Source organism: Haliotis rubra, unplaced genomic scaffold, assembly GCF_003918875.1.
Source record: "Haliotis rubra isolate DU_JTF1 unplaced genomic scaffold, ASM391887v1 Scf120, whole genome shotgun sequence".
Taxonomy (NCBI): domain Eukaryota; kingdom Metazoa; phylum Mollusca; class Gastropoda; order Lepetellida; family Haliotidae; genus Haliotis; species Haliotis rubra.
In genome coordinates, this window is record NW_025765115.1 from 537029 (window position 1) to 609117 (window position 72089).

Here is a 72089-nt window from a genome sequence, read left to right on the forward strand (position 1 = left end):
TAACCCCTTCAGCCTGCCGGAGAAGTGGGAATAACCCCTAACAAGGACACACATGGTGCGTATGTTGTTGCACGTACAGTCAGCAAGAATACATTTCCTTTTTCTCGTTAGATTAGGTAAATAATGTGAAAATCATTATATCGATATTCGAAAATTTATCAGCATTAATATACCCTCCCGATCGACATCTTATCTGTCTCCTTTTCGTCCTGTGATCTAACTGGAAACAGGTTTCAATCCTCGACCAGAAAGCAGATAATGGCTAGATATGGCATTATTGGGTTGGGATGCTAGTATTATATATACCTAAACTGTTATTCTTATTGGTTATGTGTATATTTTAATGTGTTACCTCATGTTTATCAAGTTAGATACGTTTATGTCATACTCTTATAATATTTTAGTATTTATATGTCTCTCGTAAATCGCTGGGCGATTGTTTGTGTTTTTTGTACATATCTTATGAAGTGTAACATGTACACAAGTGAGACGATAATAAAAAGATGATTGATTGATTGCTAGTTTGCATTCATAACAGTCCCTTCGATGAATGTCCAGTTCATTTCTCATAATGCTTATTAATGAGATACTTAATCGATATAAGATTTCCTTCGACGTATTCAATACCATCATCGTTGAAGCGTTACTAAGCTTGTATATAAGATTGATCTCGTCGAAGCAAATAATAGGTAGATTAATCCCACACATGTCGAATGCAAGCGTTAACCATAAAACGGCTTGAAACGACACTCATGGGAAATGTTGGCTGTGACATGTGACAACTGCTGTGTAAAACGATCTCATTAGCATACCTCAGCAATAGAATCCACGCTAACTCATCACTAAGGATTTAGTCACAAATCATGAATATATCTGATGAAAGCTGAGCACGCGATTTCAAACCAATATCACCCATAATGAACCATTCTGTTCAGTGTACATCCATGTTGTTTACAATATATCAGGACAATGATTCCTGGAAAAATACTAACATGGACCAAGGGCGAGAGTTATCCTATAAGGAACAATGTTTAATCCAGTAGCTTATCCACTTTTAAAACAATTCTATCAATTGTTGTTATTGTATATTCTGAATTTGATGTTTATAATAGAATACAAGGGCGTAAATATTGCATATTTATGTACATCTGGGTTGTCATTACAGAGGACAGGAACTACCTATAGTGAGGTGAATGTACTGCATTCGTGCTTTGTTTGAATTATTGATGTTGCATTATACACTTAACCCATCGATTGGTAATTAACTGGATTCCACCTCAGTGTAGAGGATAAATCTAACAAAGCTGGACCAACAGTGCATAGAGTATTTTGACTGTCAAAGGATGTTTCCCCGGTAGTGAAGTTCATGTAAATAGTCATTAAGTTATGATCGTCGCCAGGGAATGGGTTCAATCAACTTGCTGAAACATGTATTTCATTTGAGAATGTATTGCCTGCATGTTTTTACCTTTGCATAGGACATGACATTCACTCATAACGTTTGTACCAATCTGCCTTTATTACTCATTAAAGAGATACTTTATGCATGCAAACCCCTCTGTTATGAGGAGCACAACGTTCAAGAGTATGTGATTACTTCTTGCGCTTCGTAATGACGTGGGGGCAGTGGGGTAGACTCGTGGTTAAAGCGTTTGCAGGTCACGCCGAAGGCCCGGGTTCGATTCCCCACATGGGTACAATGTGTGAAGACCATTTCTGGAGTTCCCCGCCGTGGTGTTGCTGGAATATTGCTAAAAGCAACGTAAAACCCCCTCACTCACTCGTCATGACGTGAATGATGTCATACTTATGTGTGGAATAGTAGGCATGCATTTATCATAAATGTAGATACTTTAGAACATTTACTTTGAATATTTAAGCGTGTCCGTACTCACAAGGTTATATGACTAAGAAAGTGACCAGAGACCACGCAAAACTGGAATAAGTAACGCCATTATTGAAAAAACGACTATCGCTCTTGTTTGCGGACCATCTTTTTCAGAAGACCTGCATTGCATTGTTGTATGACTGGTGTCTCCATTGAAATAGGATGCAGCCGCCTTGAAGTTCTACTTCTTGACTGTACACACACAATGTAGGGTAATTACTATGTTCATAGTATCTTCGGTTAGGTGTGCAAAAACAAAAAGCTCTCGATCATTATCTTCAGTTGATGCCGCATTGCAGTAGATGTGCTAATAATATTGAAAGCCGTTACACAGGCGCCACACACACAATTTCAACTGTGTATCTAAGAACATACAAGTTTTGAAAGAAAATGCAACATAATAGAAAACAAATTGTATTCCCTGCTGAGAATAAGTAGGTGATTGAACCACACTTCCTCATATATACTTTGTGTCTCGATCACTCGCGAGGATGCGGGTCTAACCCAACAAAACAGTAAGTGACATTATGCAACCAATGCTTGTCGAAAGAGGCGACTAAAGGGACCGGGTGGTCAGATTTGGTTGATGCATGTCATCGTATCCACATTTCGTACATTGATGCTTATGATGTTGATCAGTGGATTGTCTGGTCCAGACTGGATTATTTACAGACCACCGTCATATAGTTGGAATATTGCTGAGTGAGGCGTTAAACAATAACTAAACAAAATACCTGGTGAGAACGGTGTTACACCATACACCGAAACGTTGCTTTCACTGTAATATAGAAAATATTATCTATAACCTATCCTTCCTTAAACACACGCGTACAGTAAGTGACATTGCTGTTAATACGTAACCTCGTGACTAAACAGAACCCGCTCTGGTTTGTTAGTCATGATAACAGCGCAAGGCAGAGCGCTGGTGAGTTTATCGATCGTTCTTCACGTTCCTTGTCACCGACTGGGATAGACCGCCCGATCACGACAAACGCTTCAGCTGTAGCACCTAACTTGACGATGACTGTCAATGGTATTCGGATAAATGTTGCCGCCGCGTGAAAACAGTGGGTTCCAAAATGAGCAACACAACTAGGCCATTCACGACTACCTTGTCTCCTTCGGGTGTCGTTGCCAACGGCCCCATCACTTGGGACGATGCGACGTGGATCCTCACCAGCGCCTTTATCATATTTACCATGCAGTCAGGTTGGTGACTTTCAATTACATAACCGTCCATATTTAATTATTCGTGTTTTGTCACTGTCAAAAGGACATCTCCGCTATAATTGAAAGTGACTATTTTTATAATTTAAAAAAAGTGTTTTAGACAATAGCTATAAAATACCAGCATCTGTATGTATGTCCTATTTTGAATAGTTATCCTAGAAAATATAATTAATTACAGTAGACGCCATTGATAACAGCTCGATGTAATATTTAAAACGAACATGAGTGGATGCTAAGTATATTGGTGTATGCATTCTTGGTATCAGGGTGTTAAACTATAAATAACTCCAGCATTGTGCATAGCATACACAGTTTTATTATACATGATTGTATTACAGTTTTAGTGTAGTCATTCAAGAAATAGATGTAGGCAGATTTTAAACATATTGGGGCTTAGATATTACCTCCTGCATAATAACCGCTTCAGACTTTAAACATTTTTGCATTCGAGTTGTATTTAATGTCAGAGCCATTGGCAAATTGGAATTGGCAAATGATGGTGGTTAAAGATTAGGAACCAAGATCAATAAAAAAGATCAACATTTGCATGTGTTACTGAGTATTCGGTTTCAACAATAATAAGCCAGAGGTACCGAATTTTATACGTGCCATCAGTGATGTTCCATAGCTTATCAATATGATTGCTTTACAACCATAATGCCACTGTTTAAGGCTATGATGTCATGTTGCAATGCTGTGCCCTTATGATGCCGTTATATGATTCCGTGGTACTTACGTTTCCGTGGTATTTTCTAATGACATAATTTCTCACGAGCCACTCACCAAATCGCCCCACCTATCGATTGTTTACGTTCATCAGTCGATTATCACGGCTGAGAGCAAAAAATTTTCAAACTTTCATCAATTTGCGTACGTACAGTCATCGACTATTAAAAACTAATGCAACTTTATGTCTAGCGCGTTATGTACTTTTTGTGCGATCTTTACAAACATTTTCTATAAACTTATTTAGCTTCAAAGTTTTCCAAACATCGCTCGTCTGCTAGCTGATGTAATATATGAAAAAAATCACGTGACCTAAGGGGGGAATCCATGCTCTATTTTTTTAAACTTGGAAGCCCGATAGGATCATCTCTTAAGTCGTTTTTTCACTTTTCATTTCACGTATTCCGTTGATCAACTCTACATATTTTGTGAACTGGAAATTTAGGCTGAAGAAATGTGACTATTCTGTTAATTCTATAAAATCATTGACTGTATTACAGTTTATCAACTTTGTTATTACTGTAAACCTACATTGACATTCCGGATTGGCTGTTGATAACGTGTGAGGTTGTGACATGTGTTGTCCTCCAGTAAGTTGATCTGTAGGGAATACCACGGAAACATATGACGTCACCAGAACACATCACGTGATTGTGCACAGTGGCCGCCTGTTGTCCGATACAGACAACGATGAACTTCAGAATGACAAACGTGTTTTATTGACATTAAATGATACAAAGGTATGTCGTCTAACTCTAGGTTATGTTTATATGACTTGACAATATCAGCGATCGTATTTATAGTTATAAATTTCTTAATACCGCGGAAACCCATGACGCGAGGGTATAATGGATGACGTAATATGGTATCGCGAAAACTCAACCCGGTTGGTAAGCAGAATGAGAACAATCTAATTAGCTTTGGTTCTTGTGTGGAACTGGAAAATGTATTTAGTTGTAGGTTTTCTTGTTTGAGACCCATTTAATGATAATAATAATAACATTTATATAGCGCTAAATCCAACAACTAGGTGGGTACTCAAAAGCGCTCAAAGCTGTTTATTTCAAACAAAAGTTGGTAGAACAGACTACCTGTCATCATCCATCTCCTACAAAAGTCATGTGGATTTATGAATATACGTGACTATTTAACGAGACTGAGTTATATTGACAGATTGGTTTATGGTTTGCGTCTTTGTGCCTATAGATTATCTATATGCACGTCCTGTTAAGAGATTTCTATATAGTTTTCTATATATTGAATATTAAGGTTTTGAGGAAGTGCACAGACAGTAATGTCACCCCACTAATAATCCTTACGTATTTGAGAGGGAAACAGATACTAGATCACTTCAGTAACCCATGCTTGTCGTAAGAGGCGACTACCATGATCGGGTGGTCATTCTCGCTGACTTGGTTGACACATGTCATCGTATCCCAATTGCGTAGATCGATGCTGATGCCGTTGATCACTGGATTGTCTTGTCCAGACTCGATTATTTACAGACCGCCGCCATATAGCTGGAACATATCGACATCCCAGTGTTGTAAGTAGGACGCGGTACAGTCATTGCCTTCCTCCGAGTTTACCACAGCGACATGCCAGTGGTGTAAGTAGGACGCGGTACAGTCATTGCCTTCCTCCGAGTTTACCACAGCGACATGCCATTGCTGCCAGTATGACACGTACAGTCATTCCACAGTCCGCGTTTACCACAGCAACATGCAAATGTTATAAAGGACGACATGGTACAGTCTCTACCAGTCTCTTCCAGGTATGGCATTCTACAGTCCTTACCATTAGTCCGAGTTTACCACAACAACCCAATGACAGACGAAATTCAATCAGTCTCATTTCCCAAGTTCAATGAAAATGTTTTGAGGTTTCCTCCGAAGAAAGATGATCATGAAGAAGCATATCTCGCAGCCTTGCATACCCAAGACGCAACATCGACCCAACTAGCAAGATCACTAGCACAAATCAAAGCAGTACCTATTGTTATAAAAAGATAAAAATAGAAAAGTAAAGCATTAAATCATGATACACTGTACAGTATAAAAACGGCTGTGGATCTCAGTTACCAGCTCAGACATGGACTGAGTTAGTCTGCAAACATCAGTCCAAGAGATGCCAGCAACAAACAACTATTGGAAAATAACATAGTGGAAAGTAACATCAGGTAGTTCAACATCTTTTGAATTGGCGGCTGCCGGATAATGGAATGAACTTTCAGAATCAATGAGAGACATCAAACCTCTGTTCTTGTTCAAAGAGCAGTACAAAACGTATCTGTTTAAAAAGTCAAAAATAGATATAGCAGGTACTGTCACGACATCCGATACAGAATTGATACATTCAGAGGTGATAAGTAAGCAAGTCATTTTCTTAAAACGACTACTGATATGAATAATATTGAATGCCGTTCTTATTGCGAGCCTCAACCTCGTGCGGAATAATCGCTTCTTCAACGATTCCTATAAAAATATTGACATGCTAATTAAAGTAAAATAAATGCAGCAAAGACGGTTTAGGATATATTGGTACAACGAGGTTCGTTAAGTTCGTAATCAGCTCAAGGCCCTTGACCTCTTTACACGCAGTCCAGAGGGCGAATGGACATTTTACCAGGAAGCGTTGCCTTGTCTAACCCAACAAAACAGTAAACAGACAGTAAAGACTAAACAACACTGCAACCTTCTGCGATACCAAAAGTGCTAGATGGACTGTGGCAGTAAGAACTGGTACTCCCCAGTGTCAGTCAACAGATTGGGGAGGTACCAAACCTAAGTCACCAAGAACATAGGGGGGTCAGACGACATGGTGTAAATGTTTAACATGCGAGGTCCGCATATTGACATGTTTTGGCTGGCTAACATTATTATTAAATGGGACAGATAATTCAGTGATATACATGATTTATTGCATTTATCAAAACCACAAGGTCAGGTTTGGATGCCTGAAGCTATTCCAAACAAATTTACAATGACCATTTTCCAGGACGGCCTGTACAATTATTGGGTCGTACCATGGATGAACTTCTGAATCAAACCGCAGCTATGGCCAAGACGACAATCAAAGGATAGCGCAACACCTTCACGTCGTTTAAGACTCTGTATTGGTGCCAATGATGGGAATCCACTGACAATCTGGGGATAGTCTCATTAAATTCATTGTAAGATCCTCATTGCTTTCCAAGATAGGTGTAGGCCTGACCTTCCACAAGATGCTCATTACACATTCTGCCCCTACGAAATGCCATACCTACATCCATAGAAATGGACGCGACAAGGGGAACCTGTTCTTTCAAATTGGCGTCTCTTTCGACAAGGAACTCTATGTCATCCACGTAAAGGAGATGCTTAAGCCTTGTTGTGGATCTGTGCTGTGGAAAGCCGGGGTGGCAACCTTCCTCTTTATTGAGCAGAAAGCTCAAATGATTCAACGACAGACAAAAAAGCAAAGACTGGAATAGATTCCGATATCTGCACCTGCCCTTGCGAGTATATCTCAAGTCGAGTCGACCAGCAACTCATTAAAAACTTGAGTAAATGATGTAGTCCTTCAGGGAGTTCAATACAATCAAGAGACTTTAGAATCCATTCATGAGGGACAGAGTCGTATGCCTTTTTGTAGCCAATAGAGCACAGGGAGAGGTTGCGGTGATATGTTTTAGTCTCTTTGTTGATCCTTGCACCACACACAGTAGAATGACACGAGGTTTGTCAAACACTTTGTGATCATTTTATATTTAGGGGATAACTGTACTGTGTTTGACGAATTGGGGACGTATACCGGTGGTTATATAGCCGCAAATTTAGTTATATCGCGGCGACGCGTAAGCGGACCGATATAACGTTAAATTTGCAGCTATATAACCACCGGTATACGTCCCCAATTCGTCAAACACAGTACAATTATCCCCATTCTAATTCAACTCGTTTTAGGCTGCTGATTCGTGAAAGAAATTCATTAATTAAACCAAGTCAGAGTGTTTATAGGTCAAAGGTAAATCATATCACTCCTTGAACTTACACCATCGCCAGAAAAAGTAGTTCCCTTTCAAACCTCAACACGTTTATTATGTGCACACTGACTAAATCTGACAATGATGAATAAATTATAGTGTTACAGATAAAATGGACGGAATTATCATGAAACCGCCCTCTAGTTATCAGAAATGAGCGGGCCGCTGCAAATGATAATGGCCCGGTGATTCCTCAACTACGGGGCACTATCTGTTCTGTTGTCAAATGACGTCACATCAGGTGACGTCACGTTCCATAATGACGTCATAAATCTTGTTTCATGACCTAACAGTGTTGGGTCAACAGCCCGTTGCGAGTAAGTTGTTTGAACTTAGAATTAAATTTATGATACTGTTTTGTCTTTTGTAACACAAATTCCATCCATTTTAGCGGGATAGGGGAGTTAAACTGACCTAGGGCTTCTGCAAATGGCAATGCCCTGAAAAACAGCGTTACCCCAATAGTGTAGGGATACATTCAAAGGTTTTGGTGAATAGGTTTTCAAATTGCGACCGTATATGCTGATTATACGGTCGGAAATTTATAGCATTGACCAATCAGAACTCGTGTTACATACTAAGTTGAATTAGAATGTGTATTTAAACACGTTATAGGGTGCAAGGTTTTGGGATCAGTCAAGTCTCCTTTCTCGGGAAGGAGTATTGTGACACTTTTGCAGAACCATGGAGAAACATCGCCGTGCCCCCTAGAGAACTGAAACAATGAAGTTATGGTGTTTGGACACATGGGAAAATTTCCAATACCGGTTTCGAATGTCGTAATTATCATTTGTGTTGTCCATGTGTTGTCATGCAGTTGTCTTGTATCAAGAATATCAGGCAGTGAACTCTTTGTTCACGGGGATGATTATATTGCAAATAATCATATGAACCCTTCGGAGTCCTTCTCCAGCTTCATGGACGCGCACATGCATGCAACAAACCCCCTTTATCTTCCCTGGAAGGACAACAATAGGAGCATACACTATATCGTAATTAAAATGTCGCAAACTTATTGTGTCATCACGTCTTTTCGGGGTTAATCCATATAATATTTATCACTGTTTATCTTTTTACACCCTATGAAATGAACATATTTCACCAAATATATCGGAACGTATTTTTTCCGATTATTTTAATAGCCTTAATCGTGGCGCACAAGGTACTTTACTACTAACCGCAGCTCTTTCTTGCTATACCTTTACTTTCCTGTTGTACAAGATATGGTGTACAGGAATAGTAGTATATACAATGGGGGGTTTTGGACCAGTTCCAACAAAAGCCTCTGCAAAGCCTTATTTCCCAAATAAGGCTTTGGTCGGACCCTTAGCTCTTGCTACCATTACCCCTACTATAAAAAAGTTTGAGACGCTAGCGGGATACGAACTCCACATGTATACCTCACAACCGCGCCACTTAACCAACTGAGCTACCAGGAACTTGGCTGAAGTATGTTGGTTTAACGGGTCTATCCTGGGATTGCATCATCCAATACTGGGCTGCGTCTAACGTGCCGCTATGCCATGTTTACCTCGATGAAACAGTTTAATGTGAATCGCCTATGATCTCTTTGGTGTTTGTAATAAAGGCTTGCTGGGCTTTTTTCACCCCTTGTTCTATGTACTTTTTTTTCTCATCCTCACTGATAGCAGACTTACGAGACTTTGAACGAATCTCTTGTTTCATTTTGTTATATTTTGTGAGTTCAGAGAGGATTGAACAAAACTCCTCCTCGGAGATCTTACTGTCAGTGAGTGCCGAGGATATACGCTCACTTACCGTGTTCAGCTTTGCTTCGGCCAGAACCCTGATCTCGTCATGTTTCAATGCCTTACGATGCAGTCTGCGGGATGCAAACTTAAGCGCCAACCCTAACACCCCTGCCACCCCAGCTGTTATTTCAATGCCTAGCACTACGGGGGTAGCCACGATGGTAGCTAACAACCCAACACCTGCCGCCCCCAGCCCCATGCTGGTTGTCATAAGGGCAGTATCAGCCCCGTCCACGATATTGAAAGCTCTATGGTACTTCTTACATAGTGCTTTACGCGTGTCGCGGTCTTGTTCTAGTTGGCGTTTTACATCACATAACTGCCTCAAGCGGAACCCGTCTACGGTTTCCAGGGTCTTCGCTACTTCCTCTACGACTGGGTATAGCCCCATCCTATAATATATATTACAAAAGATATTTTAATTGGGTTTCAGTTAATAGTCGGTCAACGTACCTGAGGCTTATAAAACTTAGATTCTCGTATGTGTAGATACGGGAAGGGTCAATAGGTAACTTCTGGTCTATATCAACACCATAGCCGTTTATTATGGGGGGTAGTAATCCCTGTTGGGAGTCCCCCCAATCGTATAACGATACGGCAATATACGAAATCTGATGCGTAGGAGTCACCCCAACGTATTGTTACACCGGGTAAAAGTTGCAAGTTTGGGGGTGGGTCAACGCCGTCCGAATCATCAAACTTACCATTGTGAGCGACTTCTACGATGAGTGTGGATTCTGGGGCCATAGCCCTAACCCCTGCTATGGTATCATGGTGGGTGGCTTTTAACTGGGACTGCTTGGATGAAATTAACAATTGTCCCTAAGCAAATATTCGGAGTTAGAAACTATCATACTTTCAGTTGGAATGAAAGACGTGATCAAGGTACCGTTGTTCCTAATTTCAGAGACATAGCCATATTTGTCTAGTGAGATAAAAGGTGCGGTGATGGTCACGTTGATCACCCATTTGGGCTCTCACCAAAATCTGATAACGACACATTGCCGCCTATACACGTTGTCTTTCAAGTGCAGGATGTATAAGGTGTCTTCCTCACCAGGCTGATCGAATCCCTCCGTGTCCCCTAGGTCGTTAAGCGTAGTGTTGGGACGATGACTGGCCATTGCTATAATACTACTACGATATAGTTTCCAACTGGTTTTCTGATAATAGTTCAGGGGTGAACTTCACCCCCATGAAGTGTATGTTGTCAGGTAGGAAGATCTTGGTTAGTGATATCGTGTTTTCCACGATCACGGTGACACCCTGCAGACTGGTTTGGAGCCGACACCCACCCGCACGTAAACTGTGCAAACGTGATACTGGTGTCGTTTCACCCACCCGAGTTTGACCCCCTTCACGATCTCGACCTCATTCCCCGATGGTTCCCCTAGGTAGACTTTGATGATCAGTGTTGAGTTCGCCGGTAGACTCTCCAGTATCCTGACCACGCCTTCAAATTCAGACACCAACTGCAATGTCACGTTTTGTATTCCCGGTTTACTCGATAGCATGTGGGCTGCCATACTGGCGACTGGGCTGATGGCTACGCTACGTCTCTGAGTCGGGACGTAAGCCACGAGCAGGGTTCCGTTGTTAACGACTTTGTTTAGGTGGTTGTCTTTGTTATCCGTGAACACGTAGGGGGAGCCGAGCCTAATATTGAGAAACCAGTCGTCTTTATCTGGTAACAACACCCACTTGTCATCTTCGGTGAAGACGAGCGTATATATGGCTTGTTTCGGGCGACGGTAGTGCTCTCAACATCGTCTAAGTCGAACAGTTTGCCACCGAACGATGGGTATATTATCCATTTATCATCCCCGGTGGTGACTAGGGTGTACCGAGTGTTGACTGTCGCTCTTGTGGTATCTACTATATCACCTAGGGCTCCACCGGAGGGGACTTCAACGCGTTTGTAAATGTTGTTTTTCAGTTGCAAGGCGTACAATTTACCATCTACTCCGGGAGCGTCGAATCCGCGTGTGTCCCCGAGGTCGGAGATCCCCACATTGACGCATTTTTTCACCCCGGGCCCTTGTGCGCTGGTCATTTTATGTGAAGCGTTAAGCTGAGGTATCCTATATTGACGGGATTATGATTTATATCTAACACCGATATTATCAGCTCAGGTATGTTGCCCTGAGTCAACCTCTTATACTGCCGCGGTGAAAACGACTCAGTTCTACCGTCGTTGTATTTCTCCGTTTTCACCGGTACGGCTCTCAGTATAGTGGAAGGGTGACCCCCCTTGAATGTTGTACGTTGTGCTCACCTGACCTAGATGAATGTACAGCTCTCGGTATGGTACTAGGTCGGGTAACTTCATGCCTGTGACGGTTGTTGTTGGTTTTATCTCGTCAGGCGGTATACCGAGTGTCCTCCTCGCAAAGGTCGGCCGAGTCTCAAGGAGTTTCTTCCGTTGTTGATTAACACCACTGTACCGTTTGAGTCGTTCATCTTGAGTTCGGCTCCCAGGGGTTTGAAGACCTCGTCGCTTAGCGAGCACACGCTGTAGTAGCCGTCAGTTATCTGGCTGCGAGCTCCACTGACGAACAGCTTATTGTTGCTGGCGTTGATGTTAGTCCATTGCGGTAGGTAGGTGATATCGCAGAGTGCGACTTCGAGTTGACCCGACGTATTATCGATCGCGTGCGTCAGCTGAACGGCCTCGCCGCTCGTTATTCCTGGAAGTGTTATGTACATGTTAGAGTATATATGCTCATTATATAATAGTTTTAAAATGTATTCCCCTGGAGTGTTTTACCCTAAACTGGACGTAGATTTCTCACCCATGAAGATCGCGGTTGCTGATGGGATGTATTTCAACGCCCAGCTTTTAGATGTGTTCAGCCTGTATAAATTTTCGGTGACTAACGCTAAGGTAGTTCATGCTTGGTTCAACAACCCGAAGATGGATTGGCGTTTGCGGGACCGAACCATGGAACGGGTTGGGTATCCCCATCGTTCACAACATGCACCTTGTGGATGCCAGCGAGAAGTTGAAAGAATGGGGATACAAGTCGTATCATCACCTCACAACGAACGAGTGGGATGACCGTTACATGGCTTTCGACAACAGTAAGGATTACCGAGTCTGGAGGTTCGAGCAGGGGGCAGCGGATGACTGGAAAAAGTTCATGCTGGACACGTTGAAAGGATTCACTCGTGCCGGGGTAATCAGGTTAAACGACTCGATTCGAACGTACGTGTGGGCGCTGTTGGGTGCGCAGACGCAAACGCGTTCCAACATCCTCGGTAAGGGGACTGCTTACGACGCTCAGAAACAGTTCGTTGTCAACGTTGAGGATGCTATCAATGCTCCAGTTGATCTCCCGAGTGCCATCAAACGCTACCAAGACGTGTTGGAATATGCCAGGTCGAAAGTCGACTACGTCTTCGACGTGGGGCTGTACATGGCTCCCAGCGATATGCAACTGAGAGTAAAAAAAGTGGTGGGATACAACAACGAAATAGTCATAGCCACGGCGGACCAAAAGTTGGGAGTCAATTTTGATGTCAACGTCCCCCACGTCCCACCACCCACGACCGGTGAAACGGGTATAGTGGCGCCACCCCCAGAGCCTAGGGTTCAACCAACACACCCACAGCCCCAGCCTGCAGCGTCCAATCAGCAGCACATCGATCGTAAAACAGCCCTGGTGGTTGGTGGGGTAGCTTTGGGGCTCATTTGGTTAAAAATTCCTTAGCCGCTACGTACACCAGACCCGCCACGGCGACGATGGCTGCCCACAGGTTTTGACTGAGCCACGTGGCAGTTTTAGCCAAAGCGCTCAGCAGCCACGAGACGATGCTACCCAGGATGCCGGGTAGGGCTTCGGCGGCCTTACCAGCCAGTTTAGCCAGGGCTTTCCCTTGGGGTTTCAGGTGTTTTTTTTTATCCACTCTTTGACACCACCTGTGGGTGTTGGTGTTGGTGCAGGCGTGGGGGTATCCCCACTCAATGACACCACCAGGGTTGATATGATGAAGCCCAATGCAGTCAGAATGCTGGCGATGGTGATGCCTTGCTCTCGGAAGAGGATCCGAATCCTGTTAGCTAGCGTGGTGTCCTCATTTAGGACTCGATCGATGGTTTCCCATACTCTACTGATCTGTGATCGGAGGGCTTCCCGGTTAGAGGAAGCGGATTCCAACCGAGTCCGTCTCTCGTCTTCCAAGTTTTTTATTCTCTCCTCGATACGACGTTTCATATCACCATCTGCTTCGGTGAGTTTTATTTTCTCGCGAGCGATGTGCTCGTCGATTTCGTTAAGTTTCCCCATGTTGTTCACGAGTTCTCCGCGTACATGTTTCAAGGCTTCGTCTAGGCCTCGCAGTTCCCTCAGGGGAAATTCGAGACCCGGCAAGGGTTTGTCATGGTACGTGGTCAATATTTTCTCGATACTGTCCGACGTTTCTTTAGCACGTTGGGGTATATCACCTTCATCACCTTTGGGTCTGGCTGCTTGCAGATCTTGGACGACCTTCGGGGGAAGCTTAGGTCGTGCGCCACCGTAATCTATGAAGCCTAGTTCATCACGGATCAGCTGACCCCACCAGGGCGACTGGTGAGTGTTGACAAAGCATATGGCTTCCCGTCTTTTTTTATGATATCGACCCCCGGGTGAGCCTTCAATCGCAGCGTGCCCTTCTTATCGACGGTAAACTTGGAATAGTCCCTTCCCAACGGCTTGATGTTGTCTCTATTTTCAACTGCGTCGTAATAATCATCGACAGCAGGCTGTACAAGTTCAGTACTTAAGGGGGTAGTGAATGTTCATCATCCTCGAATGCCTGGGCACTATCATCATATCATCCATAGGGATGTACTCTGCCATTATTTAGTATTAAAACTTATATATTTCATTTATATAACAATGTACGGTAGAAAACTAGATCCTTTCAGAAGATCAAGAGAGCCTCTAGGCGTCAGAGCCGTGCGCCAGTCGGTGACCATCACCAACAATCCCAGCAAGATAGACCAGAACCAAACGCTGCTGGTTAGATTTCCCAAACCTTGGCGAGAATGACCTCATTGTACCAGGCACGGTTCGACTGGCGTTCAACCTCACGTTGACCTCCACCAACGACAAACGTGAGCTAGTGCGGAACGTAGGTCGAGCCATCATCAAGAAAACCACCATCAAGATCAGCGGTAACGAGGTGCTGAGCATCGACGACAGCGACGTGTTTCACTGCTACGGGGATCTCTGGAAAAGCGAGGGAGAACGTGTCAATGACGTGTACCAGGGTATCAGCAAATCGACCCGGTTGCGCATTGGGTATAGCTTCACGCAAGACCAGCTAGACAAGCTATCGGACGGTGAAAAGGCCATCGCTCAAGCGTACGGGAACCGGTTCTGCGTGCCGCTCGACTTCGAGTTGCTCACGGGGCACGCGCCGTTTTACCAGGCCGCGCTGGGTGATAGGCTTGAATACGAGCTAACGTTTAACGACTACAGCAAAGTAGTGCGTACGCCGAACGGTGATGAGGCCAGTTACGCCATAGACAACATCTCTCTGGAGTTCGACATGGTCACTAGCCCGGAGCTGGCCAGGCAGGTTCGAAGCCAGTACTCTGGGAAGATGGCCATCCTGTACGATCGCATACTGAGGCATAGATCAGTCGTGCGAGATAAGAGCGACACTGTGTGGAATATCAACCTGAACGTGCCGGCGCGATCGATGAAAGGTATCCTGGTCGTCCCAGTGGAGGATTACGAGCCGTTCCGGAGGGACAGCGAGAAGTTTTTCAACCCCGAGATTGAAAAGGTGGAAGTGACCATAGAGGGCGTGCCCAACCAGCTGTTCAGTCATGGTATGAGGGCATACCAGCAGTGGGATGAGATAAATAAGCTACCGGCCATCAAACAACACCCATACATAACCAAAGACTTGGGGCTATCCTCCGTGAAGATCGGCGAGTACCTGACCACGAAGTACGCCCTGTGGTTGGACATGCGATCCACGGATGACGATAAACTGCACGGTAGCGGTCGCCGCATAGACAACGGCAGCGAGGGGATAACAATCCAGATTACCAAGAAGGCTCAATCCGCTGGCAAGTTGAAATTATATCTGTACGTTATTATGGACGCGCAACTTAATATAGACAATGGGAGATTCGTGCAAGCCATCTACTAGGCCACTGCCTGCTGATTTGCCCCGCGACCCACACTGCGCCATAGTGTGTGGGCAGACTGGCTGTGGGAAGACCGTTTTCGTGCTGGATATGTTGGAGGGTTACTACAAGGATGTGTTCGACAACATCGTTATCATGTGCCCTACTCTGAGCATGAATAAAACGTACACGGAAAGACCTTGGGTGATGACGGACCCGGACGTACACAGAGTCGACCCCCGGGAACACGCCTGCAGGACTGGTTGAAAGCTCTTCACGAGAAATTTAAAGGGGAGTCGACGTTGTTCATACTAGACGACTGCAGCGCTAATCGCGAGATAACAAAAAAGAGAGACATGCTATCGTACCTGGCCTTCTCTGGCCGGCATGCAAATCACAGCGTCTGGGTGCTAACGCAGAAGTTCAACTCGGTGTTGAAAGACCTCAGGGAGCAGACGCGATGGGTGGCCTTATTTCACTGCAAGGACAGGGATTCGTTCGAGGAGTGTTTGAGAGAGAACGATGTGATGAGCAAACATGATAGGGAACGTGTGAAGAAACAGCTCGCTGAAACTAAACATGCTAAGCTCGTGCTCAAGACCGACCAACCCGTGGCCTATAGGGTGTTTTAGCTTAGCAATGCTTAGCAATGCTTAGCAATGCTTAGCAATGCTTAGCAAAGCTTAGTAAATGCTTAGCAAAGCTAAGTAAAGCTTAGCAATGCTTAGTATAAATACTTAGCATTTAGTTATAGCTATGGTATTTGAAGTGTTTGTCGTGTGCAACTTAACCTTCATTTCTCTGTGTTTCGCCTATATCGTATATTATATAGTTAAAACTAAAACTTACTTATCACATTATAAGATGGAGTGTGAGGAATTGCTAGAGCAACTGTTGGTGCCAGTGGACGATGATAAGCGAGAGAAACTGGTGGCGTTGGCTGTTGGCGGCAAAGCCAAACATTACTTTGGAGACTACACTCCCGATAAAATTCACAAAATGTCAGCTGAAGAAATCGATAAACTGTACGCTAGATACGAGACCCGTCTCGGAGCAGAGATGACAAAGACAATAGGATCGGCTATGACCCAGATATACACTGGTATTGCGTCATACTTCCTTCCCATTCCCCAGGAACGCCGACTTTACCTGTGGGAAGACCTCGAGAAAGACCCTTTTATCGAACACGCCTTGAGCTCTATTAGCTGCGAGCTGTACCACAAATATGGTATGTTGTTAGCCCCGGTTACGGCGGCGATTATTACGGCAAAGCATTGTCAATTTGAGAGGAAAAATAATAATAATAGTATAGATGGATGCTGCACAGGAGGAGATGGGGGAAACCCCCAAGGAGGAGACCCAACCTTCAGAGGTGATGGGGGAGACCCCCACGTTGGGGAAACCCCAACCAACAGTAACCAGGCAGAAGAATCCTAAGAGAGTAGCTGCCGGTAAAAAACGGTGGTGTAACCAACATAAAATTATCACGGTGACTCACCCGTCTCGACTCTTGTTGGTTGTATGCGCAACTGCTGCCGTGGCTATCTCGTGGTTATATACACGACACAGGGATCCCAGGGAGGGAAACCCTCCCCCCACAATTAGAGGTCAACCCGCATATCATGTTATAATTTAATATTTTATATCATATACATAATGTCTGAGGGGAAAACGTTCGTCAACGACGCATACCACGCCACAGTGGTCGCCAGTCTAGCCGTAGGATACGCTCGGTTGACTAAAATGGTGCTTAAACAACCGACTATCAAGCTAGATTTCAACCTGCAGGATATGGGTATGCTCATAATGAACCTTGGTATGGCGATGGCTACAAAAGACATCCTAGTAAAACAAGGGATACTACCTGAAAATATTATGAAGTAAATATAGGATGGCTACGATTGCCATGATGGTCGGTGGTGCGTTAGTAAATGCCCTAGCATTTTCCGGGAGTAATTTCCTCTTCTCGAAACTACGAAAGTCACACGCGGCTGAAATACAGGAAGAAAGAAAAAGACACGACCTCGCTATTGAGAAATTACAGGCCGCCCAATCCGAGTACGCTAAAAAACGCCTCCAGAGGATCGATTACATTAACGAACAACTCAGGCGTGAAAACCATGCCGTTCAAACATTCCACGATGTCGACGACGCAGCGAGAGAATACTTCTTATTAACAGGTAAACGGTTGCAACCGCTCAATAAACCCACACTCGCTCAGTACTACACACCATCCAAGGGGCAAATGGACCGTGAACTGGTATTCATAGCGCTGGGTATAGCAGCGACTGCGTTGGTTGCGAAACAATTAGACTAAATACTCATATAAGTATGCTAAACATGAGACCTGCTCCATACCGATGCGAATACATACTTATGGGGAAGAAAGAAGCCTGTGATAGGAGATGCAGGACTCAGGGGTACTGTTGTTTCCACATGGGAAGTCCTAACTACACGTGTTCTGTGTGTGGTATAGGGGTTAAAGGGCACTACTGCTTATGTAAAGCTCACGGGGCGAACGTAGTCAGACATCATCTCATCTACGAGAATAAAAAGGCCTACATAAAAGAACGTAGGCGACTTCTCAAGATAGCAGTGTAGTGGCCCAATTAGAGATTATACACACCTACGTATAGCTATGTTTGTGGAAATTGAGCCCAGGGAAGGTTGCCTGAGAAGCTGGCAGATGGATGTGGGGAAAAGTATGAGATATCAGTGTCCTCAAACCCATGGATTGTTAGTGAACTATATAAGGGGTGCTCGTTTACAATCATGGTAAAAGTAGGGTTTGATGTGCCATGGGCTGGGCACACTTGTAAATTACTTTGATGGGGGCAGTAGTGTGCATGGGGAGATAGATATACTTGTTGACGACTCGTTGCAAGTAATACAAAACACCCTGCTATACTGGGCGCATGTTCCGGGTTATTTCGAGGGAATAATCGATAAGGTGTATCTAGATTTTTACCTTTACGGGCGGTCCAATTAGAGATTGATCTTCTTAGGTGTGTACGCAACTATGACTACTGTTAGTGAACTTAAAGCGGGTCGCCAGGCAGAGGGGTGTTCGGGTATTCTCGAATGAGGAAGTCAGCCTTGTTGAACATAGTGCTTTCCGCGTGTCGCGGTCTTGTTCTAGTTGGCGTTTTACATCACATAACTGCCTCAAGCGGAACCCGTCTACGGTTTCCAGGGTCTTCGCTACTTCCTCTACGACTGGGTATAGCCCCATCCTATAATATATATTACAAAAGATATTTTAATTGGGTTTCAGTTAATAGTCGGTCAACGTACCTGAGGCTTATAAAACTTAGATTCTCGTATGTGTAGATACGGGAAGGGTCAATAGGTAACTTCTGGTCTATATCAACACCATAGCCGTTTATTATGGGGGGTAGTAATCCCTGTTGGGAGTCCCCCAATCGTATAACGATACGGCAATATACGAAATCTGATGCGTAGGAGTCACCCCAACGTATTGTTACACCGGGTAAAAGTTGCAAGTTTGGGGGTGGGTCAACGCCGTCCGAATCATCAAACTTACCATTGTGAGCGACTTCTACGATGAGTGTGGATTCTGGGGCCATAGCCCTAACCCTGCTATGGTATCATGGTGGGTGGCTTTTAACTGGGACTGCTTGGATGAAATTAACAGGGTGTCCCTAAGCAAATATTCGGAGTTAGAAACTATCATACTTTCAGTTGGAATGAAAGACGTGATCAAGGTACCGTTGTTCCTAATTTCAGAGACATAGCCATATTTGTCTAGTGAGATAAAAGGTGCGGTGATGGTCACGTTGATCACCCATTTGGGCTCTTTAAAATCTGATAACGACACCCGCCTATACGTTGTCTTTCAAGTGCAGGATGTATAAGGTGTCTTCCTCACCAGGCTGATCGAATCCCTCCGTGTCCCCTAGGTCATTAAGCGTAGTGTTGGGACGATGACTGGTCATTGCTATAATACTACTACGATATAGTTTCCAACTGGTTTTCTGATAATAGTTCAGGGGTGAACTTCACCCCCCATGAAGTGTATGTTGTCAGGTAGGAAGATCTTGGTTAGTGATATCGTGTTTTCCACGATCACGGTGACACCCTGCAGACTGGTGTTGGAGCCGACACCCACCCGCACGTAAACTGTGCAAACGTGATACTGGTGTCGTTTCACCCACCCGAGTTTGACCCCCTTCACGATCTCGACCTCATTCCCCGATGGTTCCCCTAGGTAGACTTTGATGATCAGTGTTGAGTTCGCCGGTAGACTCTCCAGTATCCTGACCACGCCTTCAAATTCAGACACCAACTGCAATGTCACGTTTTGTATTCCCGGTTTACTCGATAGCATGTGGGCTGCCATACTGGCGACTGGGCTGATGGCTACGCTACGTCTCTGAGTCGGGACGTAAGCCACGAGCAGGGTTCCGTTGTTAACGACTTTGTTTAGGTGGTTGTCTTTGTTATCCGTGAACACGTAGGGGGGAGCCGAGCCTAATATTGAGAAACCAGTCGTCTTTATCTGGTAACAACACCCACTTGTCATCTTCGGTGAAGACGAGCGTATATGGCTTGTTTCGGGCGACGGTAGTGCTCTCAACATCGTCTAAGTCGAACAGTTTGCCCCCCGAACGATGGGTATATTATCCATTTATCATCCCCGGTGGTGACTAGGGTGTACCGAGTGTTGACTGTCGCTCTTGTGGTATCTACTATATCACCTAGGGCTCCACCGGAGGGGACTTCAACGCGTTTGTAAATGTTGTTTTTCAGTTGCAAGGCGTACAATTTACCATCTACTCCGGGAGCGTCGAATCCGCGTGTGTCCCCGAGGTCGGAGATCCCCACATTGACGCATTTTTTCACCCCGGGCCCTTGTGCGCTGGTCATTTTATGTGAAGCGTTAAGCTGAGGTATCCTATATTCACGGGATTATGATTTATATCTAACACCGATATTATCAGCTCAGGTATGTTGCCCTGAGTCAACCTCTTATACTGCCGCGGTGAAAACGACTCAGTTCTACCGTCGTTGTATTTCTCCGTTTTCACCGGTACGGCTCTCAGTATAGTGGAAGGGTGACCCCCTTGAATGTTGTACGTTGTGCTCACCTGACCGAGATGAATGTACAGCTCTCGGTACGGTACTAGGTCGGGTAACTTCGTGCCTGTGACGGTTGTTGTTGGTTTTATCTCGTCAGGCGTCATACCGAGTGTCCTCGCCAATGGTCGACCGAGTCTCAAGGAGTTTCTTCCGTTGTTGATTAACACCACTGTACCGTTTGAGTCGTTCATCTTGAGTTCGGCTCCCAGGGGTTTGAAGACCTCGTCGCTTAGCGAGCACACGCTGTAGTAGCCGTCAGTTATCTGGCTGCGAGCTCCACTGACGAACAGCTTATTGTTGCTGGCGTTGATGTTAGTCCATTGCGGTAGGTAGGTGATATCGCAGAGTGCGACTTCGAGTTGACCCGACGTATTATCGATCGCGTGCGTCAGCTGAACGGCCTCGCCGCTCGTTATTCCTGGAAGTGTTATGTACATGTTAGAGTATATATGCTCATTATATAATAGTTTTAAAATGTATTCCCCTGGAGTGTTTTACCCTAAACTGGACGTAGATTTCTCACCCATGAAGATCGCGGTCGCTGATGGGATGTATTTCAACGCCCAGCTTTTAGATGTGTTCAGCCTGTATAAATTTTCGGTGACTAACGCTAAGGTAGTTCATGCTTGGTTCAACAACCCGATGCAGTTCTGGCAGAATCAACTCAACTTCGCCGTGTGGTGCGCTACAACGGGGTGTGGTGTGACATTAACCGACACTCGGCGTGGACCGCTGAGTCAGTCTGTGTTCACGTTCCACGTGTACTACCAGGTCAGGCGTATCCTTAAAGAAATCAGCGCTCCGGTCCCACAGGACAACGCATGGAACGCAGTAAACAACGATAGTTGTAAAGTACGATAGGCGGGCCTACGAACGTATTTGCAACGAATTCGAACTAAACACGAAGACGGATTGGCGTTTGCCGGGACCGAACCACGGGTTGGGTATCCCCATCGTTCACAACATGCACCTCGTGGATGCCAGCGAGAAGTTGAAAGAATGGGGATACAAGTCGTATCATCACCTCACAACGAACGAGTGGGATGACCGTTACATGGCTTTCGACAACAGTAAGGATTACCGAGTCTGGAGGTTCGAGCAGGGGGCAGCGGATGACTGGAAAAAGTTCATGCTGGACACGTCGAAAGGATTCACTCGTGCCGGGGTAATCAGGTTAAACGACTCGATTCGAACGTACGTGTGGGCGCTGTTGGGTGCGCAGACGCAAACGCGTTCCAACATCCTCGGTAAGGGGACTGCTTACGACGCTCAGAAACAGTTCGTTGTCAACGTTGAGGATGCTATCAATGCTCCAGTTGATCTCCCGAGTGCCATCAAACGCTACCAAGACGTGTTGGAATATGCCAGGTCGAAAGTCGACTACGTGTTCGACGTGGGGTTGTACATGGCTCCGAGCGATATGCAACTGAGAGTAAAAAAAGTGGTGGGCTACAACAACGAAATAGTCATAGCCACGGCGGACCAAAAGTTGGGCGTCAACCCCGATGTTAACATCCCCCACGTCCCACCACCCACGACCGGTGAAATGGGTATAGTGGCGCCACCCCCGGAGCCTAGGGTTCAACATACACCCCCTGTGGGGTCACCCCCACAGCAGCAGCACATCGACCGTAAAACAGCCCTGGTGGTTGGTGGGGTAGCTTTGGGACTTATTTGGTTAAAAATTTCTTAGCCGCTACGTACACCAAACCCACCATGGCGACAATGGCTGCCCATAGGTTTTGACTGAGCCACGTGGCAGTTTTAGCCAGAGCGCCCAGCAGCCACGAGACGATGCTACCCAGGATGCCGGGCAGGGCTTCGGCGGCCTTACCAGCCAGTTTAGCCAGGGCCTCCCCGAGTTTTTTTATCCAGGCTTTGAAGCCCCCACCACTTGGTTTACCAGCAGGCGTGGGGGTACCCCCACTCAATGACACCACCAGGGTTGATATGATGAAGCCCAATGCAGTCAGAATGCTGGCGATGGTGATGCCTTGCTCTCGGAAGAGGATCCGAATCCTGTTAGCTAGCGTGGTGTCCTCATTTAGGACTCGATCGATGGTTTCCCGTACTCTACTGATCTGTGATCGGAGGGCTTCCCGGTTAGAGGAAGCGGATTCCAACCGAGTCCGTCTCTCGTCTTCCAAGTTTTTTATTCTCTCCTCGATACGACGTTTCATATCACCATCCGCTTCGGTGAGTTTTATTTTCTCGCGAGCGATGTGCTCATCGATTTCGTTAAGTTTCCCCATGTTGTTCACGAGTTCTCCGCGTACATGTTTCAAGGCTTCGTCTAGGCCTCGCAGTTCCCTCAGGGGAAATTCGAGACCCGGCAAGGGTTTGTCATGGTACGTGGTCAATATTTTCTCGATACTGTCCGACGTTTCTTTAGCACGTTGGGGTATATCACCTTCATCGCCTTTGGGTCTGGCTGCTTGCAGATCTTGGACGACCTTCCGGGGAAGCTTTGGCGCGCGCGTAATCTACCGTAATCTATGAAGCCTAGTTCATCACGGATCAGCTGACCCCCACCAGGGCGACTGGTGAGTGTTGACAAAGCATACGGCTTCCCGTCTTTTTTTATGATATCGACCCCCGGGTGAGCCTTCAATCGCAGCGTGCCCTTCTTATCGACGGTAAACTTGGCATAGTCCCTTCCCAACGGCTTGATGTTGTCTCTATTTTCAACTGCGTCGTAATAATCGTCGACAGCAGGCTGTACAAGTTCAGTACTTAAGGGGGTAGTGAATGTGGTGTCATCCTCGAATGCCTGGGCACTATCATCCCACATATCATCCATAGGTATGTACTCTGCCATTATTTAGTATTAAAACTTATATATTTCATTTATATAACAATGTACGGTAGAAAACTAGATCCTTTCAGAAGATCGAGAGAGCCTCTAGGCGTCAGAGCCGTGCGCCAGTCGGTGACCATCACCAACAATCCCAGCAAGATAGACCAGAACCAAACGCTGCTGGTTAGATTTCCAAACCTTGGCGAGAATGACCTCATTGTACCAGGCACGGTTCGACTGGCGTTCAACCTCACGTTGACCTCCACCAACGACAAACGTGAGCTAGTGCGGAACGTAGGTCGAGCCATCATCAAGAAAACCACCATCAAGATCAGCGGTAACGAGGTGCTGAGCATCGACGACAGCGACGTGTTTCACTGCTACGGGGATCTCTGGAAAAGCGAGGGAGAACGTGTCAATGACGTGTACCAGGGTATCAGCAAATCGACCCGGTTGCGCATTGGGTATAGCTTCACGCAAGACCAGCTAGACAAGCTATCGGACGGTGAAAAGGCCATCGCTCAAGCGTACGGGAACCGGTTCTGCGTGCCGCTCGACTTCGAGTTGCTCACGGGACACGCGCCGTTTTACCAGGCCGCGCTGGGTGATAGGCTTGAATACGAGCTAACGTTTAACGACTACAGCAAAGTAGTGCGTACGCCGAACGGTGATGAGGCCAGTTACGCCATAGACAACATCTCTCTGGAGTTCGACATGGTCACTAGCCCGGAGCTGGCCAGGCAGGTTCGAAGCCAGTACTCTGGGAAGATGGCCATCCTGTACGATCGCATACTGAGGCATAGATCAGTCGTGCGAGATAAGAGCGACACTGTGTGGAATATCAACCTGAACGTGCCGGCGCGATCGATGAAAGGTATCCTGGTCGTCCCAGTGGAGGATTACGAGCCGTTCCGGAGGGACAGCGAGAAGTTTTTCAACCCCGAGATTGAAAAGGTGGAAGTGACCATAGAGGGCGTGCCCAACCAGCTGTTCAGTCATGGTATGAGGGCATACCAGCAGTGGGATGAGATAAAAAAGCTACCGGCCATCAAACAACACCCATACATAACCAAGGACCTGGACCTATCCTCCGTGCAGATCGGTGAATACCTGACCACCAAGTACGCGCTGTGGTTGGACATGCGATCCACGGATGACGATAAACTGCACGGTAGCGGTCGCCGCATAGACAACGGCAGCGAGGGGATAACAATCCAGATTACCAAGAAGGCTCAACCCGCGGGCAAGTTGAAATTATATCTGTACGTGATTATGGACGCGCAACTTAATATAGACAATGGGAGATTCGTGCAAGCCATCTACTGATGGCGGTAAGCCATCATCTAGTAGGCAGTTGCCTACTGATTTACCCCGCGACCCACACTGCGCCATAGTGTGCGGGCAGACTGGCTGTGGGAAGACCGTTTTCGTGTTGGATATGTTGGAGGGGTACTACAGGGATGTGTTTGATAACATCGTTATCATGTGCCCTACTCTGAGCATGAATAAAACGTACACGGAAAGACCTTGGGTGATGACGGACCCGGACGTACACAAAGTCGACCCGGGAACACGCCTGCAGGACTGGTTGAAAGCTCTTCACGAGAAATTTAAAGGGGAGTCTACACTGTTCATACTGGATGACTGCAGCGCTAATCGCGAGATAACAAAAAAGAGAGAGATATGCTATCGTACCTGGCCTTCTCCGGCCGGCATGCAAATCACAGCGTCTGGGTGCTAACGCAGAAGTTCAACTCGGTGTTGAAAGACCTCAGGGAGCAGACGCGATGGGTGGCCTTATTTCACTGCAAGGACAGGGATTCGTTCGAGGAGTGTTTGAGAGAGAACGATGTGATGAGCAAACATGATAGGGAACGTGTGAAGAAACAGCTCGCTGAAACTAAACACGCTAAGCTCGTGCTCAAGACCGACCAACCCGTGGCCTATAGGGTGTTTTAGCTTAGCAATGCTTAGCAATGCTTAGCAATGCTTAGCAATGCTTAGCAAAGCTTAGTAAATGCTTAGCAAAGCTAAGTAAAGCTTAGCAATGCTTAGTATAAATACTTAGCATTTAGTTATAGCTATGGTATTTGAAGTGTTTGTCGTGTGCAACTTAACCTTCATTTCTCTGTGTTTCGCCTATATCGTATATTATATAGTTAAAACTAAAACTTACTTATCACATTATAAGATGGAGTGTGAGGAATTGCTAGAGCAACTGTTGGTGCCACACTCACCACAGGTGAGTGATGACAAGCGAGAGAAACTGGTGGCGTTGGCTGTTGGCGGCAAAGCCAAACATTACTTTGGAGACTACACTCCCGATAAAATTCACAAAATGTCAGCTGAAGAAATCGATAAACTGTACGCTAGATACGAGACCCGTCTCGGAGCAGAGATGACAAAGACAATAGGATCGGCTATGACCCAGATATACACTGGTATTGCGTCATACTTCCTTCCCATTCCCCAGGAACGCCGACTTTACCTGTGGGAAGACCTCGAGAAAGACCCTTTTATCGAACACGCCTTGAGCTCTATTAGCTGCGAGCTGTACCACAAATATGGTATGTTGTTAGCCCCGGTTACGGCGGCGATTATTACGGCAAAGCATTGTCAATTTGAGAGGAAAAATAATAATAATAGTATAGATGGATGCTGCACAGGAGGAGATGGGGGAAACCCCCAGGAGGGACCCCAACTGGAGAAACCTCCACCTTCAGAGACCCCACCTTCAGAGGAGGAGACCCCCCACGTTGGGGAAACCCCAACCCCCTACAGTAACCAGGCAGAAGAATCCTAAGAGAGTAGCTGCCGGTAAAAAACGGTGGTGTAACCAACATAAAATTATCACGGTGACTCACCCGTCTCGACTCTTGTTGGTTGTATGCGCAACTGCTGCCGTGGCTATCTCATGGTTATATACACGGCACAGTGAGGGAGACCCTCACAGGGAGGGAAACCCTCACCCACAATTAGAGGTCAACCCACATATCATGTTATAATTTAATATTTTTATATCATATACATAATGTCTGAGGGGAAAACGTTCGTCAACGACGCATACCACGCCACAGTGGTCGCCAGTCTAGCCGTAGGATACGCTCGGTTGACTAAAATGGTGCTTAAACAACCGACTATCAAGCTAGATTTCAACCTGCAGGATATGGGTATGCTCATAATGAACCTTGGTATGGCGATGGCTACAAAAGACATCCTAGTAAAACAAGGGATACTACCTGAAAATATTATGAAGTAAATATAGGATGGCTACGATTGCCATGATGGTTGGTGGGGCGTTAGTAAATGCCCTAGCATTTTCCGGGAGTAATTTCCTCTTCTCGAAACTACGAGAGTCACACGCGGCTGAAATACAGGAAGAAAGGAAGCGGCACGATCTCGCTATTGAGAAATTACAGGCCGCACAATCCGAGTACGCTAAAAAACGCCTCCAGAGGATCGATTACATTAACGAACAACTCAGGCGTGAAAACCATGCCGTTCAAACATTCCACGATGTCGACGACGCAGCGAGAGAATACTTCTTATTAACAGGTAAACGGCTGCAACCGCTCAATAAACCCACACTCGCTCAGTACTACACACCATCCAAGGGGCAAATGGACCGTGAACTGGTATTCATAGCGCTGGGTATAGCAGCGACTGCGTTGGTTGCGAAACAATTAGACTAAATACTCATATAAGTATGCTAAACATGAGACCTGCTCCATACCGATGCGAATACATACTTATCGGAAAGAAAGAAGCCTGTGATAGGAGATGCAGGACTCAGGGGTACTGTTGTTTCCACATGGGAAGTCCTAACTACACGTGTTCTGTGTGTGGTATAGGGGTTAAAGGGCACTACTGCCTATGTAAAGCTCACGGGGCGAACGTAGTCAGACATCATCTCATCTACGAGAATAAAAAGGCCTACATAAAAGAACGTAGGCGCCTCCTCAGGATAGCAGTGTAGTGGCCCAATTAGAGATTATACACACCTACGTATAGCTATGTTTGTGGAAATTGAGCCCAGGGAAGGTTGCCTGAGAAGCTGGCAGATGGATGTGGGGAAAAGTATAGATATCAGTGTCCTCAAACCCATGATTGTTAGTGAACTATATAAGGGGTGCTCGTTTACAATCATGGTAAAAGTAGGGTTTGATGTGCCATGGGCTGGGCACACTTGGAATTACTTTGATGGGGGGCGAGTAGATGTGCATGGGGAGATAGATATACTTGTTGACGACTCGTTGCAAGTAATACAAAACACCCTACTATACTGCGCATGTTCCGGGTGGGTCGAGGGAATAATCGATAAGGTGTATCTAGATTTTTTACCTTTACGGCGGTCCAATTAGAGATTGATCTTCTTAGGTGTGTACGCAACTATGACTACTGTTGGTGAACTTAAGCGGGTCGCCAGGCAGAGGGGTGTAATTGGGTATTCTCGAATGAGGAAGTCAGCCTTGTTGAGATTACTAGGTTTAGAAGCCCCTCCTACGGTAAAACAATTAAAAGCTCAAGCAAAACAGCTTGGGCTCAAGGGTTATTCAAACCTGGGGAGAGCCGGGTTAATCGCATTGTTATCACATGCCCCCGTAGCGCAACCTCCCACTGTAAAACAACTAAAAGTTCAGGCACGTGATTTGGGGTTAGGGGGATATTCCCGTATGAGGAAACCACAGCTTGTAGAACTATTACGGCAGAATAGAGCTATTGACCTACAGTTCGTGCGCACTGAGCGCGCTGTAGGTAACTATTTGAGAGGCTGGCGCATGCATGTTGATAGGAATATAGATATCCCAGATATGAAGCCTCTGATAGCTGATAAAATAAACCAGGAACTAAACAGTCTAGGAAGTATCAAATTTCAAATCACAGTGAAAATGTCGCTCGATAAGCAGGTAGGGGGCGTGGGGGGAACCCCCACTGGGGTCACTGAGTACGTTCAGCCTTACTTCAGAGGTAAACAAGAGGTCGTGACCCATATAGAGACCATAGACGCATCAATCGATACCAGTTTTCAGCAGATACGAGAATACCTAGAACGCTACACACACTTGGGGTCTGGGTGGACTGTAGATAAAATCGATAATGTCTATCTAGACATAGCTAACTACGTGCCATTCAGAGGCGGGTCATACCTAGACTTGCCCCCTACTATAGGAAAAAACATGCCATGGTCAACGTCAAGAATAGAGGAGACGATTGCCTGAGGGTAGCTATCAGGTCAGCCTTGTTTCCAGCTGACACTCATTCAGACAGGCTTTCTAGCTATCCCCAAGACGATGGGCTCAACTGGGATGGTATAGATGAACCCACCCCATATCCCAGATAACTAAAATAGAAAAACAGAATAATCTAGCTATAAATGTCTTTGGGCACGAAGGTAACACAACAATAGTGCACAGAGAGTAAGCCCCGTTGGGGACAGGGGTGCGTTATCAATATATTCATGATCCAGCGAGGTGACAAGTACCACTACACATGGATAAAACACTTTAGCAGGCTGTTGTATGACCAATCGGCACACAGAGAAAAGACCCACTTCTGCGAACGGTGCCTACATGGCTTCACACGAGCTGATTTATTAGAATCCCACCGGGAGGATTGCCAAGGTGTGGGGCAGACGGCTATACGAATCGACATGCCTAAGGAAGGTGACAATATCCTAAAATTCGGTAACCACAAGAACCAAATGTCTGTGCCTTATATCATATACGCCGACTTTGAAGCCTTGGTCAAACCTGTTGAGGAGGCTGTTGGGGGTACCCCAACCACACTCAAAACACAGGAGCATGAGGCCTGTGGGTTTGGATACGTGGTCGTCAGGTGTGATGGGGAAACGAAAGCTCCGGTAGTGTATAGGGGCCCTGACGCGGCTGAAAGGTTTCTAAAGTGTTTGCGGGAGGAAGAAAAATTATTAGGAATGCACTGTATAGAGTCGCTCCCATGCGTATGACCCAAGCCGACAGGCTAGCTCACGCCTGTAGCACTAACTGCCACGTGTGTGACTCACCACTTAACGGTGATTCGGTGAGAGATCACTGCCACGTAACCGGTAAGTATAGAGGCGCCGCTCACAGCGCGTGTAACCTCAAGCTTAGAATCATCCCTAAGACAATAAACATCCCCGTGGTCTTTCACAACTTGAGAGGGTACGACTCTCACTTAATCATGCAGGCCATCGCGAAAATCGATGGTAATATAACGTGCATCCCCAACAACATGGAGAGATACATCTCCTTCAGCTTAAACGGCCTTAGGTTCATAGATTCAGTACAATTCTTATTGTCGGCGCTAGACAGTCTGGTCAAGGCCAACGATACCTTCCCTATTACTGATCGATACACAGACGCCGAGACTAGACCCCTGCTTATGAGGAAGGGTGTGTACCCCTATGAGTACATGGATAGTTGGGCCAAGTTCGCCGAGACCAGACTACCCCCCATCAGAGAATTTTACAGCAATCTGACTGACTCGGAAATATCCCAAGACGATTACTCGCACGCTATTAATGTATGGAATAAACTAGGTTGTGAGAATCTGGGTGACTATCACGACCTGTACTTGAGGACAGATGTACTGCTGTTAGCCGACGTGTTTGAGACGTTTAGGCGGACGTGTTTCAAGCAGTATAAACTCGACCCCGCATGGTATTACACCAGCCCAGGTCTGTCGTGGGATGCCTTGCTTAAAAAGACCGAAGTTAAGTTGGAATTGCTCACAGATTACGACATGCACCTATTCATTGAGAAAGGCTTATGAGACGGGATTTCCATGGCAACCAAGCGATACGCGAAAGCAAATAATCAATACGTGAAGGGCTACGACCCGAGCAAGCCAACCAATCACATTCTCTACCTCGATGCCAACAACCTGTACGGCTGGGCTATGAGCCAGTATCTACCCACAGGGGGATTCGAATGGGCGTCACATGAGGTCGATGTTATGAGCATCGCACCAGATTCGAACAAAGGTTATATCCTCGAGGTTGACTTGGAATACCCCAAGGCATTACACACATCACACAACAGCTACCCCCCTAGCCCCCGAACGTATGAGGGTTAACCCAGACTGGATGTCTGAGTACCAACATAACTTGTTAGGTGGGCGGGTGGCAGACGTTGAAAAACTCGTGCCCAACTTAATGAATAAGACCAAGTACATCGTTCACTATCGCAACCTACAGCTGTACATGTCGTTGGGTATGAGGCTGACCAAAATACACAGGGTGCTCGTGTTCAACCAGAGCCCATGGATGGAGCCTTACATCAGAATGAACACAGACCTCCGAAAGCTTGCCACCAGTGACTTTGAGAAAAATCTCTACAAGCTCATGAACAACTCGGTGTTTGGTAAGACTATGGAGAACCTTAGGAAACGCGTGACCGTGAAGCTGGTTCGGTCGAATGAGGAAGACAAGCTCAGGAGACTGATAGCCAGTCCGGCATTCAACCGTAGTAAAATATTCACCGATGACCTAGTTGCCCTACACATGAAGAAAAGCCACATAAAATTCAACCGGCCTGTTTACGTGGGGATGAGCATCCTCGATTTATCCAAACACCTGATGTACGACTTTTACTACAACGAGCTTAAGAAACAGTACGACGACAGGTGTGAAGTGCTGTACACTGATACGGATTCCCTGCTGATGGAGATTCGAACCGAGGACGTGTACGAGGACATGAAAAAAACACCTCGATTTGTACGACACCAGCGACTACCCCAAGGACCATGCCATACACAGCACGGTAAATAAAAAAGGTCCTAGGTAAGATGAAGGACGAGTGTGCTGGCACGCCCATAGCCGAGTACATAGGTTTGAGGCCTAAGATGTACTCCATACTGAAGGCCGACAATGGTGAGATCCGGAAGGCGAAGGGTGTTAAGAAGTACGTGGTGAAACAACACATCAAACACGCCAGATTCAAGGAAGCCCTGTTCAAGACCCGTACCTTTAGACATAAAATGAACACACTTAGAAGTGATGGACATAGGATATACGGACTGACAATAAACAAGACGTCCCTGTCGCCTATGGACACTAAACGTTGGATAGCTATTGATGGGATAAACACGTACGCGTACGGGCATGAGAAAATTGAACCAAGAACATAGGTGTATGTAGGCGACATGTCACGGAACCAGAGAAAGTTTGAGGCTATTTACTATAGCCCACGTGGGTACTGGAAAGGAGCTAGCGCTGTAGATAAGCTGGCTAAAATGGCGCGAGTACCCCCGGGAGGAAGCCAAAGCGTGGCTTGAAAAACAAGCCCTGTGGCAGATCTATTTACCGGCACCACGCTACGTGCCTAGAAGGAAGTTTGGTATTAACATACCTAATAGCGTTCACCAGGCAGACCTACTGTTCCTACCCCACGACAAGAGGTACAAGTATGCCTTAACCGTAGTGGACGTAGCCAGTCGCTACAAGGAAGCCGAGCCCTTGACCACGAAAGATTCTGCCCAGGTAGCCAGAGGATTCGAACGCATATACAAACGCAGTCCGCTGACGTGGCCAACAGAGCTGCAAGTTGACCCCGGGCGGGAGTTCATGGGCGCCGTGTCACAACTGCTAACCAAACACGATACAAAGGTCAGGCGTGGCACGGCTGGAGCCCATCGCAGCCAAGCCATAGTTGAGAGATTCAATAGGACTTTGGCTGAGCGCTTATTCGGACATCAGTATGCTAGGGAGATGGCCACCCCGGGAAAACGATCGACTGAATGGGTATCACGGCTCCCTAAGGTGGTGTCGGCAATCAACCATGAAGTCACCCGGCTCACTGATAAGAAACCGGCAGACGCTATCAAACTAAAATCAATAGTTGCAGAGTCGGCTGCTCCATTGCGTGGAAAAGAGAAACAGATACCAGATAGGGCCCTAGTTAGGTATCTATACCAGCCGGGGGAACATGAGGGTGATAGCCGTAAGCGAGCCACCGATCCTATATGGTCAGTCAAAACTTACAACATAGATAAAGTGGACATGAAAGCCGACGAGCCTAACTTGTACTACTTGAGGGATGGGCCAGGTAGGGGGTTTGTAAGAGCGGAATTATTGATCGTACCGTACGGCACAGTGTTACCTCCAGTCAACACGGCATAGCGGCACGATGATGCAATCCCAGGATAGACCCGTTAAACCCGACACACTTCAGCCAAGTCCCTGGTAGCTCAGTCGGTTAAGCGGCGCGGTTGTGGGGTATACATGTGGAGTTCGTATCCTGCTGGCGTCTCAAACTTTTTTATAGTAGGGGTAATGGTAGCAAGAGCTAAGGTGAGGACCAATCTGGTTTAGTATGACGAATACATTCACGATTCTTGCACAAAGGATATTGGGGACGTTAATAAGTTTGTGTTCATGCATTGTAAACATTATGTGGGTGTGTTGAGTGTTTTCTGTTGTTGGGTAATTGCTCCGTTCACTTTATCGACAGATTTCAAGGGTACTCAAAATCCGCATAAACAAATCTGTGAGTTGCGATCAAACACTATTTTGGCAATACAAGTATGTTTGTTACTTGAAGCCTTGTGTTTCAGGTCTATATATGTTCGGAAATGATTCATTGATATCCTAACCGACATGCTAATATAACTCTCCATTAAAACTGTATTAAGAGATATGTGTTTTGAACGTGTAGATTTGAACGTGTTGAACTTACTTTGAAATAGAAAGCATATACCACTCACCTATGGCAGAAGTAAATGTGAATTAAGCGAGGAAAACGAGTGAATCAGGGAAATAAAGTATGTCACTGTATATATGCATTTTGCATATCGGTTTTCTCTTTGCATGTATGAGAGGCAGTTACAGTGTGTAGCTCAGCAATATTCCAGCAACATCACAACAGGGGACACCAAAAATGGGATTCACACATTGTGCCCATGTGGGTAATCGAACTCAGGTTTTCGGCGTGACGAGTGAACGATTTAACCACAAGGCTATCCCACCACCCCAGTTCGTGAGGAAACAATACGCGTATATTCTGGTAAAAATATAGCAAATCTTGCAAGTTAATCTCCTAATCATACACTACTATCATTACTGTAAGTCCATGCCTGACACTCAAACAAGATGACGTTTGAGTAGGTTATGATAAATGACTTTTGTTCATAAACTTAGAGTTAAACATCACGTTGTTTCAGAGCCTTGAAGTCCTGTGGATGTTCAGTTTGATTATGAGCAGTCCTTCTCATTCCATGATATGAATGACTTGTATTTTTTCAAATTTTCACAGGACACTTATATAATGATCAGGAAAGGTATTCATTCTCAGTCACAAATCCACACGATTTGCAGATTCAAACCCCATTAAACAACGTTTATTAACCTAACAAATTGCAGTTCCGTTAATTTTACACTTTTTTTAATACACTCTCATACTCCTTTTCACCAACGTAGGGGAGAGTGTAGGTCTGCTTGGGACATTCCTCCCTGAAACGTCGTTGTCAATTATAAACTGATATACTGCTCAACGGACCGATCAACAAAACGTACTCATTTATGCCTTTCGCCGTCTTTTATTCGGATATGATTTTGTCATTTGAAAGATCTTATTGACCGATGATTGTATTTGCAGGTTTTGGACTCCTGGAAGCTGGGGCCGTGTCATCGAAAAATGAAGTCAACATCATGGTGAAAAACGTAGTGGATATAGTGTTTGGGGGCCTGACATACTGGGCCTATGGATTTGGACTTAGTTTCGGCGAAGACCCCGGTACAAATCCGTTCTGTGGGATAGGATACTTCTTTGTGGACTCGAGTGATGAAAATATGGGTATCGTGTTTTCAACGTTTGTGTTCCAGCTGTCTTTCGCGACCACAGCTACCACCATCGTTTCAGGCTGCATGGCGGAGCGGACTAAACTGTTAGGATACATATTGTTTTCATTTTTCAACACAATTGTTTACTGTTTTCCTGCCCATTGGGTATGGGGATCAAATGGTTTTCTGAAGGAAATGGGATCTGTGGACTTTGCAGGGTCTGGTGTTGTGCACCTGGTGGGTGGAGCCTCTGGCCTTACTGCATCAATTTTACTAAAACCACGCCTTGGTAGATATGACCATGGAACTGAACCCCTTCCTATGTGCAGTCCGGCCAATGCAATTGTCGGAACCTTCATGTTATGGTAAGTATCGTGTTTCTAAATATACATCATTGCTCTTTCAGTATTTCAACCTTTTGGAAGGAAAAGTGAGTGAGTAAGTTTAGCTTTACGCCGCACTCAGCAATATTCCAGCTATATTCCGGTCTGTAAATAATCGAGTCTGGACCAGACATTCCAATGGTCAACAGCATGAACATCGATCTAGGCAATCGGGATAGGGTGACATGTGTCAACCAAGTCAGCGTGCTTGACCACCCGATTCCACTAGTAGCCTCTTACGACAAGCATGGGCTGAAGACCAATTCTAACCCAATCTTCACGGGTGTTGGAAGAAAGAACAAAAATGGAATAAATAGGTTTGCGCTGATACAAAAAGTGAGGTGAAATGGGGTTTAACGTCGTATTATTTCGCTCATATGGCGACATGCATGCGTATGTATGTGTGGCTGCTTGTACTAGACCAGACATAAGCTGGTTTTATAGTCCTAGCTCACTGAGATACCATGTCGCAGATAAGCATGAGTACCCCACATTATACTTGTTGTACCAGTCCTTGTTGTACCCATTAATGCCGAACGCCAGGCAGGGACCAACAAGCACCATATTTTAACGTCTTTTGGTACGACGCGGATCGAAACCGCGATCTTCCGCTCATCCGGGCTGACGCTCTAACCACTACACCAGGGACACAGAAAGGGTAGGACAAATGAAGCAGAACAAGCAGTCGAACCAGGCTGTTGATTGTACAGAAAAGAAAGACATTTTAGTGGCGTATATATATTTTCCTTTATCACGAGTATCCGAAATGCACGAGTATCAGCCAAATGCATCAATTTGAATCGTTTGAACCGTTGTTTACCACACACACCCCAAATACAGACTGTAATGCTTCTTTTCAAAACCATTTTGTTTCCCCTTTTATCTCCACATCACTTAGATATCGAGTTGCAATAATGAATCGTTTACGTCATAAGGGGTCATTGAATGAATAAGTGGATAAAAACACTTGTGTCACTAACAGTAACAGTAACAACATCGCATTATTGCCACTTATTATCCATAGCATGGACGTTTGCTCAAACCAACGGTGTCGTGTAGATCATATTCACATAAGGTATTTCAACACGAATGTTTAATGCATTTTGAACCAGACTATGCACGCATGATTATGATACAATTTGTATTTTCGAGGCAGGTAACTAATCGGTTTGCAGGACGCAAGAGGCATATTTTATGCGTCATAACTTTTCTGTTCACTTCTATTGTTTGCCACAAATGCGGTAACGGATTTCGGTATGCGTGCATTGAAGATTACACTGTAACGTTTGGCTTACTCGGTACTCATTTGTCCTGTGAAGTCTGGAGTGAGTGAGTGAATGAGTGAGTAAGTGAGTAAGGTTTTACGTCGATTTATGTCAATATTCCAGCAATATAACGGCAGGGGACACCAGAAATGGGCTTCACACATTGTACCCATGTGGGGAACTGAACCCGGGTCTTCGGCGTGACGACTGAACGTTTCAACCACTAGGCTACCCCACCGCCCCTGGATTCTGGAACGTCTTTCTGTAGATTTAGTTTAAACCCCTATTTCCATCATATAATAAGGATATACCTAGATCTACAAGTCTTTGAGACATGATACATTTTTCATAGCTGACAAGAAACACGCCTGAGGTTCTTCATTGAGGTTCACATACGTAAAAGACACCTTTAGTTCGTGTATTGGAAGCCATCAATGATGCATGACCTGATCATGTGTACAGGTTCCAGTAGTGAATATTCACTGACTCCAAGATACAGTAGGTAGGTGTTTTTCACCATGGCAACTAGTTAATGGCAAGCTTTGTAGCATATGTCACCCGTTGGCATTGCCACAAAGCATGTTTTTGCCATGTACTCTTTATTTTCTACTTTCAAATTAAAGCTAGACAGTATTTGGCAAGGTCGATTTAGTTTTCTATGGCATTTATTACGTGTCGCATTAGCTAATGTGCACATTGTTTAGAATAAGTGTCAGTCGATTGTCAGTTAATTGTTCACAGTCACGGGTTTGAAGTTTAAAAAAAAGATTTCGTATTTTATGTTTTGACAACACTGTCAATCGGCACTTTTATCACTGCTAGCCACAGATTAGTTAAAATTGGTTTTCCAAAAGTAAGGTTTCACATGCAACTCCTGGTAATACAATTTGTCGAAGCCAGTCTTTGTTTACTGAACGAATGATGCTGGCGATCAGTCAGCGATTCTTATCCTTTGATTATAGAATATAATTCAAACCTACACATACATTTAGCAATGATAGGACTTCTGCAATATTGATTTATGGTAGACGGTAAATGGTATCACAACATATCGTTTCATTAGTAGTGATGCTTTATTACCGTTATTGTGGTTGTATATAAGAGTCTGACTGATGTTTAATGGATGGAGTTTATGAGCTGACCTCACATGAACTACTGCTGGCTACCGTGTTGGCGAATGTGTGTAAGAAGGTCTGACCAAAAGGCTGAAACTGTTAAAGGTTCATACAAAGAGGTTTTAAATGTGACCGTTGGTTTTCTGCATATTACCTTCATAATACCTTCCGTTTCTTTGTTTGCCGTGGCCAGTGTTTGGTTTAAGTGTTTGAACTAGGTTTGTATTAGCATTTTCCACCACACTGTAGCCGGTGATACATTCTTCTTTTATTATAACAGAACAATGGAAATCTTTGAGATCCGGTATAATGATGACAAGACCAGAACCGTGATCGTGGAAATCTTGGTTTCGGATCTAACAGCAGTCAGCTGAGTTAAACAACTCTCCATGACCATTTGTGATACCGATGCACAGATTACACACTAACGGACTAGAGATTGGAATAGCCCTTAACACTGCTACCATAAGTGTCAAGTTGAAACAAATGTTACAAGTATGATATAGTTCGAGGCACTGATAGTGAGTGAGAATGGCTGTACGTAATATTCCAGCAATAGGCTTCATACGCTGTACCCATGTGGGGAATCGAACCCGGGTATTCCGCGCTTTCACCACTCGGCTACCCGTTGCCCCCGAGGGTTATAATATAGCAGTTGATATACAGAGCAAAAAGAAACCCCCAGCTGAAAACAAAATATCACATAGAATCTATACATTGCACCTTAATATCTTTATTTCTCAAAGACACACTGTCACTGTTATTTACAAAATAAGAATCAAACTATGAACGTGCCTATGATCCACATATAGAGTCTGTCGGTGACAGAAAATGGAATGTAGGCTTTCGTAACATTTTATCGTGGGACAAAATGACAACGTGTAACGCGCGGTTTCATGTATCCTTTGAATCCATACCTTGAAATGATTTATGTTTAGCTACGCACTAGAACAATGCTGGAAGAAGGAATCAATTGTTTGAATTGGGAATCCACAATGGTACTTGGAGTTTTATAATAGAACGGTCCAGAAAATGATAATTTACTCCCATCTTTGTTCCCAGGTGACGGGTACATACCATTCAAGGCTCATGCTCGTGGACAACGTCTGTGTACATAATTTAAACGGATCGATTTTTCTTTTATTGCGAGCTTTCTTTAGAATACGTCAATCGCTTTCTGATTGGATGTGAGGTCCAACGAAATGCTAGGTAACAGTGTTCTTTATATTTACATGAAGGTGTATAGTTTAGAATGTTATTTCTGTATACGTATTCTTTAGTGAAACAGACACACTAGCAATAGGCAGTGTTCAATACATGGCTCGAACATACAGTTCATTCTTTACATGCATTTGGTATTTGCCAGTGTTCACTTCTATCTCCATATGATATTTACATGTACAGAATATGCAACTATTGACACAATTTCCACATTAAATACATATAAATACATGTATTGGAAATATCGTTTTCAATCACGTTTTGAATTATATGTGCAACAATTATTTGTTTAATAGGTGTAACTATATATCATCAGATGAAATGCAGTTATACGTACATAGTCATAATAGTGATTATGAAGATATATCGAGATAGGTATAGCATCAAAACACATGTGTCTTGTCACTTCTTACTGGTGGTCAAAGAAGTTATATCCGTATTTTCGTATCAATACATTTGTGTAGAATCACATACAGTGTTCTAACGATCGATGCATGATTCCAAACTATATGGAATACAGTTTGAATGGCTTCAGCGTTGAAGAGATTCACGCCAAGCCAAAAGAAGTATAAAAATGGAATAATCAAATTTGTTGATAAGCGGCCTTCTATGTTGAATGAACTATTCTTGAACCTAATTTCGCCTACACAGTTTATCTCTCAGACTATTAAGGGTCATGGGCCAATTGATTCACACAGAGTTTCCGTCAATTCGATTTTTTGGGTACATCACCAAAGACGTCAAGGAAGAATATATACCTTATTTACTCTCTCTTGTCTTTTGAACAAACTGTGTCAGTGGCGGATGCCACACCTGGGACAGGCCATGCTTTCCATTTTCTAGAACACCCAGTGTCATCACATTTTAGTTGTCCATTCATGTTATTGTCACTTACTATTTACGTGCGATGGTGGCAGTTTGGGTGCAAGTCGAGACTGGTTATTCTTAAGCCTTGTCGGTTTATCTTTCCCTGTACAGACCATTATTGAGCTTTACGTACCAAAACACAAGGATGCTCCGTATGGCAAGTACATTTTAATTAGAAGAACACCTAAAGCTAACGCACATACCGATATCAAGGGCAGATTATTGATTTCGTACCCACAACAATATCATGCTTCTTGGACGTGGAGGGAAGGCCTTTGGAAAGAAGCATTCTAATATCATACAAGGATAATACTTATTGACATGTCCATTGCGATATATTCACCCACATGCGCATGATCATACCAATACATAAGGCATAAAAGCTCTGACAGAACATGAAAAGACAAAGACAGCGAGTAAAACCAGGGGGGAAGTAGCAGTAGTGACATCTCAAGAGATGCCAGCGTCTCGGTAATGGGATTGCTTGTTGTCGACAGGGAGAGGGAATTCAAATGTATAGCTTTTGCGTAGGCAACTGTTCTGGGACTATAAGACTGTTTCAGGTATTGTCAGCAGCTATTGCTGCTCTGCTCGAAGGCGTGTGGACCAATGACAAGGGTTGATGAGCTTCACGAGGTAGTTTAAAGCAGTTCCAACCTGGCATTGAAATGTCAGACAGAGAATATGTTCTACCCTGCCCTTTAGAGAAAACTAATGTAAGACTTTCTGGGCTAAGGTTAAGTCATAAGGTATGAATAGGTTAGGTATGAACAAAGTCACGACTTACAGTCTGTGAATCTCTGTCTGTGATATTAAGACTTGGAACAATAGCTGACCTTATACGATGACGGATGCTCAAGAAAAGGATGGAGGTGCAAATAGCAGGATTTTAAACTGTGATGTTTACAACAGATCTGTCAAAGGACGCCCTGAGACTCTTAAAGACGATAACTGAATGTTCTCATATCTTAATCATCATCATTCATTGTCCCGAACTGACTATTCCCAGCAAACAGTGACATTTATGAACCAACAAGGCGTAAAGCAGAAGTGCATTCCTCATTCCCTACATTGTTAAGCAGTACCCTTTAGTACATCCCCTGGGGAATTCCAAAATATAATATTTCCAATACTCGCAAGAGGTTTCAAGGTAATTAGTTATTTCTGACACTGAAACAGTCTTCAGGGTAGATCTTGAATCAATAGTCTTGCGTCAACCACCATTAGTAAGTGACTGGGTTCAAATTCCACTCTTGTGAGGATGGACAGGTGAGAAATTCACATTATACTGAAAGCATAATACAGAAAAGCAATTAGATTTAAAGCATTTCAATTTTTAACCTTAAAGGTTCTATGTTCAGAGTCCGACATACATGGGAAGGTAATTTTGTACCGAACTGACAGGTCACAATGCCATTATTTCGGACTACAAAGCTTCCCGTCCAGCAAACATGATCACGTTGATTGCGGCTACGGAATCAATAATCTCCCCTTGATATTGTTAATCTGCTAATTAAGCTTACATGCCGGTCGAAGAACCTTTGTAATTGGGAAAGTGAAGCTTTACATCATTTACCACAGGCGTATGCAGGAGAAATATAAACATAATAACCATTTGAGAATAATAAAAGACTAACCAGGCTAGATTTGGAGACGAAACAGATTCCTTTCGGCGTGAAGGGCAAACTACCATTGTAAAATATGAAAAGATCGCTTAAAATCTGTATTGAAACCAGGTTCTCGTCAAAAAGGAAAAACAAAGCCCGCCCTGTAGGTATAAAGCACCACATTAAATGCCATAGAAACTAAGCAGTGATAAACAATCATCATGTTAAAGTGTTATTCATTTCAATTTTCCTGTTCACTGAATCATCATATATTTACGCCTTTCTTCGCGACAAAGCCACCTTTGTACAAAAAGTTCAAAGATAAGACTATTGTTGCTTTCTGAATATTACGGTTGGGTATCTCAGTGATGAGAGCACTCGTTCTTCAAGCCGAACGTCCATGTCAGATTCCCTAGCGTGTGAACCCATTCTAGTGTATCTCGCGATCATGTTGCTAGAAGCTGTGTAAAACCATATTCTTTTACGTTTTCAAAAAATGTAATTGAACCCATGTTCTCGTACGTAAGTAAGAAAGCATATTTAATGCCCATGAATTAAGCTGGGTATACGCGTTAATGAAATAATATATAATATGTGCGCAGTGTAATTCAAACACCCGTGTCAGAATCTTAGTTTTAAAAGTTTGTCCCGTATAACAGATAAACGTTTTACATCAGTGTAAAGAGAACTTTATGATTATGTTCATATGTATCTACAGAACTGCTTACAAATTCCCAAAACAAAACAGTAATTTAAGCTTGACTGAAATAACATCCATATGCATCAAAAGATGCTGAGTATAAAAACAAATGTAACTGAAACACATCGGGCATATGACATTTTGTTGAAAGATTCATGTTAAAAGATATCATGCACTGACTATTTCAGAAACACTCTCGAGTATTAGACCACGCAATACCTTTTATTCTTTTATAACTAATAGTAACTTTCCATTACAGGTGGGGTTGGCTCGCATTTAACTGTGGCAGTACCTTCGGTATTTCCGGTGGCAAGTGGCAGTTGGCAGCAAAGTAAGCTCAAATTTCATTTGGCCACATTTGGGTACTTTCACGCAAACATCTCCTTTGAAATCTCTACAGGGATACCGTTCTGATGAAATAATTTACGGCTAATGACGCATTTGGCAGTTGTGAACCTTAAGTTAAAAGTAATGAAAAGTATTAAAAGAATTTTGCAACAAAATGCAGAGTAAGAATATACACCAAAAAGGCGTGTTCCCCATTTTTCAGAAGTTGACATCCATAATGCCTCCCTCTGACTTCTAAATGATATTCAACGCGATGTAATGTGTCTTTGAAACACATTCATGCTTTCCATTGGACAGGACAACACACCAGTGGCCGTGCCAGACAGGAACAGTCTTGCTATGTTCAAACATGTAACATTCAAAACTAAAACGAGCCATGTTTGAAGGTGTGATCCCAAGGAACACTTTAGTAAGACCACATCTTGTCTATGAAATTAACTTACACATAGACAACGGATAAACAAGGGATCGCTCCTGATATTGGGCCACAATAAAATTCTGTTGACACAGGAACAGTTTCGTTACTTGTATGAGAACGAGGTCCATGATGCACTACATTTCTATGCATACAGGGCAGCAGTCACAACGCTGATGGCTTCAACAGGAGGCGGATGTGCCGGGGTAGTTATGAGGTAAGAACACTAAATTTGTTGTTCATCAATGTAACGTTCATGCAATTTATTGGTATTTAACATAATTGCTGATTCAATGAACATATCGAAAATACACTGATTCCATTTTTACATAATTTGGACATATTAGGCATTTGGGACACAATTTGAATGTTGGGGACTAATAATTCACACAGAGTATCCTCTGTTGGTGGACCCTTTGTCGAAGGCGAGACGCAAATCGTTAGGCAACGTTGACCCCTTAGGCCGTTCACAAATCATTAATCGAAACGATGATTCGCCCTGAAGATGTTTCTGAGTATATTAACCCAAGTCCCCTCGCTGGTTTTAAACCTAAGACCTGAATATTTCTTGCAATCATGCACAAATCAAGCACAAATATCACATGACTGAAATATCACTCTTGCGATAAAAACATAGTCAGTATCGTGTGTCAACTGACTGTAGATGATGATAAATATTATCCTTTCAGCTTCATTTTCAAAAATAGGAAGTTCGACGTTGGATACCTTATCAACTCAGTACTTGGTTCCTTGGTCGCTATTACAGGTTGGTACATTTTGGAGGTAGGACTTGTCACAAACAGATGCATTCGTTCAAATACATCTTAAACATCTGACCTGTTCGTAAATTTGTGCTAACGAATATTGTCCTTTTCTCGTTTGCTGTAAAAACTTATGGTCCACTAAAAATGGGATGTTGTTACCGAGGACTTTCGACATGGCTAAATGTTATTGGAAAGTGGCATTGCCGCTTAACCTTTTGTCGGGCAAGACTTTTGAAATGACAAATTACATAATACATTTTAAAATAATTGCTAAATAAAACAAACGGTCCACATTTTCACATTGTAACGTCAAACAATTTTATAAGAGATTCTATAAGAGAGATATTTACAGATGCACTCAATGTTTTTGGATCACTATATACTAGTATTCGAGAAAAGGTACATCCTCCGCTCCTTATAGTATTTTAATACCGCTTTGTTGACTCTCCTGAACCTGATGTTTTGGCATTCATTTGCGATATACTCCTTTCTTCTCTACAGCAAGTTGTGCCTTGGTCCGGCCTTGGGAGTCAATAATTATTGGTATCATAGGAGCAATTCTTACCATGAGTTGTACCAAGCTTCTGGATGTAGCACGCATAGACGATCCAGTTGGAGCTGTTGCCGTCCACGGAGCTTCCGGAATCTGGGTAGGCATCATGTTCACCAGCTCCACCGTTCTTCTAAACGTCAGATCCTTTGTCATTCCTTTCACAAAATATTACCCTCCACTGGAAGCCAACCAGTCAGATATCATCAGATTTCATTGTTTCTGTCGGAGGAAACAAGGACAGTTGTCTGAAGATCAGCATGCCAGACTCTTTTGATCCAATTTGATGTTTAACGCTGCTTTCACAAATATCTGTTACCACATGGCGTACTAGCAAATGTGCAAAGACACCCAGTCCTGCAAGTCGTAGAGTGTTACCAGTGTAATGATGCCGATGATGCCGATGCCTGTCATGGTGCTGCGGCAGAATAGCCATAATAAGGTAGAATCTGGGATTCGAAGCCCAGGATTTGTGCTTAGATGTTTCATAGTTGATTAGGGACTTTAATGTTTTGATTGCAGGGCCTCCTTGCTGTGGGTCTTTTTGTTGAACAAGATCCTATTGAAAACTTGACTGGCGGTTTATCAGGGCTGTTTCGTGGGGGAGGATGGTATCTTCTTGGAATCCAGACATTGTCAGCTGTTTGTGAAATAACATGGAGCGGGCTGACAACATTCATCATGTTATTCGTAAGTAACGTCTGGCTCACCGCATCGAGATACTGATTGGAAGACATATAACGAATGCCTTTTTGCATGGTACACTTTGTTTGCTCATGGTAAGTATATACACTTGAAAAAAACGTATCTCAGCAAGTATGATTTCCAGCCCCACCCCATCCCACCCTTGAAGCCATTCATATCATATACAGTGATATTTGGATGATTATTTTGACCCATACATTAGTTTAGATATCAAAGGTGAGCAGCAAATATCATTACACGACTGTAAACATGACCTTGTGACGATCAGACAAAATCTGAATTTACATCGGTACATCACTCTAATCCTCTACAGGGCTCAAAGAAGCCTCTACAAGGCTGTTGTGCTATTTTTCGGTGACCATCTAAGCACAGGGCCATTCTTCCCGGGCAGCAATGATAGGTCAGATCTTGCAACTGCCGTTGGTGATTTCCTAGTCCAAGAGGCTGAATCAATTCTGGCTTGACCAGCCCGGAGTCCATACCTCAAACAAATAAAGCATGTTTGGGGCAATACGGGTTGCAAAATACACCGGAGAGATCCTACAGTATGCAGTCTTGACGTATCGAACTATCTCTCCATCAAGAATGGACCGCAATACCTCAACGTCTAGTACAGTCAATGATGATGAGGGTCCGGGTCCCCGGACATTATTGCAGGAGGTTACACCAGATATTGACATTGTGCTCGTTTTTTTATACTTATGTGATTTCTTGAGGATTATCTTTAAAATGACCGCACTTACTAACTATCACCACTACAAAATGAATCAATATTTGGCCATGTTTGCTTCTCTGAATACACTTTTTGCGTTCAGATGTGCAATTTAATTATTCCTTGAGGGTAAATTAACCCAGATAGTAAGTTAAATTCCTTTTGGTGTGGGTTTTGGTAACATATTGATACTATGAAAAATATGGGGTTTTGCGATATATTTTTCAATGTGTATATTTTAAGTTTTGTGCTCCATGGTTTGTTTGTTAAATTAATTGGCCAAAACCCAAATATATCACGGGGCCATATGAGTAATTACGCCCCAGTCAGACTCACAAAAACTGTTTTACATCTCTGCTGTTAACGTTTATCATTTGCATTATGTTGTGAAACACATAAAAACAGGGAATTGCAGGATATCTTTTGCAACTACCAGGGACCAATTCAAATCGGATAACACACGACACCCGGAATAAATTAAAACTTAATAATGTTCAGTTTCTGTCGATTTCAGATTATCATGAAAACAATTGGCCTCCGTATGGACCCTGAGGAGGAACGACTTGGAGCTGATCTTGTGGAACATAACATAGGAGCAAGGATCGGCGATACAATTCTCTTTTCACCTCGTCGAGACCCAGCTTCAAAGCATATCCGCCCTGCCACCGCTACCGGAAGTGATGACAACGCCGCGTCCATGACGTCGCTGAACAGTAATCAATCCTTATTTAAGAAACGTAAAGTGAAGCCTGAGGTAAAAGGAACAGAAAACATTTCTATGATATGTCAAGACGATGTGTAATGTTTGGTTAGATCTTGGTAACAGTCTGTCTGTAAACAATGTAACAAAATGGCGCTAGCCTCTGTTGATATTATGTAGACCTTGACATTGTATGCATTTCAAACAGCGTTAACGTTCATTGAAGCAGATATTACTTTATGAACACATTCGTCATTTCTTTGTTTACCACACTGTATGATGAAGTCGAACTATATGAAGCCGTCCTTCTGTATGATGAAGTTTACTGTATGATGACGGACAGCTATATGATGAAGTTTAACTGTATGATGATGTCTAGCTGTTAACTGAATTCGAACCGTATTATGACGTCCAACTGCATGATGACGTATTACTGTTTATTACCCACGTGGTCAACTTATGGGTAGTTGCATACTAATCTCGTACGTCACACGTCGTATCGCGTTGACCTGTGTCGTAACGACTTGACCTGAGATTCTAACGATTTGATTGGATAACCGATGACCTCTCAATTAGGTCACGTTGTGACGGATCTACTTTTTCATTCATAACAAACACGTGAATTCATTCATTCTACAACTTAAATGCATTGTGGGAATGTAAACATTGCGAACGTTGCCGTATCGCTGTTTAATTGTGAGGCGAACTGAGACATTATATCTGTCGAAAAACATAAACGCAATGTTTTCACCAGTGATGTTAGCTGAGTGAAGCAACTGCAAACTAAGAAACGGGGTACTACGGAGTAGATTAATGTAGGCGGCTGTACGAGGCGATGATAACTGACATGCTTTCGCTCGGTCAGATACCATAGGAAGGACACTCTTTTCGTATAATTCGTATGTTATGAGACCTCGTGTAGTATTCTCTATATAGTGACGTCTGGACATCAAGTAATTGACATCACGGGTAACCTTTCACATCATCGATCAACGGGCAATCCTATTAAATCAAGTATGACGTCTTTATTTGAGGCAATGCACTGACACGACGGCTATTAAAAAGGTTTTGTAAATAATCAAACAACGAGACAATTTCATTAAATGCATATTAATTTCAAAAAGTACCGAAAATATGTACTTTCACTAATACCTTTAGTTCCAATATTACAGTTACATACTGGACCGTGTCACATGTACGTTTCGTAATGTTGTTTTATATATTTGTTTATTTTGTTGTTGTCTAACGACGTGCTCGTGTTGTGTATTTTGACCCATGCCCTACACCGCCACACCAAATCACCGACCCTGTCACCCAACACATTAAGTTGTCTCGTACGACAATCCAATGTTCCTTGGTGTTGTTTCTAACTCAGTACCCCATGGGGGTTTATATCCCTGTATATAAAACAGTCAACGAGTAACGGAAAATATTATTTGCTACATGTTCATATCTAGTACTATTTTTTGTTGTTTTAAAACAGCTCTATCAAATAACCTGATTCGTGCCCAGTATGCCAAATGGAAAACAGTGATCTTGTATTCGTGTATAGTGTTGGTATATGAAATCCAGTGTCGATATTATTTCAGATAGCGTATACATTTACATCGGTTTTACACGTGAGTGAAATAAGCACATGGTAGAAAGTATGTGTATCATCTAACTTGATCATCAGCAACGTAGTATTTGGATGACGGACAATTCGATCTTTTTGTTATATGTATACGAATTCTAATTCTTCAGTATATGTACTGGGTGTTTTGAAATATGTGTATTAGTTAAAAAAACAACCACAAACCCTTCTCCTTTAAGCTTGTACAGTCGTTCATTTTATGGTATTATGCCAACGCATTGGCCGAGTCAGGCAACGAGGTGCAACAATTAAATGGTGGCGACAGTCGTTTTTACTTTCATTTTATATACACTCTTGAAAAAAGAGAAGCTTATAAACCATCTTTAGAAGAATTAAACACAACGTTTGCCTTTCTATAGTGATACCGCATGCTTTTACGCTTACTTGCACGTGCATTTTGCTTTGCATGTTTTCTTGGTGACGTTTTGGCGAATATTTCTTCAAACGCTTCTAAAACAAGGGAAAAAAATTGCCGCGTTTCGGCCCTGAAGCTGTTTACAATCACACAATGATGACGTTGTGGAAAGAAATAGTATAGTTGTATTGTTTCTGCCACAGCCACATGAGTCCAATATTCTCAGAATCACATAGGCGTTTCTTTTTTTGAAGAGTGTAGAAAATGATACTTGATTAGAATTAGAGCTATCCGTTCTGCTTTAAATAGATGTATAACGCAAGGCTCACCGGGATTTGCCCGCACAATGTTGATATTAATGGTTAGACATGAAATAAAGTATAGGTAAAATATTCAGGGGGAAGGTTCACAGTGTATCCACATTACACCGTCTGGTTTTATATAAATTTCCATATCTCCAGGGGATCCAAAACGGAAACGATTGTAAAGTTATGAATTGTATTCTCAACCAAAGCCAGTTTAGCTTCTTTAAGTGGCATTTAGAAGCTGGTATGATGAAGACAAGAAGTTGTCTATCCATTAAAATACTCCTCTTCAAAGCCAGTTTTACAACAATAGAACAACTTCAAAATTGAATCCTTGTAAACAGGTTTACCTGTTCATGTAGGTAACTGAGTGAGTATAAATAACCAGCACCTTGATTCAGATGTATTGTTCTGAAATCCATAATTTTAATTCAAAGCCTAGAGCGTGGTCCCCTGAGTGTGTGGTTAGAGTACTTTCTTCTCGTTCAAGCACTCATTGACGCAATACGAGCATTTATTAATTGTTTGTTTATTTTAGAATTGTTGTCTTTTATATAATATGTTTTGTATATTTTCATAGAAACAGATATCTGACAAGTTGGTATTTGGTTAAATATATCGCAACGACATCATTCTTACTCGAACATCAAATGTTACAATCAACGGATTTTAACAAGGCCTTGTACATGCGAAGTATTCTTTTATTTGTCACTAATGCACTCATACGATCATCTCACAGAAGATATGTTATTCTCTTAGATATATTACTGAAGCCAAAATTGGTGAAAACGATGCTGTAGCTAAAGGAACGGATGATAATAGATTCTGAATAAGCAGTAGTTGTCGATAAGTCTCATCAGCCACACCCTTAACAACAAGCGTTATGGCTGATTGCACAGATAATCCCCAATGTGTCTTACACATACAAAAGATGTTTTCCTGTTGCAAATTAAGCTCTTAATTATTTCATGAAGAGATAACCTTCTGAAAAGAAGTTGCAGAACCAGAGCCTTGTCATTCCGAAAGATACAAACCTTACGGTTTCAAATGAAAAAAAGCAGTCAAGATCCAACGATCGCAATGTTAAATACCTCGCAGTCAAAGAATGTCATCGAGCGATATCCAAAGGCTGAAGATCTAATGGATGCTCGTAAACTATCTGTAAGTATGTGTTGACTCCGGAATAAAGTAATGTTGTTACTTAATGATATCATTGTTGTTATTTTTGTTAGATAACCCTTTGTTCGTAAACCTTGTGGAATGTAAAATTAATAGTTACATTTGGTTACTATGATTGCCGATGTTACATTGTTAAGTTTGTAATATCAAGATATACTACTATTGGTACATCAGTTAAATAGCACGTCACCATTTATAGAATATCACTGAGGCAGTACTATATGGAATATACAGTTGTCTATCTTTGATGCTCCAATATTTATGAGAAACAATTCCAAATTCATGTCCAACAAAATGTATTCATTAAAGGTGCTCTTTGCTCCTTGAACTGAGCTCACAACTGATAACATTTTTATCAACATCTACCAATATGTTACAGGGAATGTGTGAAACCAGGGATTTCACGTAATGCCTGGAAGAGTCAGTGATTTCACGAAATCACGACCCCCAGGGATTTCATGTATTCCCTAAAATTTCAAGGGATTTCATGAAATTACTGAAATATTGGCTCAGGGATTTCATGAAATCCCTGTAAGCCCTTATTGAAATATAGAACACCAAATTTATAATGCGAGTATAGAGTATATCCTGATAAAATTCATTTGTTGGGACAAGATAGACTGTTATGATACAAGCTATTACACTTCAGTAGCACTTTAAAACATTTACAACGTATCGATTTACATTGGTTAGGACCACAGTTACATTTCAGAAAACCCTGACCACCACAATTCGACTCGAAAATCACAGCTATGTGGAGAAACAGTCCTTTGTCCATTGTCACATCATTCGTAGAAAGAAGACGCTGAGGACAAACATGAATTATGTCCAAATCCATATCCCAAAGCTCTTCTTCAACAGCGGGATGATGTATATTCCAAGTTATTTCTATGAATGGCCTAGTCTGTTTAAACTTAAACGTCTATTTTCAATAAAGAAAACAAAATGTTTGAAAAACCTCGCTAAATTTTTAAATGCTATATCACTGTAAAATGTTGAGCCATTCCGTACGGAATTATGAGAGACACTTCTGCCACAATATACAGAGTACGTGTGTAACTTATTACCTCCCCTACCAGTTTAATTACCAACTTGTAAAAGGTCCTGTTTCTATTTATAAACGAAATCGCTTGAAACTACAAAAGGAATATTGATACGCAACATTGATGTCGTTATATCAACACCCAACGACAAATTATTAATCATAACAATAAGATGCACTAAAAGTACTGTCGGAAATAGAAAAAACATGTTTTTAGGCTGTTACTCTGTCTCCCTAAAATTGACACAATTGCAAATAGCATATGTCGAGATAACCCATATCGGCCTAACTGGGCGTTCAGTGGGATGCGTAACGGGATATCCAGAAAAGCATGTTTACTCGTAAAATCTGGCAAAACTTAGAAAAAGTACGAATAGCTGCTGTAAACAATAGATCACACTATAGATGACAATTAGGTCGCTCAGCCAGGTATGACGACGGACCGTCGACTCACTTGACATGAAATGCACGTGCTGCCCACAGACACAAGGGGTCATCTCAAATATATTATACGCTTTTTCATGTGTATTGAATATGTCTCTATTGATTATCTAATCTTAGCTAATGTCTCTATCCCCAAGCCCGACCCCAACTACTGTCAGCAACACCCGTCTTGGTGTTGCTTTTGAGACGACCCCTCCTACCTGTTTCTTTTTATAGTGATAGTGAGACTCAATGGTATCTACATCCTTAATAGTTTCAGTATTAAAGTTGTTATTGTTTACGTCTGCTGTCGTTTATAATGAAGCTAAGTCTAATTTCAAAATGGACATTCAAAAAGTGTCATTTGTTATACAATATCATCGCACACTAATTTGCATAAAGCCATGGTCTGCTCCAAATAAGTCTCTTCGCACTTTGAAAAAAACCGCATTGCTCATTTCTGCACTAATCTCTCCTCAGTAAAATCCTTCTTTTACATTTCCTATCTCCCTCCCACCGAGACTGTAGTTAGGTCGAACTTAGTTTAACAGATATTTCACACTTTCAGATATTAGCTACCTAAATTGTAGATATAAATGTGAAACAACAGGTTTTTTTTCTATTTCCGACAGTACTTTAGTGTGATGCCGCGATAAGACATTGGGTCTCTCGGGTTGTCAGCTCCAGACTTAGGCTAGGGGTAATGATCCCCTGGGCCCAGTTGGAGGGTACATGATCAGTCTCATGACATATAGAAAACAGTTTATGAAGATAATCTATACAAATGTCATTTGTCAAAACATCAACTGGAATAGTATCGAAACCTGGTGATTTCCCTCTCTTAGCTTGACTTAGTGCCATCAGTAAATAGTCAAAGTTTTTAACTCCTAAGACCTAAGGGATGACATGAGACTAAACAGTAAAGCCGTGAGAAAATTTACTTGGTATCCCGACTCAAGGTAGTAATTAGCCAAACGTGTCATCGGTAAATTGTCCAAGTTTTCAACTCCTAAGAACTAAGGGATGAAATGAGACTCAACAGTAAAGTTTTAAGCTACAAACATTAATTTCACACATTCACTGATATCCTAACAGGGAATGTCTGTAATGGAACACCATGAAAATCAGTAATTTCATGAAATCCCTTGAAAATGTAGGGAATACATGAAATCCCTGGGGGTTACAGTGATTTCACGAAATCACTTACTCTTTTAGGGATTATGTGAAATTCCTGGTTTCACACATTCCCTGTAACAGATATACGAGGGGGAAATAAAGCGCCCCTTAAAATATTTATCATTTTGCAACTGGAATTTGTAAAGGAGTTGTGTTAATGACACGAAAATGTATTCAGAGTTAAGGTGTGATTGTTTTCCATCGTGCTCAACACGCGACTCATTCTGAACTGGAGACTTTACTGCTTTTCAGAAGACATCAAAAGGTACCGAATAGTACTCGTTTTTGGTCGCCATACAGGTTACCGCCATTCGGTTAGACGCCAACTGGCACAGAGATGTCGGCAAACAGATGAAGGGCCATCCAACGTACAGAGACCACGTGTTACTTCAGCATGTGATCATCGCGACTAGATCCGCTTGGTTAGACGACAGCCCTTTGCTGCAAGCACGCACTTGTCTGTTGAACTGCATGCCACACACACAAATATCAACGTGTCATAGCACCAAATTCATAAACAAGCAATCCGTTTTCAAGGACAATGAGGAGTGGACTCAGCTCAGTAGGTTTGAGGGCGATGAGAGTAATCAAGTGCTTTTAGATTCTTATCTCAGGGACCATTCGGCAAGGTTTTAAGGGAGACGTGGCTGAAATTTAATTACTAGGAGGAAGATCAACTGAACGTATGAGAGCTGGGTCTTGTTGCGTGTCAAATCTTTAGCGTATTCGTGTGTGATGGGGCAAAGAACACCTTCATGAACTTTCGTTCCACAAACCCCAATCTGTTGAGGATTAGTAACTGTAAGACTGCATGTCCTATGACAGCGCGCTTGGCAGGGCCACAGTAGGTCGGGCGACAGGTTCATATGTCAACTTCTGGATGCGATCGTTTTACCGCGTTCTTCCTCATTGTCGAGAGGACGTTTTGTCTTTTTGAGGGTGTTTGGCACTCCATGTTTAGTTTATATTTGTTCATCATCCGTGCTCCCCACCCACCACGGAGTGTCATAAAGACGGTGCTAATAACAAGTGGATCTCCGACTTGCAGCACCAGGGATATCCGGAAGATATACTCCAGCAGAAAAATTAAAATTAATTAGTCTACCAGATTGGCCATGAGCCTTCTGGCACAGGCATCTAGGCAAATTTTCTCAAATTTGAAAATCCATGTATCATATTATATATATATACAAAACAAATCATGTCAAATATTGTGTTCAAAAATAACCAAGCCAAATAATGATAGAGCCATGAAATTTAGTGCTCAGGGTTCGGCATGACCAGCCGATTGGTTGAACCGGGCCCAATTCAACCACCCGTCTAGGTGAAGTGAAGGGGCGAAGTGGTGTGTTGGGCAAAGGACAACTGTTCCTGGAACCAGTACCCTCAACCACCAGACTCCCGTCCTCTACCGACACAGGGGCGCAACCCACGGCAAACGGGTTGGTGGACCAAATATACCCCCGGGTCCACACGGGGGGGGGTGGGGTTGAAGAGCTCTTAGCGTTACCCAGCACCCACCATGGGAGGTGGCTCTTCACGGCTGCCCCCTTATTCAAAGCCTGTACATAGAACATCTACAGTGGTGTGGTCATATACACTGGAACCAATGGATGTAATGAAAGACAGCAGGTTCCTTTTACAGGTGTGCCACTGTGCGAGGGCTGTTTAGTTCGAGAAACGAATAACGAATAACGAACCCGCTGCTAACTTCAGGCTGCTATTTTGACACGCATCCGGCTAAACTCGTAAAAACGATGATTAACACAATATATTTAATAGAAGACAGGAAAAGGAGAAGGTATTAATAAGAGTTCCTTATGGCTCTTGACGTTTGCACTATTGAAGAAACCTATACAAATCATATCTAACGCTAAAGACTTAAAGAAAAAGAATTTGTTGAAGTCAGCCATTGTATGTTATTCATTGTCTGTAACGGAAAGGTCAGCTTGATCTGGTACTGGTCAAAGACATTCACCACCTTGAAGACACACAGGAGAACAACACTGTGGTGACAAACCTTAAAATGTAATCAAGATAAAGCGGGATTCGAACCCACGATTTAGGTTATGTTTCTTGCATGCAAAGGGGTCTCAACTTTGCACAACTTTGCATCCCAACTAATGTACAGAAACTGCAATAACCGAATAGAACTGGTAACTTTGTATAAACCTTTATAAAGTGTGGGCAAATAGATATTGTATTACGTCCAAATATATGGATATGGACAAGAAAGTAAAAGTACCATGAGTGTGTGCATGACAATTCATATTAGTTCAGATTTGTTTTGCTAACACGTCAGACATAAATTGATATTATGTTTTGAAATCCATCTTCTGTTTCATTAAAAGACCCACCTCCATACACAGGATGGTTATACTTTTAATTTGAAAAGTGTTATATACTCGTGCATATATATAATATATCTCAACCATCGATAATTTATAACTTGCACAACTGTCCATATTGCGAGTGTTTATCGACGATTGCCTTTTCCCGGAAACACGATATCATCACTTAACGATACTTATTCATAAATATATTATCTTCTTGTTATGGTGGGAGTAGAATAACTTACTTTGCTAAAGTATATAGAATGGTTTTGACGCTTTTTTGTTGCTTATTTAAAAACAGAAATTACACAAATCGTCGAACCAATAAGATTTCTAAAACATGACCATAATACTATAATTTGCACCAAGCAGTGGTGAATGGAAAACGGGAAATGTGGATATCAGATGCAAATGTAAGCTCGGAAACGTACTGGGAAACCTAGCTGTCTAAAAATTGTCCATAATGTCAGTATTATCACCAGTAATCAACTTCTTCTGATACGCTTCCAGTTAAGCCATCAAGTAAAATTTAACAACTTCGCCATTTCGCCATTTAAAAGACAACCGAGGAGTCCGCGTCTGAGGATGAATTTACCATACACCATATACCTCATATTATTTTCAGGTCTCATATCACATTCACCTCATGGGGAAATGAGCTTACTTTCAAAACTTACTCAATGTTTAAAAGGTGTGGGTTCGAATACCGGATTGGGCTCAACTCAAAAAGTACTAGAATTTGTACTTTCCTAAAAAAGTGTAATCCCAAATATAACATATGTTACATTTGACCACTTTTTAAATGGCACTGTGTAATCATATTCCTAAAATTCTGCATTGGACGAATCTAAGCATATTTTTGTAAATGGTGTTGCCTCAAGTGATAACGTGCAAGTCTTAATAATCAAACGACGGAGACTAATTCTCACCCATGTTCTAAATTTTTAAAACGTGTTCTCATATCCAACAGTATGGATTACTTATTCTTTTCATAAGAGGCCATACAATGATAATACGCGCATGTTTTCGATTGAGTTCAACACTTAACACAATGGTGAAGAAATGGAGCCCTCCTGAACATACTTACTTGTTCAATTCAGTATGGATAAACATATGGTAAAAACGTAGTAAATAGTTTGTGTGTGTGTGTGCGTGCGTGCGTGCGTGCGTGCGTGCGTGCGTGCGTGCGCGCGCGCGAGTGCTTGTGTATGTAAATGTGTATGTAAGTATAATGCAAAAGAATGCTTGGTGCCTAATTGCTTGCTGCGCCTACAACTTGTCGACACGCAATTAAGACACGAAACTTGTGTTTGGCAGTACACATGCTGCTATATTTGCATTTGCATTTGCATTTGTAATAAATGTTTTATTCATGACATACCTTAACGGCCGAAACTGGAAACTGGGCCTTTATCTGATATTGCTGAATCAGGTACATGTCCATCCTGACATTATCGCAGTCAAGCTCAATTGTCTATTTATTCCGGAAGAATTGATATTGGCATTAATAAATCAGTGTCACTAATGAGGACACTTACACCCAAATCTTCATGAGAGTTGATAGATGTACACTAATAGCTTGCGGATACACTAAATAGATAAACAGGGCTTAAATAATATACTTCGAACAACGTGCATGTGATCAGCTGGTTGGCCACTTTAGACTCTGATCCTCTTTAAGTCGTCCTAAATGACGGATAATTACACAGGATTTATTGTAGCATCAAGTTAAACAGTCTATGCGAACATTTGCATACATGTCTTTAGCTCTGATTAATGATCACCTTGTGATGGGAGACATTTTCATCACATTAATGCCATCAATCTACAAATAAGTAACCATAGTAACAAATGGGATTAAACGTTTGCATGATAATTTTCCGGTGGGATCTCCAAAACGTACTTATAACTAGTTATCAAAGGTTCGTTAATATCCTTCCTACTTTCACGATAACAATCGAGTTAGGTTCATACAGTGCGCATTGTGTTATGCACTGCGTAACTATATAAAAGTGCGTGTAGGGGAAAATGTTAAATCTCTTACGTTTACCTGTAAACAGGTGGCAGCGTATGAGCATATTCGTGTCTATATAAGAAAATCAAAGTCGTGTTTAGAGGTGACAATTACTCACACGTCGCCCCTGTCGTGAAAGAGAAATGAACAGGTGGGTGTCACAAAGTTCACTTCATTTGCTCGATGTGCAGAGCCAGATCCTCAGATTGAGGGTTCGAACACTAGATTTAACCTTCGGTGATTCATGGTTTGTTAGCACCAAACCCATGCACAAAGTCCTTCAACGCAGCCTTTCCCCAACATCAAGCTTACATGCCGTGACGTAGGTTCACAGAGGCCTTCAAAACATTTATTTCCATGAAAACGTATAGTGTATACCATGTGTAACTGTCTGAGAATACTCTGAAAATGAAGGACAGTTCCCTCACAATGCATCGAATTAATTACACGGATAAATATGAAACGACCGGTGTACACCACAAAATATTTGAACATCCTTGAACATAGAAAATCTGCAATAAATAATGAACGCGTTTGTTGAAACGTGTTCTATACAGTATTTACATGAACTGTGCTAGAAGCATACCTTTGTTGATGTCATATTGATCTTGTCTGCTGTAAAAGAGACGATATCAATATAGATGACACAACTTCCTAAAATGCACACTGTTGAGTTAAAAAATTAATGCGGAGACTATTACATTACATTCGTATTCTATTTTACTGATTTCAACTCGTGTATGAATTAACTTACACTAAGTGAAATTTAAATATCACGTACAGTATGTTATCACCATTATCATCTGAAATGGGAGCATTGTGAAATGACCATTTATAATTAATTCTTGCATGGAACAATTATAAAACTAAAGTTATCAAAAGCAGATTCATCGAACTTTATTCAGTTAAGTCAGTCAGCATTGAACATCACCCACATGTTATCCTTTGAAATTACACGACAGGAACTTATGCCCAGAACCTACATCAGCCACTGATCTCATGTTTGTGTCGAGAGGGAAAATTACCGGGGAGCAATGACCGATTAACTCATCCGTTATTGGTTTCACTTTCAAGAAAACCGACTTGTTCTCGAACATTGATATATTTTTGTCCTTTTGTCCCTACGCCGTAACATTCTGTCTCTCTGACATTAAAAGCCAACATTTCACAGGTTTAATTAGTTCAAGTATACAAAGGGTTTTTGGACGCATTTTTCTTAAAACATAACTTCAGCACTTTGACTTTGGACTGGATTTTTACAAATGACACAGGTTTTCTTTCTTCAAGAGAGGCCGTGGGATAGCCTAATTAATGAAAGTGTCACGCTGAAGACCCGGGTTCGATTCCCCACATGATTACAATGTGTGAAACCCATTTCAGTTGACCCCCGCCGTGATATTGCTGAAATATTGCTAAAAGCGACGTTTAACCACATTAACTCATTCTTTCTTCAAGTACTAAGATATTCGAAAGTAGGGATAAAACTTTCAGCAAACAACACTTAAATAAAAAAGGGAGATAGCGAATAAACCAAAAAAAACACACCCAAAACCACCCCAAAAAACAAACCGAATTGTTTTGAATACAGCAAATTACATCTGATTGTTTGTTTCCAGTAACTCTTGAATTTATTCATCAATACAAACAATGCCGGGGAGAACGTTCTCTGCATTCGTCTGGTTAATGGCGACGACATTATCTGCCGTCGTGATTGTCAATCTCTGAGGAAATACTTGGCAAAGAAGATTTGCTTCATATCTTCAAGTGAGTGCGTGTTGTCATGCAACGGCGGTGTATAAGGATGGATATGCTCGCAATCGTCGGTAGACCATGACGTTTGTCAGATTTAATATTTACCAGTTGTTGTATTGTCGCCGAATTGCGCAAGTAATTCATCCTTGAACTTCCTGACTGGCGCGGACATGAAACCAAGCCATGCTCCAATCAAGCATACATTTGTATGTTCCCTTTTCACATGTTTACTTTTGAAACTTTGGGTAATCACAATATGAGTTAGAAAGATACAGAGGGATGAATGACTATTTACCCAAACATGATGATTATTACATTTACGACCCCAAATGAACACTTGGGTTGACAATGCATATTTTACAGGCGCTTTATTTGGACACGACCAGTTTACAATTTCACGATTTGAGGGGAATGAGTTTTACACCTCTTCTAGCAATATTCAAGCAATACCAAGGCAGGGACACCAGAAATGAGAGAGGCGCATAGACAAAAGTAAATAGAACTGAGGATTTCCTTAACAGGTGGGCGCCGCTGACATGATAATAACTAGTCAGTACTTAAATACAACTGCCCTAAAGTAAATACATCCACTGAAACAGTCTATTTTGTAACTGGCTTCTGTCGTCACAGCTGGACCTCGTGTTACAATGCCAATGAGTTCTGCCTTGAATATTGATTAGTTGTCAGTTGTCAGTTGTCTGTATGATTTAGTTTGTTTTGAGCGTTGTGATACTTTGGTGCCGAAACCTATGCGTGTTCTACCCGGGTCAATGGACCGGTCTGTGAAATTGTAGCACCAATTCGGCCCGTATTCATGTATGTAATGTTTGGTTTTCTTTGTTTATTTAATTTGTTTGTTTAGTTATTTTCAGTTCAGGTGTTGAAATAACAACGTTTCTACATAATAACTATCACATATTCAACAAGACATCGATATACTTCTGCAATCTGCAAGCTCTTTTCTTCTCTATGTTGCTGAGAATTTCCCACTCAATTAACCGAAACACACCCAAGGATCAACTTTTGTAAGCAATCAACGAAACTTATAAACAAAATATGCTCAAAATAGTTTAACTAAGAAACTACCGAATTGCTTCGTCAAAAACGAAATACAAACAGAAACGAGGTATTAAGTTTATGTGGATAAACTTCTCAATGCCCTTCAAAGATTGTATGTGGATAAAGTCAAAGACACAATCAGAGTGAAATCGTGAATGCCGTTAACAAGACGAAATTTAAGGTGAATAACAGATTGACATTGACACATTTATGAAAACTATACAGATATAAACCAAGACATGGATACAGATACAATTCTTGAATGCTTATGAAGAATCTTCAAGTATTACCATGACGATCAAATTATCAACAATGGTATCACAATCGCCGAGTTGTATGAAGCGTGACAGACAGACCAAAGATTTGGGTATAGACTTCATTGTAAACGAGTATACAGACAGTCACTTGGACATTGATCCGCATATCTAGCTCGCTTTACTGCCATCTTCACGACCAGAAACATAATAGATGCTTGTGTAACATATGGGATGAAGGCAGTATTGTAAAAGAAAGGTAACCCACTTGACCCGGACCCTCACGGACCTATTACAATATTGAGTTGCTAGTGCGCCTACTACTTGATTGGTATTTCGCTAATAAACTACGGGGCAAAAGAAAGTTATCACCGACTTCACTTGACCCCAAAAAACTAGAACGTATGTGATATTTGTTAGAAACGGGAATCATTTTCCAATGGTTGGACTAAAAATTCATTGTAATGTTGATCTTGCGTTTGTCGCAATCCATTAAGAAAGAGTCAAGGGATCAAAATTAAAATCATTAAGATCAGAGTTCATCCAAAAAGTGCATAAAGAGTGCATATAATGAGACAGGAGTCAGGGGATACGTCATCAATAGCGAGTGTGACCACCCTGGGCATCCAAACACGCCAACACACGTCTCCTCATTGACGTTAGTCAGCAGGAATCCTGTTCCATGAGTCCAAGAGTGTCTGTTCAAGTTCCTGATGGTTTGCTGGAGGTGGTACACGCACTCTCAGCTGACGATCAAGATGATCCCAGAGATGTTCAATGGGGTTCATGTCTGAGAACGCGCTGGCCAAGGCAATACGTTGACGTTAACGTTGTACAGGTATTCTCGAACAATTCTGGCCTTGCCTTGTCGTGCTGGAAAATGACTCACCTTGGCTGTTGTCGAATAAAGGGCACCACAAAAGTTCTTAATGCTTCATCCCTGAATCTCTAGGCATTCAGATTTCCTTGGATGATAACCCGTCTTGTTGTTCTCTTGCCATAAATGGCCACTTCTTCCTCTACGTCGAAAAAACTCGGACTCTGCCATCGTTACTGAAAAGACTTAACAGACTTTCATCTGTAAAGAGCACTCTCTCCTATTCACGTCGCTCGCACCGACGTACAGTTCTTGCCCATGCTGTCTGCGTTGACGGTGTAGATGGGTCAAGGCCATTCAACAATAGGGGCGGTAGGCTCGTATACCAGCCATACCATGTCGTCGAAGGACTGTTCGTCTGCTGATGGCATGTCCTAGTGCTGTCACCCTCACGAATCTGTTCCCGAGGTGGATCTGCCGGATGAAGCGGTCTTTGGCCGGTGTCGCGACTCTTGGTTTTCCTGATCTTGGGATATCTTTGGCCTGGCATTTTTTTCTGGTATCGGTTTATTAATTTGCTGATGGTGGCGTGGCTGCAGTTGAAGGTTATTGCCAGCTGACGTTGTGAAGTCCCCATATTGGCCACACCGATCGCCCTGTCTCGTTGCTTTTCCGTAAGTCTTGGCATATTCGTGGTGTTCTTTTTTGGTTACTGCATGCTTACTCTGTCCAACATCAGTATGTATGCCACAATCATGCACGTACATTTGGACCAACGATCTTACGAAGCGTTCTGACTGCTGCGTTGTTATCGGGACCATGTTGCGTTTTGGCAAATGTTTGGGTTCAAACCTGTACCAGAGTTTTTTTAATTTTCTTTTTACAATTACGTTAAAAGTGATAACTTTCTTTTGCCCGGCAATTTAGTTATAATACTATGTCTCCCGCGTGTTTGATAAAGGAAAACGAATCGCAATAGTTTCTTATCAATATGGTAAATTAATGCAGATCCTTAATCATAGCAAACAAAAGTATATTGTACTTTAATAGATTTCAAACAAAGTGTGGAGAGAGAATAGGCTATTTACACAAATTGTCGAAAAGTGACATCAGGGGTACGATTTTTGTTCTAATATAAAACGAGAAATGTATTGCAATATTTAGTGATGTGCTGTGTTTGTGCAAAGCCGTTTCAGGAATTAGACAAGGGAAATGTTTATTATCATTTTTATTTAATATTCCATGCTGATCATACAGTCGTATAACTGGATGCACACGTTTCCGAAACAAACAATATGAAATGCGGTAGTGACCCTGTCAAAAGCAATATTCTCCAGATCATGTTAAGTGGAAACACCTCGTGGAAGCAAATATCTATGTCTACATGTAATTGAGTATAAGGTTTCTGTGAAGTCGAAGGATGAAAAGTCTACTTAAAGGTATTCCTCCAGTGCTAAGAATGTGTTATAGTGATTTTATAAATATTTCTATTATGTTAAAGAAAATCTCTGTCAGTACCAGTGAAATATCGACGATATTGGGCCCGTTATCTGCGTTACACTACATGTATTTTATAATACCCCTGCTGTATCCACTCAACATCGGCTGACAGTACTTGCGCCTTTGAACAAATCGTGAGGACATACTAAGGGGATGCTGTAGAGTGTATCCCTGCTCAGCTTCAACTTAGGGAAATTCAGAAAAATTAATAAAAATCAGTCATGTTTAAGAATCTCTCTTCTGCATGAGTCTATCAACATTCGCCATATATCTACCACTTCGCAAGGTTACATGTTATCAGTTTTCATTAAAGTGGAAACATACACGTATCTGTATCTACAAACGATGTGAAGGATATACTTTGTTTTGACATTATCCTTTTTGGCGACCAATGTCATATATATGTATACAACGTAAGTGAATGTGTGTTAAGGGTATTGTGCATGCACTTATAATAACTAAATCGTATTCTTTAATGCAGCTTCCGTAAAGTATACTGTTGTTCTTTCTACATTATATTTTCTCGCTGAAAGGAGTCCAGACAAAGTGTTATCGATGCGGATGTACAATTATAAGTTCGTCCCGTACAAGTGGATCACGATGAGAACTATCTATGCCACGTCGGTTTAAGATATGGGACCTTAGCAGGGTATCTACCGACATTATGGAAACCTGAAGGCTCGTTTAGTTACTCGCTTTAATGGTTGGTTTTGAAGAGAACGGGGAGGATTTTCATGCCGCTTTTAGCAATAGTGCAGCCATATCATAACATTGTTTATGCGTCAAATCCGACACAGACTCACCTTGATAGTAACTCATAATTTTTTTAAAGCTGTAACAATATACATTAATACCGATTGTTTTCATTAGCTAAAAGGTATGAACTATTTAATATATTAGAATAAAAACCAATTCCAATTACATGTATATACAATTGCTCACATGTAAGAAGACACCCTTAAGTGGAGACAAGTTCATTAGTAGAACACTATTGTCAACGTCAGTATCAACTTTACTGTTGCAATTCATGCCGCTGCCATACTCACGAAGTATGGCAGCAGAGAAAATTATTGATGCCTAAGGTGGCAATTCTGGTCTTTAACTATCATGTCAAGGGGAGTAACTCTTACGACTCAAGTGACCATGCCCCATTGCGAGAACCGTTGGTGTGATGGCTCAAAGCTTGTCACGACACTGTAGAAACAATTCTGGTAATAGCTAGTTTTATCGAGCCGGAAAAGCCCGTAATTTCATCTGAAAGCTTTGTGAAAGCTTGCTTGCACCAGCAAATGACATCAATCTTCCAAGTCAATTAAACGAATGGACAAGAGTGTTCGGTCTAATGTAAAACTCAATTCCTTTTCTTGGATTGTTGGTCAAGGTTAGCTGTGAAGCATACGTAATCCTTTGTGCTTTGCCGATATAAAGCTGCGCTAGATGCTGATATATTTCAACAGGTTAATCTACGCTTTGCGATTGGTCGAATTGCAATTCCCTGACATACTTTGGTACCACACCTTGCCTGCTTGGTTTCATCTCTCTCGCTTAATCAGTCTCAGATTGAGTGGACAGCTTACACCCATTGAAAAATGAAGCTCCCAATTCTGATTTGTTTGTTTGGAATTCTTGTCAGTGGTTTTGCAGGTAAAAACCTCTTGATTGTATTTCTGCATTTATAAGCCTTGTTCCTATTTATTTCAGCATAGATATCAAAGACGTGTGGTGAACGAGAGGTACTAACAGATATGTTGGCATCCACGACTCGGAGAGTTGAGGAAGGCATCTTTTAGGCTGTAAATTTACATTTATAACACCTGAATTATTTTATAGTCAATTAAAAAGATAGGAAAAACTAAACGCTACTAGAAATAATACATTATATGAACTTAATTAATATGTCTGTTTGTTTGGTTGTTGTTTAACGCCGCACTCAGCAATATTCCAGCGACATGTCTGTAAACCAGACAATCTAGTGATCAAAAGCTTGAGCATCTATCTACGCAATTGGGATACGATGACATGTCAACCTCCTATCCCGTTAGTCGCCTCTTACGACATGCATGGGTAGCGCTTTTAACCCGGATCGTCACAGGTTACTTAATTAATAAAAGCGATAAAGCCATATTCATATTTATTACAAATGTTTGCTATAAACTGTCGATTGTACGATTGCGTCTATTTCGTGAACATATGTTTATGAAACACTATCAATAGAATTGATACCGGGTGTTTGCTGAAGGTGATCTGGCTCCCGTCATAAACACATGCAAAGGCATGTCAGTTGTTCACTTGAAAAAAAGCCCAAACAAACAAGAGATTATGTGGTACTATTAAAAAATTGGGATTACATCGGCCATCATTCTGATCACTGACGCGCAGATTTTGAAATTATCCTCCTTGTATCTACCATAAATCCTTTTGAAAGCACTACGCAGGACCTGAAACACAAAATTAAATGCAACAATACGTCATTAATCACCTTATCTCACTGTCTGGTGAGCAAGGGTTGACCAGACATTTGAGGCGCCTCACTTCACTGTGTTGTGTTCATTAGCCAAACAAGCTAAGCATTGGCTGGTCGTGGTTTTCCAGATTGGAACCGACGATGACTCCCCTGTTTGTCTCCGCTTGGAACTGCGTCAATTTGGAATTGCCTCCCACATTAAGTTGACCTGCCATGATGCGAAATTACTTTTTCCAAAATGGCATAACAGCCAACGCATTTATTACGGACTCTTCAGTTAAGAAAATTAACGTCATCCTTATTACCAAAGACCCAAATTGTCTGAAGAATTCAGTTATAACTGCAAAGAGTCTTATTTCCACCCTCGGTACCTTGTATATTCCTGGATCGTTACACAACGATGTTCTATATATACACGTATCAATAGCGAAGGAGATACAATCCGTCTACCGTCGTGTTTCTGAAACAGGAGTGTTAATAGCTCTTTATCTGATATCCCGTGACACACCGGTGTCGGCAGTATGCATAGTGATAAAATTGGCTTTCAGATTGAATAAAAGTAATGTAATTGTTTCAGAAAGGAGCATTGAATGACCTTTCCTACATTGGCGCGTATGCCACTAACAGTATGTTGTCTACCTTATGTGCCAATAGTCGTATGAACAAGTAAAGTACGTGGCATAAATCAGTGCCACTTTTGTAAATGTGTAATAGATAGGGAAACGGGGTCTGTACTTGGAACATGACCACATTCTTGCAGTAGGATAACCTTTGTGGATACTCCGAGGAAAAGGTGTTTCACAAATGAGTTGAAAATAGAAAGAATATTCTGAAATATACATGAACATAAAAATAAACACAAAATACAACAAATTACGATTATCAAAATAACAGATAAGCATGCAAGTTTTCAATGTTGTTACCTGTAGATTTGATGATGCTGATTTATAAATTGAATACATTGCCGAGTAGTCAATATGTATGTACTTTTCTTTTGTATTCTGATACGTTTTGCCCCCCTTGTTATCCACACCACATGTCGATTGTTATTGTATTTAGTTATTATGAAAATGTGACACCATTCTCCACAGCAGATAAAACCTGCAACTACAACGGGCAAGTGTACCACACTGGTCAGGGATTCAAATCTACTGATGGATGCAATACCTGCGGCTGCACGAATGGTTTTGTCTTCTGCACCGAAATGGCCTGTTTGCCCTTACTGGTGGACGGTTAAGGTGGACAGATAATCACAACGCCATATCATCGATCATCGATAATGAACATGGTGATGTGTATGGAGATGTATTGCTGTCAGTAACACAGTCATTCCGAAATAAGGAGTGTTTTGTTGTTCTTTGTGTTATAGTAGTAGTATCTTAAAACTCTCTAAATTAGTCGTGGTCGTGATCTATGTAGCTCCAGATGGTTATTCCTTCTATGTGGCGGCATAGACTTGACACAGATTTGTATGTCATTGATGAACAGATTTAGATCAAACAATATGATGAGCTGTAAGTGCATCATGTGACACAAATGGGGGATGCGCAAAACCGGATAATAAAGAAAAACACAATGTAAGTGAAAGATGAAGCCACGTCCACGTCATGTGTTTTTTCAGTCTTGTGTGACTTTTATAAAACCACCTGAAACCACGATGCCTTGAAGTTAAAATTGCACAGTGTTAATGCGATCCTTAACGGACTTTGATCGGAGTTTATTCTCTCTCAGAAACTTCAGTTACAAGGGCTCTTGCCAAATAGTTCAGCCATTAACATCAGCATATGATATACATCAAGATAAGTACCTGACATCAAGGTCTTCATCCTGAATGAAACAGAAATCAAGCAAAATCTAGACAGTAATCACTCTGTATTACAGTTAATACTTGAACAAAAATCACTCTACCTCTTGTAATATGTTACATGGAGAAGGGTGTAGCTGCTCACGCGTTTTGGGTTTTGGCTGTGGGGTGTGTCGTGTATGCCAGTCGCACCCAACTCAATTGCCAACCACTCTTAAAGATGCAGATAGGAGATGTTACTTCTAGTGTGTGTGCCCTTGGTCTATGGAATCGGGGTCGGGGACAAACGCTATTCTGCCATGATATTTATCATATTTTAGGAGCAGCTTGGCGAAGTAGATGCAATGAAATAAATCGCCTTCATGATCAGAACATAAATACATGAACGTTAAAGTTGTCATTTTCTAGCACAACAATGATCTTACAAATGGTCATACACTGGCAAATACGCCGTGGAGATCCAGGTTAGAATATATTTTTATTCACCAATGTTTCTCACAAGAGGTGACCTGATGCATGTCATATCTAACCCTTGTGGGCAGATCGAGGCTCATGATGTCAATCACTAAATAGTCTGGTGTTCATTTGATTATATACAGACAGTCGTCGTGCAGCTGGAATATTGGTGTTTGTTGTGTTAAATGATAAACAAAACCTTGCAAATGTTTCAGAAGATATGTGTTTGGTTTATACCATGTACATAACACACCAAAGATGTGCAGTGGCGAACATGTCATCTGTGTGATAACTGATAACTGTCTTTTGAAGCATTTTAAGACTCATAATGCAAACAAGCGATCCACAGTTGTCTTAAACGAGCCAATGATGCACGACATACCAAGGATTTTATTTTTGATGAAGTCTGCTGTCCCGAAAATGAAACACAAGGTTTTCTATTTTCTTCTCAGGATAGCCATTCCCACTTGCATTGAAAGCACCAGTGTGTTAGTTTCCATCAAAACGGAATATCTGAAATGTAAGTTTATACAATCGTTTTAATGAGACTGCCCAAAACTTTGTCATTGGATTTTCAGCGTTTGTGCGAACACAGTATCTTCACCATCATCGTCTTCGCCATGCCTGAGTTAGAGGTCCATCCATGGTTTGATCCAGAATATGTAGAGGGATTCATGGAAAACGCGATGCCTGTGGTTTGGAGTTAGAGGTCCATGGAAAACGATAGTTATACAAGATACAGAAGCATCCGGGCCAAGAAATATGACCTTGCTTTTATATAAAACTACAGATTTCATCAACATGACAAAAAGCTAAAGCCCTTTTGACGTGTAGGTGATGGAAAATATTCAGGAAAAACATGGTAGAACTGCAGGCCTTGTAAAAGTAATGCCATGCTTGCGTTTAAAGTACCAAGTTGTCCAATTCACTATTGTTATGGGTGCCTCAGGTTTGGTAGTTCTATCGATAGGCACTGGAAGAGCTCTTTTGACAGACTAGGTGATGTTGAAGGCCATTTGTCTTCATTTGCTCCAGAAGAGTCTTGGGGAGTCCCGGTCGCTGGATGGGCAGCATGGAGAGGGGGACTGCCTGGATCAACTGAGCCCCTTTTGCTGCATTGTGTTTTACTATGTTAAAGCCAAGAATAATATGTGCCTAATGCACAGTACAAAACGAAGGATCACTGTGCACTGTCTCAAAAGCCGTTCCTCTTTTTTTCTGATAAGTTTAGCACACAAGTTGTTGCATAAGAAGCTAAAAGGTTAACATCCCCATTTCTGTCTCATTCACTACTGGGTTATCAGAGGCAAAATCTACTATGTAGCGAGGCACCGCATCTAACAATATGAGGACAGTGCCACCGAAACCTAGAAACCGTAAGCAGTCAAGCTTGCCGAACAAGGTCAGCCATCTAACGACTCGCGATCTGCGCGATGAACGTTGCTTAACTGGTTATGTGACGATTTTTTTCCAATCCCGGATTTGATTCTATCTTCCCTGGGGACTGAACCAAGCACATAGGTCTTTTATCATTTTGTTTATATTATGCTCTTTTAAAGGTGGGCACAATGCCCAAAGGCCCACATTCTGTCATAGTCGTGACATTGTAATTAACACCATGCGTGTAATTTAGATATCACTGTGTAATTTGGTCGTCATTAACTGCTGAATAGATCAGGTTAACCAACAGAACAAAAACCTCATATTTGAGGGATGTGCATCAAATGTGGTTCAACCACCACCAAACCAAGCCTGATCTCCAGTTCACCATATATCGTGTGATACTGATTCTGAATTATCAACACAGGTGAAGAAAAACCAAACTGGCGTGCATGTTAAAGCTTGTAAGGAATAAGATTATACAGTAGTTCTCGTGCCGTTAGTTATCCAAATGTAACATGTATCAAGTTTCTCTTTGATGATAGTTCTAAGAAATCAGAAATATATTTATTCATAGACTGTTGATTAATATCGTGTTTTTAGTCTCCTGGATATAATTATTATACAATGTAAATGCATGATTGCATAAGGACAGCCTGAAGACGGTTCTTTAACGAAAACGTGAGGCTTAAGTTGTTTGTGTTCTTCTTAATAGTGAAATGATAGTGAAATTGAGCTGTTATGTATTTCAGTATGACAGATACCTCAGCATGTCTTACGTTATTACATATTCATATATAACCCTTTCTTCTAAGTTGGATTACTGTTACTGAGAGGTGAATTGTCTTTGTAATTGTCTTTATTGCTAATATAATCACTGCTTTTGTATTATATTACCTCTGAACTTGTACTGCCACGCTTTTCTATACTAATTTTGTTGTCAATTTTGGAAAACAGTTGTTAACTGCAGCACTTTCTTTGTTCTTGGTTTTACAAATGGTTGTTTAACGGACCGATTCCCGGTTAACCTTTTAGATTCAACTTGGGAATCTGCACGTTTCTTTACTTTAGACACATTCGGTAAAGAGTATGTATTTGAATCGAAACTCTGTTATTGAGTTTCTTGCACAGATACTTTTCCTATTTGAGAAAATAAGTTTCTAAGACGGTGACACGATATTCCATTTCTGAAGATACATCTGTCCGATTTATTGGCACTTTAACGCTGAATATACTGCAACAAAATCTCATAACTCCCGAGGCATAAAGTGCAGTGCATGTATCCAGTGATTATCTAGGTAGATTGAGATACGCAGCTTTGTGTTGATCGATTTTCTCATAACTGCACATCCGCTACTGGCTAAGATTCGAATGCACTGGCGGTCAAAGTTGTAGGTTCCCTTCTTAGAATCTCCAGGATTCTGATACTTAATCAGCACACTATTGATTAAACAGTAAATTTTATCACCTGTAAAGAAGGTAGTACATAGATTTTATAGCTTACACATGGTGACGTAAATATTTTCAAACCACCATTACTCACACACGTTGTACTCACTCATATTGTTCTCTGTGGGTTCCAGTGGCATATATCATTAGGTATATTTGTTAACTTTCAAACTTCAGCACTAAGGGATTAATGTATTAATGTAAAGGCAGAAACGATATAGTATCTCGATGATATTCTTTTCCCGTAAATATAATGTGGTTGGCAATATTTGGACAGTATGAAGGACAGGAAATTGATTACGACACAATGTGAGTACTTCAAAGCACTGGTCAAACAGACATATTTCAAAATGACATATTTTACACTCAATGGATGATGACCTGATAGATCGTTTGTAAACGTAAAACCTGAACGAATTGAATCCAAACTCATTTTTCAAAACTGCTTTCACTTTACACATTTACAGTAGGTTCATTCACTTGACATGCTTCATGATTGATCTAGAACTCTGTTTATCTCCGAAAACTAATAACCTAAGACAAATAAAACGTCAAACACCATTTCCGTTATGCATGTTCAGACAGTGAAATGACATCAAATTATTCTGTCAGAATAAGCTCTATTTTACTTTTAATACACTGTGTTTATGTAAGACGAAATGTCCATTCAGAGTTCTTCCATTGCATATTTGAAGTAGAATATAATTAACGAAGTATTAAACCAATAAGTTGTAAGTCGTTTATTATGTGCATGTCATGCACACTTTGGTATTGAAGTCTCACTTATACAAACGTCAACGCGCAGTGTAATCTCACAGAATTCAATAAAGCTTGGAGTTGAAAGTAAGTCATAGTAGCTCCGTACAGTATTCCATTCATGTTCGTATCTAGAGCCCAATCGGGATCTTCAATCAAGATCTTGCCAGTGACTATCGATTTTCATCTAATGAAAATGCCACACACGTATTCGCTTATATCACGATATTGATATTTAATTGAATTTAATAAGTTCAATTTCAGTATTGACACATCTTCATCTTATTCAGACAAGAATTTGATAATTAATTTGATGGTTCAGCGGGGATAGACATGTATACACATTATATTATTTCACCTCGTTTGAGATTTCTTCTCTGAAAGGATAAAATTCAAAAGAAAATCAATATAGTAATCTGCTGATATCTTGCTATTTTTATTGATTGATTTTTGCAGATTTGATCTGAAAATGAAATATATCTATTTTGGAGGCTTCAATCCTCAAGGTTCGGAAAAGTAATCAAAACATTTTATAAAAGTTCAGTTTTACTATAATGGATTGTCTCTTCAGGATACATGTTCCTGCACATAATCAGAGACGTGCAAAGTCATGTTTTCTCCATTATTGTGCACTCTTTAATAATAAACTCGTCGCATGCCATTATGAACATAACAAATATTATGAAAGTGTGATATATCTATTTTGACGTGAATTATTCCAGCGTGATGTATCTCTTTTGACGTGAAAATAACTCCAAAAGTATTTGTATTCGTACTGTAATTTGTAATGTTACATCCAAAACATTGCTTTATTGCTGTTGCTGTCTTAAAAGACAGTAGTTGTCCCCGTCCACATATTTCACCCACCATGATGGAGTCATCACTCTCTTAAGAGTCTGGACACCTTTGTTGCCTGCAGATGAGTCACTTCGATGGCACTGCTAAACACTCGTCTAAAAAGTAGGAGTGGGGAGTATAATCACAATATCATACCAGACTAAGATAATCGATATGTTGGTGTGTTGTCTTTCAGGCATCGGAAAGACCAGGTTACATCGGTATGAACAGTGCTGAGTAAACCAACAATCTTTGTGACAACATCAGATCTAATTGGGAACATTCCTCAGTTATCTCCCTTTACCACTTTGCCAATAGATGGCGCCAATCACTACGGTCCTAACTGTACTTCCGGTATAATGATGGCGTTCGAAGTTTGTTGCATAGTCGATTTCAACTGCGCAGCAATTACATTGCCAGAGACGTGCTGCTGTGCCTCAGGATGCTGCAATAGAGGTGGTTTGACGTGTCCGAGAGGTCAAAACTTGATGAAAAGGTGGGTTGACTGTCATTCGAAGTAGCGACGAATCAAACCAAAGATAGATGAGGCAGCCGCCAGCTTTCTCACTCTCAGTGTTGTGTGCCATTTCCACTTCTGACAGCGTTTTCATTACTGTAACTAATTATGGTAAGTATTTTGTAACTTTTAAAGTTTGAAGAAAACGTTTGTTATTTGTATTCCCCTTGCTAAATTTAGTTAACGTGCATGCCAACCGAAATTACGAGTAGGGGTTTTGAATCGATTCAGGGAAAAAGAGCATGTTGCTTCAAGAGGGACACACGCTGTACAAGACTTTTCAAGGAAACATTATGGGACTCACTGTAGTAATCATCAAAAGTTACAGTAAACAATCTTGGGTGCAGCCCAAGGCGTCACCATCTGTAGAATGTCACTGATTTATCTTGTGAAATCGGAACCCCAATGAAGATTAAAACAATTTCTGTAGTAGTTAAGCTTTTCATTTGGTAACGTTGTTTCCGAATTTTCCACCGTACTTAAAACCAGCTATTGCATTTTGATTTCAGGTTGATCTATTGAATCTATTTTCAACTATATCTCAATTATATTTCAGCAAAGTATTCATCAATTGATGTGGCCTGTTGATTTTACCTGCTTGTCTTCTCTCATACAGCACATCAATATGGCAGCAGTCAGGGCCCGATTTAGTGCTTTGATACTTGCACTGGTGCAACCCAGTATCACAAAGTGCAACCTAGTTATTAGTCAAGTTTCGAGAATTATATCAACAATAAATCTAACATTATAAGCATAAATATGTCAACTCATATTTCTTCTAAACTTTGATTAGC

The 72089-nt window shown here is 42.1% G+C and overlaps 1 protein-coding gene across 1 annotated transcript; it reads left to right on the top strand.

Moving 5' to 3' along the window:
* Window positions 1-2886: 2886 nt before the first annotated feature.
* LOC124263712 (putative ammonium transporter 3) lies at window positions 2887-46224 on the top strand. The gene is made up of 8 exons (XM_046698380.1): window positions 2887-3097; window positions 34254-34803; window positions 41856-41927; window positions 42517-42576; window positions 43049-43125; window positions 43625-43773; window positions 44196-44363; window positions 45605-46224. Exons 1-8 carry the CDS (start codon window positions 2968-2970, stop codon window positions 45890-45892), a joined length of 1494 nt encoding a protein of 497 aa, XP_046554336.1. The 5' UTR covers window positions 2887-2967; the 3' UTR covers window positions 45893-46224.
* Window positions 46225-72089: the final 25865 nt, after the last annotated feature.

Coding starts and splice junctions, on each gene's coding strand:
- LOC124263712 (XM_046698380.1), top strand. CDS start 2,968: ATGAGCAACACAACTAGGCCATTCACGACTACCTTGTCTCCTTCGGGT. Junction 3,098..34,253: donor CATATTTACCATGCAGTCAG/GTTGGTGACTTT, acceptor TTGTATTTGCAG/GTTTTGGACTCCTGGAAGCT. Junction 41,928..42,516: donor AAGTGGCAGTTGGCAGCAAA/GTAAGCTCAAAT, acceptor CTATGCATACAG/GGCAGCAGTCACAACGCTGA.